This window comes from Podarcis raffonei, chromosome 4 (genome assembly GCF_027172205.1).
Source record: "Podarcis raffonei isolate rPodRaf1 chromosome 4, rPodRaf1.pri, whole genome shotgun sequence".
Classification (NCBI taxonomy): domain Eukaryota; kingdom Metazoa; phylum Chordata; class Lepidosauria; order Squamata; family Lacertidae; genus Podarcis; species Podarcis raffonei.
Genome location: NC_070605.1, coordinates 15,298,189 through 15,370,277, shown reverse-complemented (window position 1 = coordinate 15,370,277; position 72,089 = coordinate 15,298,189). Strand labels below are relative to the sequence as shown.

At 45.7% G+C, this 72,089-nt stretch overlaps 1 protein-coding gene across 1 annotated transcript; it reads left to right on the top strand.

The window, feature by feature from the left end:
• Positions 1 to 22,371: 22,371 nt before the first annotated feature.
• Positions 22,372 to 69,869, top strand: LOC128412321 (uncharacterized). Its single transcript, XM_053385227.1, has 3 exons — positions 22,372 to 22,544; positions 26,522 to 26,862; positions 67,620 to 69,869. Exons 1-3 carry the CDS (start codon positions 22,372 to 22,374, stop codon positions 67,847 to 67,849), a joined length of 744 nt encoding a protein of 247 aa, XP_053241202.1. The 3' UTR covers positions 67,850 to 69,869.
• The last annotated feature ends 2,220 nt before the right edge of the window (positions 69,870 to 72,089 follow it).

The following is a 72,089-nucleotide window of genomic DNA, read 5'->3' as shown; positions in this document are numbered from 1 at the left end:
ATTAGCATTTATGTTGTCCTAAATTGCTGCATTGCCTGCAGAGATTATTCCCAGCAGCAGACAACGGCAGAAAGAAAAGGATGGACAAATGGCTTCACACATGACACACTCATCAAGTTATAAATAATGCGGATGTGTGAATTGCCCCCAGCCAGGTCGAGAATGAGAAACGCATGGCTTTGCGGATGTTGTCAGACTCCCATCAGCCCCTGGCAACATGGCCAACTGTCAGGGATGATGATGATGACAATTTTATTATTTATACCCCGTCCATCTGACTGCATTGCCCCAGCCACTCTGGGCAGCTACCAACATGTTAAAAAACATAATAAAACATTAAACATTTTTAAAAAACCTCCCCATACAGGGCTGCCTTCAGATGTCTTCTAAAAGTTGTATAGTTACTTATCTCCTTGGCATCTGAAAGGAGGGCGTTCCACAGGCAGGAAGGCCTTCTGCCTAATTCTCTGTAACTTCACTTCTCTCAGTGAGGGAACTGCTAGAAGCAGAGCCGTCTTTCCCATTGGGCTTAGTGGCTCGTTGCGCCAGGGCGCTGGGCTCTCAGGGACACCCCAGCGAATGGGGGAGCTGTGTGGCTTTGCTGGCGGCCTCCCCTTTCCCTACACGCCTGCCAGCTGCGCCCCACCAACTATAATGTTCTAAACTTGGTGTGTGTTTTTGTGTGTGTCTATAACAGTTATTCTCATGTAGGTGCCCTCATACCCCACACAACCTTTCCTGTCCCGTCAGGAGCCCCGGTTGGCCCACTCCTCCCGCCCTGATTGGCGTGCGTCTCTTTCCTTCTTCCTGCCCTCCTTGGCCCGCTCCACTCTGCAGGCGGGTGGGCGAGTGTGTTGGCGCTACTGCTGCTTGTGCTGCTCCTTCTGGGTGGGCCGTGAGCTGGCCGCCTCGGACAAGGAGCCACTCCTCAACTCTGAGACGGCGGTCGAGGATGAAGACAGACCTCCTCTTCCTCTCCCTCAGCCAGAATCCCCTCAGCTGCTGCCCGCCAAGCCACTGTTGTTGTCGTCTGAGGAAGCGGCCCCCACCCCACTTGGTGGTCATTGCCATTCAAATGCGGGGTGTGTGTGTGCCATGTCCTGTGATGGATTATGTGGGGTGGGGCTTGCCTTGTTTCATTAGCCATTGGATGCCTAAGGAGCTGAAGTCCTGTTAAACTAGGTGGGGTCTGGCTTCAGAGTGAACCTGCCTGGGAGGATTGGGCTGGAACCCTAGTGCTACCGGTTCCTCCCATGCATGTTGACTAGGAAGCAGGTTCCACCAAGTTCAGTGATGCTTAATTCTCAAGGCTATTATTATTATAGTGGTACCTCTGGTTGCAAAAGGGATCCATTCCATCCGTTCACAACATGAGCAGAACACAACCTGTATCTGCACGTGCGCAGGTCATGATTCGCCGCTTCTGCGCACGTGCCCCAGTGTTGGGATATTGCCAGGGAGATAAAGTCCATCTGAGCCCCCAAGCTCGGTGCCGGACGATCCATCGACCTCCCCGTAGTCAGGCAATATCAGCAATTTAGCGACACTAAGCCTCAGTCTTAGTGCACACTCTGACAGCAGAATTCACACAGCAAAAAGCTGCACAAGCATGAGAGCAGAACATGCATATTTACAGTTTTATTTGGCGTTGGTCAGAACAAAGAAGGCATGACCGTCTGCTCCGACTGCTCAGGCAAAACAGCTGAAAACGAAAGGAACTTACAACATAAACATCCTGTGAGACAGGAAACGCGCAGGCTGTTATACAAACATCCTGCTCCCTTTTAAGGTGGAACGGAAATATCCTAACAGGTTCCACCAAGTTCAGTGATGCTTAATTCTCAAGGCTATTATTATTATAGTGGTACCTCTGGTTGCAAAAGGGATCCATTCCAGAGCCCCGTTCACAACATGAGCAGAACACAACCTGTATCTGCACGTGCGCAGGTCATGATTCGCCGCTTCTGCGCATGCGCGTGACATCAATTTGAGCATCTGTGCAAGCAGCGAAACCTGGAAGTAACCCATTCCATTACTTCCGGGTCGCCGCGGGACATATCCTGAAAGAACGTAACCTGAACGGAACATAACAAGAGGTACGACTGTATTATTCTTTAAGGAAGCTCACAAGGTCCTGCCTGGAGGCTTGCAACATAAAAAATTAGGCACACCAAAGGATGCTCAGGGACTCCTGGATCCTTGGCCAGCTGTCACCTTCCTTTTGCTTTGCTTTCATGACCATTTTATCAGAGACCCACCGTTACGAAGTCTTGCTTAACCCTCCCAATTCACTTTTCTCCTTTTCCCTCCCAAGCAAGTAATGTTCTAAACAGCTTGCCTCCCAAGGCTCCGCGGGAGAAGAGCGATCCCTGCAGAGGCTTGGGAAAAGGTTGACAACTCTGGGAAATATGGGGGGGGGGCGCCACCGGAGGGATCTTTGCACCACGGCGCCAGATATGCTTAAGACGGCCCTGGCTAGAAGGCCCTCACAGGAGGACCTCTGTGTCCAGGCTCCTTCAGGTACTGTAGATAAGGCCAAGGCCATTAGGGGTTCAAAGGTCAGCTCGGAGTTGTGCTTGGAAATGTCCTGGGAGCCAGTGAGGATCCTTTAGGATTAGAGTTATATGGTCCCGACAGCCTTTCCCAGTCACCAGTCTGGCAGCTGCATTCTGGATTAGTTGTAGTTTCTGAGTCACTTTCAAAGGTAGCCCCACGAAGAGTGCAATGCAGTAGTACAAGCAGGAGATAACCAGAGCACGTACCACTCTGATGATAGTTGAAGTCCAGCAACATCCGTTTGGAGAGCCTTAGGTTCCCAACCCCTGCTTTGAAGCATCCCAAAATGTTTAAAGTGTGTCGGTGGCCAAATCTTATAAATACAGGCCATACTCACCACAGAACCTTAACAGCTTGTTCCCGTTTGATGTGAAACTTTCTCTGTCGTTTCTGAATGGTGCAAATGTGTCCCCATTTAAGCCTCTTCAATATGTGTAACCTTCATGTGTGACCGTATTTCTGCTTCCAGGATTGTAAAATCCATGAATGACACCATCAACGCTACAAACAGATGGCGGATAAATCCCATGAGGATATTCCCGTGAGGATTTCCAGAAAGCAACCTTGTGAGAACATTCATGGACCCAAGCCACGCACAACACTTTGTCGTCTTAGTGGGTAAGCAAAAAAACCAAATGGCTCTTGTACAGTGTTGAGCAACAAAGGCTCCCTTGAAATGATCCTTGCTTTGACTGAAGATAGTATAATGCGTTAGGAACCAGCCTCTTAACATAGGAAGACAGGAAGCTGCATTAAACTCAACCCATCTAGCTTGTTGGCATCCATCTGTCTTGGAGGACAATGGAGGAGTTCACCTTCCTACAAGAGCAGCACTGAGACTAAGCGGGAGGAAGCTACCAGCAAGGGCTGGTGGTAAACATGAAGGCAGGCAGGTGGGTGGGGTCTGGGTGAGATTGGTGGGGCAGTGCCCCAGTCACAGAATCGAATCATAGAATTGTAGAGTTGGAAGAGACCCCAAGAGTCATCTAGCCCAACCCCTTGCAATGCAGGAATCTCAACGAAATCATCCACAATAGATGACCAGCCAACGTCTGCTTCAAAACCTCCAAGGAAGGAAAGTTCATAACCTCCCGAGGGAGACCGTTCCACTGCCAAACAGCTCTTAAGCTCAGAAAGTTCTTTCTGGAATCTCCTTTCTTGCAACTTGAAGCCATTGGCATGAGTCCTGAGTAGGAGATAACAAGCTTGCCCCATCTTTCATGCAACAGCACTTTAGATATTTGAAGGTGGCAATCATATCTCCTCTGTCTAATCTACTCCAGCCTAAACATACCCAGCTTCATCATAAGGCTTTCATCAACCTAGTCACCCTCTTCTGCACACCTTCCAGCTTGTCAACATCCTTCTCCAAATGTGGTACCCAGAATCAAACACTATTGCAGGTGTGGTCAGAGTGAGGTGGAACAGAGTGGGAATGTGACTTCCCCATGCTAAGTCTGTCCTGGTAGTAGCCCTGCCACTGTCTCTCGATATGGGGGAAAGAATACTGGTCATAAATAGCAAGAGTTACTACGTTAATGTTTGGCAAGCACTTTGAACACACACAAAAGAGAGCAGTAAGTACATATTGTTATGGTGACGTTGATGTCCAGGCAAGCATTTTGCTGCTTCAAGCTGTGCTGTGCAACCAAACACATCCCAGCATTCTCTGCGATGTTGAAAGGGTTGTCACAGCTTTAGAAATGACATTGTAAACACTGTTGCCTGAATAATAACAATAATAATTTTATTATTTGTGCCCGACTATCTGACTGGGTTGCCCCAGCCACTCTGGGTGGCTTCCGGGATATATAAGAAAAACATAGCAGTCACCTGGCTTACCTGTGGTGCCTGCTCTGTCCCTTTTGGTGCCTTTTTGGAACAACAGTTGCCTTGGGGACTGAGCTTTTGACTGATGGCTCTATACAGGGGTCAGCAAACTTTTTCAGCAGGGGGCCAGTCCACTGAATCTCAGACCTTGTGGTGGGCTGGACTATATTGGGGGGGGGAATTAATGAATTCCTATGCCCCACAAATAACTCGGAGATGCATTTTAAATAAAACAACACATTCTACTATGTAAAAACACGCTGATTCCCAGACTGTCCGCAGACCGGATTTAGAAGGTGATTGGGCCGGATCCGGCCCCCAGGCCTTAGTTTGCCTACCCATGCTCTATAACTACCAATTAGAGGAGAGGATGGAAGCTGGAACTTGGATGAACTACATGACATAGCAGACAGTGCTCCTCCAACAACCCCCTTTTGGTTTAGAGCGCAGGAGGCAGCTGTAGGTCAACCATCATTGTTGTTTTTCAATTGCTCAATCCAAATATAAATTATTAACAACGGTAATTTAATGTCACTGTAATTATGTAATTATGTGTTTTGTTTACATTTCGCCTCTGCAGTGACGGGGGGAAAGCACACTAAATTGAGTGATGATTCAGAGGAGCGCACGCACATGGCAAAGAGAGAGGAGGGGAAAGAAAGAAGATTACAGTGGTACCTCGGGTTACATACGCTTCAGGTTACAGACTCCGCTAACCCAGAAATAGTACCTCAAGTTAAGAACTTTGCTTCAGGATGAGAACAGAAATCGTGCTCCGGCAGCGCAGCAGCAGCAGGAGGCCCCATTAGCTAAAGTGGTGCTTCAGGTTAAGAACAGACCTCCGGAACGAATTAAGTTCTTAACCCGAGGTACCACTATACATCGTTATTGTGTGGGAGATTAGCAGCCAAACAACTGCACATTCTTGCCTGAGAAGTGGCTAATATCACAGAGCTATATTGCTGATAGGCAATATAGCTCAGACCATAGAAATACAGTTGGTAGAGAGGGCTTTGTGTGATGTCATTTCCCCTCCTCTCCTGGAGAGGAAGGAGAATATAGAACTTCCTGCTCCTCTCTCTCTCCCTTTGACCAACGATGGATATAAATATGCCTCCTCTTGCTCCAGCTTTAGCTACATGCCTGAAGCTGGTTATGCTGTAAATGTAAGTATTTTGCCTGCATAGTTTTTACTGTTACTGTTGCTGTGAACCAATGCATGATTATAAAGTAAGTCAATCTTATTTTTAAACTTACTTCCCAGGTTGTTGCCTGATTCTTTATTGCGCGGGGTAAGAAAGGGGAGCCAGCTTGCTTCCTAGATGCACAACCTAATCCCTATGCTTTGGGTTTTGCTGCCAAGGATGGGATTTTGAACTCTGTACAACCCACACACACGGGAGCCTGAAGGGATAAATTGCAACTAATATATCCTCTCCTACCCATTAAAACCCATCCCACATATTGAGAAGTAGAAATATACAGGAATCGCCTTGCTAGATCTTAACAAAGGCATATGTTGTCCTATTTTCTCTCTCCAGCTAATGAATCGGGTGGTTTACAAAAGGCCATCCTGTTATTTGTCCTCTGTGCCCAGGAATTACAGGTATCCATGGAGGCTTAATTGCTAGCCAATCTGTTTACTAGACAACAATACACCTGTTCTCCATTCAGTTCACTAATCCCTTTTTTAAAGGCCATCTTGACTATAGCCATCCCATGCAATGGAAATGTTTGCATGTAACACTAAATCATAGTTTAGCATTTCATACAATAATCTCATGCTCTCATGCTCCCATGCCTCAATGCAGCTGCCAGGAGAGGACCAGAAGCTTTTGCTTGTATTTTCAACCATGGTTTCTTGTTATGTCCAAACCAGGAACTGTGGTTTGGGTTAACTATGGCATATTGAAACAAGCCAGGACCATTGATCATGGTTTCAAGTTGGCTTCTTTCACAAAAGCACAATTTTGGCTATGAATTAAAAACTCATTTAGGTGAAACAAGACACAGTGCTTTTGATCATCTTATGGTTTTCTCAGAGGAGGAAAAGGGAGTGCATGAGCCCAAGGTTTGTGCATGAAACATGATGGTTCATCTTCATCTCTTCTCACCCTGTGGGCCATCTGATGTCATCATGTCAGGTGACTGATTGGTGGGCGGTCCCGCCCAGCTGTCAAAGTTGACCTGTGGTGTGGGATGAAGGAGTCTGCTTTGTAGGGAATTTTAGAATGCTTTACTTAAGATTCAAGGTCTCAGTCATGCATTGTGCCATGCAGCGGCATGGATAATAAATGCACAATTCTCTTGGGTACAAAGTACAGTGGTACCTCGGGATGCGAACGGGATCCGTTCTGGAGCCCCGTTCGCATCCTGAACAGAACGTAAGACGTGTCTGCATGGGTCACGTTTCCCTGCTTCTGCACATGTGCGTGACATCATTTTAACTGTCTGCGCATGCGCGAGTGGCGAAACCTGGAAGTAACGTGCTCCGTTGGTAACGTGCTCTGTTACTTCCAGGTCGCCGCGGAGCGCAACCCGAAAGTACTTATCCTGAAGCATATTTATCCCGAGGTATGACTGTACAGGATATAGTTCCGAACATGTGCTGTAAGCTTGGGGCCAAGCTCGCACATGCCCATCTTACATGGTGCAGAGAGAGAGAAAGGAAAAGGAAAAAAGCCTCTCTGTAAGAGGAGGAGAGGGGCATAACCTGTGTCTATCTAGCAATACAACTCTATGGCCTTTAACCCTATCATGTACTAACTAGCAGTCATGCATATTTATGTTTGACTGCTGAAGTGAAGTCACAAGACAGGAGTTGATCATCATGTGAGCTGCGCACAGGTGGGCTGAAGCGAGCTGCTGACCAGTCCTGTGGAGCCTCCTTTTATTGAGACAAATATGCAAGCCAGGCAAATACATTATGGGCTGTGACCTTTACACAGCTTTCATCCCGAGATCGAGGGGTAGTACAAAGTTATTTTGGCACCTGTTTCCACAGCGTCATTTTCCTCTTGCACAGTGTATGACGAAGGAGACAAAAGGTCTCAGAGACAAAGGTTACAGACAGGACACTGCAGACTGCTGAGACCGCAAAAGGTCAGACAGAGGGAACGATGTTCCAACAGCCGTGGCTTGTCTAAGGGGGGGTGTACCCCGCACCCCAGGGTCACGCGTGCAGGCAGATTGTGGCTGCCTGCTGGTGGGGAGTGTGCTCCCTCCGGACCCCACTGCCCACTCCGCGATATCCCTACAGACCGCAATCTCCCACATGCTTTACCAACTTGTTCCCCATAGGGAATGTACTGGCGAAGTGGGACTGAACTCCCTCCCTCCCTCCCTCCCTCACATCCGCTACCATCACCCAGTGTCACCAGCTGATTGAGAGGCATGTGTGGCTTGGGGGAAATGGCATTCTGGGTCAAAATTGGCCAACAGGCCAGAAGGTTCCCTACTCCTGGTCTACACTGGCTGGCTGTGGTTCTCCAGGGTTTCAGCCAGAGGTTTCTCCCAGCCTTACCTGGAGATGCTGGGGACTGAACCCGGGACATTCTGCATGCAGAACATATTCTCTGTCACTGAGCAGCACAATAGTCCAGTCTGGAAGTGTCAGAAAAAGCATCATAACACAACCGAAGCATTGTTTTTCTGCTTCAGAGATTGTAGGGAAGGAAACCAACATGGTTGATCTGCTTCTGGCTCTGTAGCGCCTGTTTAAACCTTGTGCAATGGAAGACACCTGCTTCCTTCTTGCATCATTCATTAGGCCAGGGGATAGAAAGACGCTGCACAGTTCATCAGACTGGAACGTAAGACCTCCATGTAGAAAGCAGAGACGTGTTCAAAACGGCAGCTTGCAAACCGTGCTTCCCTGCTGACAGTTCAAGAGGGGGGAAAGGAAGCGAGAGCATTGACACGTCTACCACCGGGAATTCTGACCGCAGAGAGAGTGCTAGAAAAGCGCTCTGATGGCATGAGGACATCTGGGGTGGAGAGGTGAACAAACAAGAGATTAAAATACGATCAGATAAAACCACATAAAAATGCAATGAATCAAATTACCAACCCATCATTCAGTTCAGCTGCAACAGGATTATTTATCCTGGCCTGTTTCCAATGCTGTACTCAGTAAGCCAGTGTGGTGTAGTGGTTAAGAGTGGTAGACTCGTAATCTGGTGAACCGGGTTCACTTCCCCGCTCCTCCACATGCAGCTGCTGGGTGACCTTGGGCTAGTCACACTTCTCTGAAGTCTCTCAGCCCCACTCACCTCACAGAGACAGAGTGTTTGTTGTGGGGGAGGAAGGGAAAGGAGATTGTTAGCCGCTTTGAGACTCCTTCGGGTAGTGATAAAGCGGGATATCAAATCCAAACTCTTCTTCTTCTAACTGTCCCATCAGCACAAGGATTTCCACTTGTACAATGGGACTTCCCTACCCTCATCTCCCTACGTATGCCCCGTGCCCTCCACAGATTTGCTCTGGAGGGTTGAGAGAAAACCCAGAGCAACTTTACAGGGTGCACTGGAGATGGAAGGTGAAGGAAAGTCCTGTTGCACAAGCAGAAACCATTGTGCTAATGGAATTATTATTATTATTAATGATAATAAAATGAAAAGTAGTTATATCTACACTTAATCTCAGCCAAAAGGCTGGGAAGCTATTGGAAACAAGTGATTTTGCATTCTGGGGGAAGTCAGCTCAGTTGGTTAGAGTGTGATGCTGATAATGGCAAGGTTGCAGGTTCAATCCCCATATGGGACAGCTGCATATTCCTGCATTGCAGGGAGAGATCCTCAGGATCTCTCCCAATTCTATGATAGAAAGCCATAGAAATAGACTAGAAAGTGAACAGAGTTCTCCGGCTCTATCAAAAGCTCTCTCACTAAAGACAGAGATATAGGAAAGTGGGGCATATGGTTGACCAGTAATATGTATCTTATTTTTAAAAATGGTTTATGCCTTTCTTCTGCCATGTTGCAGCACTTGTGAAAATTGCTGGAACGAGTGTCTTGTCAGAAGAACGTGATCTCACCCAGACAGCATACACAGTGCTCCTTGGGCTTCGGTCAAGTCTGAGATGAAGAAGAAGAAGAAGAAAAAGAAGAGTTTGGATTTGATATCCTGCTTTATCATTACCCGAAGGAGTCTCAAAGCGGCTAACATTCTCCTTTCCCTTCCCCCCCCCCACAACAAACACTCTGTGAGGTGAGTGGGGCTGAGAGACTTCAAAGAAGTGTGACTAGCCCAAGGTCACCCAGCAGCTGCATGTGGAGGAGCGGGGAATCAAACGCGGTTCACCAGATTATGAGTCTACCACTCTTAACCACTACACCACACTGGCTCACACTGCCAAACACAGCAGCAAAAACTTTGCTGCGACCCACCTGCTGGTTGAAGACCAATGCATTATGCGCTATGCAATTGTTTTAATAATGAACTACTCACACATCATTCTGTTGCTCTGTGATGCTTCCCCAAAGTTATTGCATTATTGCCATCTGGAGGCAACAGAAGTGTGACAACAAACAAACAAACCCTGGATCATTTGTGATATGAAAAGCTACAGGATTTCACCAGGAAGCTAAGAGACGTGAACCTACTGGGAGCGAAGCTGTATACCAGCCCTAAAATGACTGCAGGCACAAAGAGCATCGAAAATGGGATTGTCTACAACCACCCTGATGCCATTACGAGCACAAATCATGCACAATGAAAACAGCACCTGGATGTGCCCCTAAACTAATTGTTCCTTTTCTTTAGAAGTGAAACTGTGAGATGAATGGACACTTTTTACCTTTTAATTAAAATGTGCAGAGATAGATCAAGTTGCTGTGAAGCAAGGCTAGCCGCAGGCTATCCTTTGAAAAGAAGAAAATTACCCTGCAGAGAAGACATGTGACCTCTCCGGAGTGTTCTCTTCCTAGAATATTGAACAAGCAAGAATGGAACAAGCTGAACATTTAGAAGAAAGCCAGGAGATGTTTTTGTTGGTTAAGTGGCCGGATGCAAAAGGTGACTGCGGTGGCATAGCGAGCTGGTGGGGGGCACGGGGCAGTTGCCCCAGGCGTAAAATTGTTAGAGGTGCAAAATTTCAACATCCAGAGCTACCCCACTGTGGCTGCGTGCTTCCGTCGCTGGGCTGCATTGAAAACGGCTTCTCCATGCAAACCAGGAAGTGACCTCTCCAAGCAATGGAACGGCTCTCCTTTTCTCTGTGGCGTGCAGTCTCCTGGGTGATGCAGATGCTGTTAGGAAGTTGAATGACCATGCATACTCTGTCCCTTTCCCTCCCACCCACCACCCACTCTCCATGGCCCCGGGCACTGGCAACCCACGCTACACCACTGGGTGACTGGGCTCCTGCTCCTTTCATACTTCTGAGAATGAGGATTTCGGGAGGTCTTGCAAGCCACACCTGCTGAAAGTCCCTCTTCTGGGCATGTAATAAATGCACAGGAGCCCTGATCTCTTTTGCACCTGGGTGGTGATGCAAAACAAGGTCTTCTCGACAACAGTGTCGCAGTTATGAAATGCCCTCCTAAAGTAATTCCAGTTGCACCCTCACCCCACCCCAAGCTATCATTCAGGTGCCAACTTCAAGCATACTTGTTTGGGCCTTTGGGGAGTAAAATATACCGGTAATTAGTCAAATGATTGCCACCTTCTGTATTGCTCTTAATGGTTATCTTGGTTTTGATGAGCGTTTTAAGGCTGGGATACAAGAACCACCATCGTAATTTGTGGAATGCAGGAACCATGTGTGCCGCAAATGGCTTGTTCGGTAGGATGTACTGTTCACTCAATACTCCAAGATAACGTAAATTGGATGGGAGCTTAGCCGTGCAAGGCTTAAATTTCTGTCTCATTCTTGCCAAATAGGATGGATAATGGACTAGATGATGCTCACTCTGGGGAGCATCGCTGAGAAGAAACATTATTTTGTACTGCCTACGTTCTTAATGGAAAAGACACAACTACCTTGTTAAAAGTTCCTTTTTATTTCCTTTCCTTTATCTTCTCATACACACTGTACCAATGGAACCTATGCACTCTATATGTTAGAATTCATGTATAGGGGCCAATCTATACACAGTGCTTAATCCTGTGCATTTTGTCTTTTAAATTTCCCTTTCTCAAAATAAAAAAATATGTAGCCATAACGACTGCAATCTGCCTTAGAAACCCACACAGAAGAAAGTGTTTGTTTGCTTGTTTCCATGTATTCTCTCTTGGCAGGTATTAGCCGAAATCTTCACGATGTCAGAATGTACCGTATTGCATCCCACCCTGTGCTTGTCGCATTGTTTCCACTCTGTTGCAGTTCATCTTCTGCCAAAAAGTGCATTATTCATCTCATTGTTTGTTGTGACAAAATTATGTAACTCCAATAATTGATGCAATTAATGGTGGCAATTAGGTAATTATGTTGCCATTACATTATTCCATCCCAATCATTTCAGTGCAAAGAAAACACAAGCCAAATGGGAGGAGGGGAACATAATCAGTTCCACATCGTTTTCAGACTGAGAGCAGCAACAACAACAACAGTGAGTACCAATAACAAAAGGAGCCAGTGTCCTACCATGTCCAGCATCCTGTTTTGCTGTATTTCAGGGGGTTGGACTAGATGACCCTCGGGGTCCCTTCCAACTCTACAATCCTGTGGTTCTATGATTCACAGCAGTCACCCAGACGCCTGTGAGAAACCCACAAGCAAGAACTGAGCACAAGAGCATTTCTCCCTCCTGTGGTTTCTAGCGACTAGCATTCAGAAATATGGACACCTAAAAGCACGGAGGCCCAGCCGAGCCATTGCAGCTAGTAGCCATTGATAGCCTTCCATGAATTTGCTAGCCATCTTGAGCTCCTGTCAGAGGAAGAGTGGGATATGGTGGAGCTTGTGTACAACCGAGCTGAAATGGCTCTCCTCCACGTCGTATCTTCGGAATCCATCGAGCTCTGCTCTGACGGTGATTTACGACCTAAGCCTTTGATGAGGCTTCAGGCACTCTCCCATTATGCAGAGTATCCAAACAGCAGTAAAAGGAGCCGAAACATGTGCTACATCGCTAAGTTTATTTCTAACTACTCAGGACAGAAAAGAATAAGCATCTGCTCTCTGTGAGAGTCAGTGAACAACTGGAACAAATAAACAGGAAACCAGTAACATCAACATCCGTCTCCCGTCTCCCATGAGACTTTCAACAGTCTGGAATGTAAACAGAGTCTTGTGACTCCAAAAACTGCATAGTGGCATAATAGAAATCTAACAGGTATGATATCCACTGGATTAAGTTCCATTCCAGACATGGTACAAATTAAGCAAACATTTGAAATTCCTGCTCCCATTTCCCTGGGAATTCCTGTACATTCCTAGTGGAGGCAACCTTCTCCTTCCTCCCCAGCTCCCACTTCCTTGTAGGTCTCCTGAGACAGTTTGAAACATCCATGTTTGTAATAGCCAAAAAAGGCTTGGGGGGGGGGGGAATAAAAAAAAACCTAAACTCCAGGACCTGCTTCCATATCACTGCTGGAGCTATCCCCATCCACAATCTCTGGATCCTCTGCCTCCTCTGATAGCTTCTGCCCTCCTCATCCCATCTAATGTGCATAGCCAGGATTTTTGTTGGGGGGGAGGGAGACGGTCAGCCAAAGCACAAAGCTGCCACAAACCCAGTTGTTTGTTATTAAATCCTTTCAGCATACAGTGGTACCTCAGGTTAAGTACTTAATTCATTCCAGAGGTCCGTTCTTAACCTGAAACTGTTCTTAACCTGAAGCACCACTTTAGCTAATGGGGCCTCCTGCTGCTGCCGCGCCAAAGCACGATTTCTGTTCTCATCCTGAAATAAAGTTCTTAACCCGAGGTACTATTTCTGGGTTAGCAGAGTCTGTAACCTGAAGCGTCTGTAACCTGAAGCGTCTGTAAACCGAGGTACCACTGTATAACATCATACAGATAACTACTGAAATATCCCACCCAGAAGCTGGTGTTTAGGCAAGGCATGCAAAATAACAACAACATAACGTAAGTTATGCTGGGCCCTATACAACAGACTACTGTTTGTATAGAAGGCAACTCCAAAGTTTTATAACGTGAGGAGCCTCCTCCGTTTTCCATTTTAGCCATGTACACAGTAAATGCCATTCAATTGCAGAAGAGTCTTTGCGATTCGAGCCTTGTGCTAAATTTATTTTATCGCTTAATTTTTGCACAAGCGCTATTTACCATTTGTGCATGATATGTTCACAAAGCCCATGGCATTTTCTCCAACACTCTAATCCTCAAGGGACCAGGCTCAAAGCGCGTCAGCTGGGCTCCGAGCTTGAATTATGTCAGCTGATTGTGTAAGCCAATCGGGACAAACCAGGCCATAAGTGAAGGAAGGCCAGTGTGGGGTGTGGCCTGGGGAAAGAGGGTGTGGCCTTGGAGGGGGCGTGGCCAGGGGAGAGTTCCAGCGACCAGAAAAACGAAGTCTGGAGGTGACTCCAGCCTGAGGTTCTCTGCTGCTGTTGTGAGGGATTGTCATCAGCAAGTTGTAGACCTGAGATGCTGGAAACCCACGAGGAAGCCAGGAGTTGGTGCCTATCCACATTTGTGCATAGGTCAAGCGACTTTAATTATAATAAAAACTGGCATGCATTCAAGCATATGCATGTATGCATATGCCGTCACATATCTAGGATTTTAGGCAACTGTATTAAGTGTTAATTTGACAGGAGGGACTCTGCTGAACTTCTCTTTGTGTAACAATTGATCTATTTCTTGCCACAAGCATATTTGTTGGTTGTGTGGGCGGACATTCTGGTGAAAGGTACATTTTGCTTTTAGATGCACCCGTATCTCCTCCTACCCCTCCCAAATGCATATTCTCCTTTCTTTTTCTTTCTTTCTTTTTGACTCAGCTTACCACAACATAGAGGAAGATAAAATGTCACAAAAATATAATGGAAGCAGAAATGAGCTGAGATTATTCGCTGCTTCTAGCAAACGTTTTTAGCAGTGCTGGAAAATGCTTATTTCTTTTACTAAATGTGTGTGTGTGTTTACACACACACACACGGACATGTTCATTTACTTCTGTTTAAATGGCCCTCACTTATTGTCACCGTCATTAGTGGCCATTAGAGACCTTATCACTTAGGCAAAACTGATCGGTTATAGAGTATTGCGGCTTAACCCCTTCACTGTGTGATCGCTCCCACACTGAGCAGACTCACCCAAGAGAGAGAGAGAGAGAGAGAGAGAGAGAGAGAGAGAGAGAGAGAGAACGGCCATTGTGAGAAACCACTGCGTCAAATGGAATTATTATTTTTAAAAGGTGTTTTCTACAAAGTAGACGTTTGCTTACCATCTTTCCTCCAAGCAGGTCAAGGTGGTGTAGTGAACACCTCTCCATTTTCTCTTCACATCTGTGTGAGGCTAGTTAGGCTGAGGCTGTGTCAACACTAGACCTTTAAAGCACATTCAAAGCACACCCCTTCCCTCAAAGAATTCTGGGTAGTGTAGTTTGTTAAGGGCTGCTGGGACTAATAGCTCTGTGAGAGGTAAACTACAGCGCCCAGCATTATTTTAGGGGGGAAATGTGCTTCGAATGTGCTTTTCAGGTACATGGTGTACACAGCCTCAGACTGGCTCAAGGGCACCCGGTACGTTTCATATCCGAGTGCAGATTTGACCCCTGGTCTCTTAATTGAACCCTGAAACCCTGGGGTGAGGAAGTGGATCCCTCTGTGGACCACTTTGACACACCACTTGTCAATCACCCAATGTCATGCTTAAACTTCAAGGAAGAAATGATAGTCCGTCCGTCCCAGTACACTTCTCATTCCTCTTCTGCAGCCCTGGCTTGAATTCAAAAGGGAGAATCTCTGTGTCAATCAGACGATGGACAGGTGAGTGTGGTTTGGGCCAAATCACATTGCAGCCACATGGGGAAGCCATGGTGCGTCTAATTAAGCTTGCAGGCTGGAGGTTCACCACCACCGCGCTTTGCACTCCAATAAAATTATAGGCTTTAAGCTGAAAATTGAAAGTGGGGAGGCAGTCAGTGAAACCTGGATGGAACGAGGAGAGAAAAGCGAAACAGCAACCGTGGAAAATTTGCTAACGGGGCATGGGCAGGGAATTCTGGTGCAAGCTGTAACTGCATCCTTTTAAAAAATAGGTACTGCTGCTCATAGCAACCCTTGCAGAATGACCCTCAGCATCCCATGGTGAGCAGCACCACACACAAGGCTGCATATATGCTGATGAGAGCTCATGCAGAAAGAATTATGTTTTTCAGATGTCAGGAGCACTTTGCCAATTACTTTCGCTGCTGGGAATCGAAGCAGCAATTTCATTTTCAAGGAGAAAGGTTGCATCAACGTCGAAAAGTGGCCCATTTGGGAAGTAAAACCACCAGCCCACAGACCATGTAGTTAGGGTTGCAACTTAATTTGGGATGGGAATATCTGTCGGTTTCAGTTTCTCTCGTTTTCTACACTTAAGTTTGGTTGTCTCAATTTCCATACCAACTCGTGATTTATTTATTTTAAAAATTCCTCATGAAAATTCATCAGTATTTTAAGGGAAAATTTTGCCTAATATACACATTTTTGCAAAGCTGTTTCCCGTTATATAATGAATTTTGGATGCTGTATTTGACATCAGGCAGGCGCCTTCACTTTGCTCTTTCCAACACCTGACATGTTGATACATGTTTTAATCTAGTTTTTAGCTTATCGTTGGTTTTAATTATATTTTGAATGTTTTAAACAGTTGTTTTTAACTGCTTTTTACTGCTTTTATTGTTTTATTCATTATGTAAACTGCTTCAAGGTTGGTGCCATATTAACCTTGCGAAGTAAATAAAATAAATAGAATTATTTGGCTTGGGAACTGCGTGGTAAAATTTGGAGCAGTGAGAATTTCTAAATGATGTTTTTGCCATGACTTGTGTCTTTTTCTCTGAAAGTGCAAACAGGTTACGTATGCCTAAAGATGTGAACTGAATCGAATTTCTTCCCTTGCTTTAGTCATAATACGAGCCCAACCAGAACCTGGCATAGTCATGGAATTAGAAGTTGTGAAGAACATTTGGCACCCCAAATTAATCTTCTCAATTAGGGATCTTCTCAATTTTGCACTTCCTTGGCCCTATGTGGAAGAACTGCCTGCACCACCTATAATAATAATAATAATAATTAATAATAATATCTGGCACTCTCCCCTCCCCACTGCAAAATATTATGGGACATTTTTTTATCAGGGACTGGTACCAGAAAAAGCACTGACCTTAGTAATCAGAGACCATCAGAGTATATGCAATGTGTTCACCCTCAGGAAAAGTTATTCTATTTTTGTTTGTTTTAGAAGCAGAAGCAACTGAACGGTCACACGCTTAGTTTGATTTGAGCCATGCCTTGCTACTTTTAAGTTTCAGATGAGCAGGTGTTGCCTTGTGAAATATCTTCCCTTCCCCGGCAGGGTGTTCTGTTTTATTAACCACATATTCTGACAGTCTTGCATTTCCCATCTTACCTACCTGCCTTAGATGAAAATAAACTTTCCGCTTGCATGCTGGTGTGCTGGCGAAGTTCCATTTTCCTTCGTCGCAGGATATCTCCCTGAAGCAACGTGGCTGGGCTTTGGCCAACCTCTAACAAAGTGAACTTTTAACGAAAACTGACAGTAGCAGCTAAGACGTGAGTTCCTTTCCTTGGTGCATGAGAACTTTCTTGAGGTGAAGTCATTTAGCTGCTGTCGTAGGAGACAGCTGAGCATCTCCTGTCACCTCAGTTTATTAATTCTGCATGCTGGTCAGGCTGAGGAACAGAACTGCTGGAGAAAGGGAAGCCATTTTGATTGCTTCAGGAGTTTTTGGACCATTACTGGTTATCGGCGCGAGATTTGCATTGCAGTAGATTGATCAAATTAATGTTGGGGATTGTTTGATTTTAAAATATATATATCGACCCAGTGTATGGTAGCTGTGAAAAAGGCATTGATGCGAATTTATAGCACAGCCATGTTGCAAATAATGTGTACAGTTTTGGTCACCACACCTCAAAATGTCTATTGTTCGGCCGCATAAGGCAGAGAAAAAAGGGAGCCCAAATCATCAAGGAGCTAGATAAGCTCTCCTATGAAAAGCGATTATAAAGTTGCAGGAGGTTAGTTTCAAAAAGAATGAACGAGGGGACATAACGAATGTATGGACGGTGTAGTGTAAGTAAATAGAGACGTTTTCTCCTTCTCATAAGGTTTTCTCCCTCTCCGATACTGAGTCAGGAATTTTTGCTTTGAGAAAGGGTATTAATATGAATATTATTGTTATTAAATTAATTTTGTATCCTGTCCTATACAATGAGGTCTCAGGGCAGTTCACAACATCAAGTTACAATATAAAAAACACAGAATGCATAAAAAGAATAATTCAAAAAGTTAACAATACTAGTTATTTGTTGTTTAGTTGTTTAGTTGTGTCCGACTCTTCGTGACCCCATGGACCAGAGCACACCAGGCACTCCTGTCTTCCACTGCCTCCTGCAGTTTGGTCAAACTCATGCTGGTAGCTTCAAGAACACTGTCCAACCATCTCGTCCTCTGTCGTCCCCTTCTCCTTGTGCCCTCCATCTTTCCCAACATCAGGGTCTTTTCCAGGGAGTCTTCTCTTCTCATGAGCCTCAGCTTCAGGATCTGTCCTTCCAGTGAGCACTCAGGGCTGATTTCCTTCAGAATGGATCGGTTTGATCTTCTTGCAGTCCATGGGACTCTCAAGAGTCTCCTCCAGCACCATAATTCAAAAGCATAAATTCTTCAGCGATCAGCATTCTTTATGGTCCAGCTCTCACTCTAGTTATTACAAACTAATAAAAAAATACATTCCCCAATAAAAGCCCCTAAACAAAAGCCCCAATCCAAAATAAAATCTAGAACACATAGAATCGGGAAAACATAAAGGAAAGAGGAGAAAAGAACAAAAACAAGAACAAATAACAAAGAGAAGAGAGAAAAACAGAAAGATAAGCAGCATTATTGTGTTCAATCACATGCAAAGAAGTGAATCTTCCCAGCTCTCACCTGGAGAAGCTTTACATTTCTGCAGTATCGCAACTTAAGTTCCCGCAGCACCTTCAGTGACATCAGCGTAGTGTGGCTCAGTTGTAAACAATGTGTGTGAGGAACGGATGCTTAGCTTAGAAATGAACACTCTGCTGCAAGAAAGGAGCAACAGGCAGCGTTACTTTCGCCACATGTTCAACAGGAAACATTAACTTCAAGTCAATACTGCAAAACAAAACCAGCCAAAGCCTGAGATGCCCATCTCCTTTGAAATTCAAAGAGCAGCACTCAGCCACGTCCTTGTGTGACCTCAATCTGGAAGAACAACCCAAGACCAGCACTGAGCTGATCGATGGAGAGAACAAACCATGTGAAAGAAGGAGGTTTCAGGGACTGATGCTCTGAGAGCACAGGGGTGGAGTATACATCTGAGTAGAAAACAACATCGTTTGGACAAGAACTCTGCACCCACCTGGAGCAGCATGTGTCTGATGGCAAAGCCCCACACCTACTCTTTCTCTTTTCTCCTCATCACTCTGAACACCTAGACTGGGCATTTAGCACCCAGGCACTTACACACCGGCTCTACCAGAGCTCTTTGGATTTTGTGACCTGTTAGAATCAGTTCTGAGGATGGATGCAAAATCTGTGACTTAGAATGTAAGGGCCCAGGTAGACACACTACTAGCTCCACCCCTTCCCACCCACAATGCCTTAGGAGAATGTGGCGCTTGCTGTGATGTCACAGTGGTCCGCCTTTCCTAGCCCCGCCTTGCTTTGGCCAACCAGGGTGGGGAACATTCCTTTTTATTTTCTGACCTGTAGCATATAAATGTGGCGCTGTTAACTTTGCCTCTCCGCCCGACCCCCCCACCCACTGCCATGTAAGAGTCTCGCTAGTTTCCCCTTTTCGTAAATTGGGCTTTATGCAAAACTAAGTGTTGGGATTAAAATAGTTGATGGGAGAACCAATACTAAAGCAGGCTTAATGAAGTTGAAAGGCTATAATCAACCGAATTCACAGCTTTACTTGGACTGTACTTTTTCACTGAAATACATGTAGTTATTTTAAGACATGAAAATTGAACAGCATACTTTTTTGGTTGGGGGAAAGAGGAGCAGGCGAAATGAAGGCACTGAAAACAGCAACATACTCATTTCAGCATACCCAAACAGCCATGGAGCTGGATGCCTTCATTATGTTTCACTGGTGCTGCATCCATTTATTATGCTCCCGACTAATTTTAATGGACAATGAATTTTGAGAAATGGATTTCCTTCCCCGCACCCCTGGAAACTTTGTTGTTGTTGTTTAGTCGTTTAGTCGTGTCCGACTCTTCGTGACCCCATGGACCAGAGCACGCCAGGCACTTCTGTCTTCCACTGCCTCCCGCAGTTTGGTCAAACTCATGCTGGTAGATTCGAGAACACTGTCCAACCATCTCGTCCTCTGTCATCCCCTTCTCCTTGTGCCCTCCATCTTTCCCAACATCAGGGTCTTTTCCAGGGAGTCTTCTCTTCTCATGAGGTGGCCAAAGTATTGGAGCCTCAGCTTCAGGATCTGTCCTTCCAGTGAGCACTCAGGGCTGATTTCCTTCAGAATGGAGAGGTTTGATTTTCTTGCAGTCCATGGGACTCTCAAGAGTCTCCTCCAGCACCATAATTCAAAAGCATCCATTCTTCAGCGATCAGCCTTCTTTATGGTCCAGCTCTCACTTCCATACATCACTACTGGGAAAACCATAGCTTTTACTAAACGGACCTTTGAAACTATCTCAGCAGAAAACATCCAGCCCACATCACTGCTTAAGACCAGTGTATCTAATCCACAGCCTCCAAGCCATTTTTTCCCTTGCCCCACCCTAAGGCTAACTGGTTCTGGCAGCAGCAAATAAAGTAAGTACAGGCAGTGACTTTTTAAGGAGAGTCTGATACGTGCACGACTGCACACATGTGCATTGCGCCGAACTGAGAAATGACCAAATAAAATAAATTCACAGAGGGTGTTACAGGCTGTTTGCAGGCTTTTTCAATGGGTGTTCCAATTATTCATGATTTCATGAAAGCCTGTGGTCCCTCAGAACGTAACCCCCACACAAAGCAGTTGCTGCCTGTAGATACACATTTGGCTGAGGAAAGAAATTTAAATCTCTCCATCCACTCAAACACTCTGTGGAGGGTTTGTTTGCTTGGTTTTTTTGTGTTTTGTTTTTTTGCAAATCACCCCCCTTCCTGGACTTTCAATTGATCATTTGATGATCAATGAAGAGGTGATAATCCCTTTCATCAATTGGTCCACACAGATCACATGGGGCAGGGGGCTGTGTGCCTTTATGTAAGAGAGAGCGGAGGGGTGGCCACACCCAACATTGGTATGCAGCCCTCAAAGAATTGGACCAGGTTAGACACTCCTGGCTCAAGGGTAGAGAGCTAATTTGACAGTGTTTGAATATAACAAAGTTGGACCATTAAAATACCAAGTGGAATCAAGACCCTACTCCGAATCAAAGAATTGCGCCCTCCCTCTAAGCCAAGCCAGAAGGAAAGCACAACTAAACAGAACACCCCTCCTCCTAATCTGGAACTCAGTAAGTTAGTGCCAATAGAATTGTAGCCAAAAAAGGAGCCAATGAGAAACAAGAATGAGGAACCCAGTGAGGGCTGGGTATGCTCAGTTGCCCCAGAATTTTCAGTAACTGGGAAGGGGTGTGGAAATGGAAAGGACTGTACTGGAACTGAACAGAGCTTCCCAGTTGGGACACTGGAAAGGAGCTATCTGCACTGCTTAATGTTGGTCTCTGCGTTGACAGCAGTGGCCGGTCAGTGCCTTATTGGTGGGATTTGCTTGTTTCTTTCATGAAGATCAGGATGTGGGTGGTGCTATGGTCTAAACCACTGACCCAAGGGCTTGCCGATCAGAAGGTTGGCGGTTCGAATCCCCACGACGGGGTGAGCTCCCATTGTTCGGTCCCTGCTCCTGCCAACCTAGCAGTTTGAAAGCACGTCAAAGTGCAAGTAGAAGGTAAACGGCGTTTCCGTGCGCTGCTCTGGTTTTCCAAAAGCGGCTTAGTCATGCTGGCCACATGGAAGCTGTCTGCGGACAAATGCCAGCTCCCTTGGCTTATAGAGCAAGATGAGCGCTCAACCCCAGAGTCGTCCACGACTGGACCTAATGCTCAGGTGTACCTTTACCTTTACCATGAAGATCACTGAGCAGATTTCACAGTGTAAGAATAATAAAAAACAACAGTGACTAACAAATGCAATCAAACCCCACATATTACAAACTATGATCAAAATATAGTGCTGGTTAAAACAATTCAGAACCACAAGAGAACTTTACTATGGAAACCTGTAAAAGCAGCCAGATTGGGGATTGATGGCTTTCTTTCAAAGACTTGGGGGCAGAATTGGTGCGTGTGTCTTAACCCTGCCATTTTTTGCTGCTGGAGATTTTGCAAATATGTTCTCATTCCTCATAATAAAGACCACAAGTGCATTCTGTTATTCAAGAGCCAGATTGCTCATACATTGGCCTTCGCCAACACCTACGGTTTCATCCCATTGGCCTGCCTTCGACATCAGACAATTCTGAGCGCTTTAAGAACGGCAAATAACAAGAGTGCAAAGGCGTAATACAGAGCTCAGCAACATCATATTAGAAATCTATGGCCAATTTATTTCCCAGATTTGCCTGGTGAGAGACATTTGGGAGGGAGAGAATATCTGTCATACTATTTGTAAGTGAGTTGCATGCCTTCCCATTAACCGTGCAGCACAGCACACTCCAAGATATCAGAAGAACAAGTGCTTTATTTAGCAGTGGATAAAAGGGGCCAGCTCTGATGCTGGCTTGCACAGAACCGATCTGGCAGAGGGCTGAAATACACACCCACCCCATAAATCTCACCCACTGAGTCATAGGTCATCAAATGGTTGTGATCAATCTCCTTTGGGACCTCCCTTTCTCTGCCATCTTTTTCATCAAGGATGGTGAAGACTTTCTTCCCAGCCAGGATCCTCTGGAAGCCATTGACTGTGGGGACAGAGAAGTGTTGTCCCTTGAAAGTCTTACCAAGGTCCTTGGGATCAAGACACACCATGAGTGACTCATTATTCTTCTGTGTCATAATAACTGAACTACTCACGCATGCTGGAAGGTTAGTCGTTATAGAGGTGACCTCCATAGACTTGAGAGGCTTCAATTGCTCTATGAGCTCAGTTGGTAGAGCGTGAGTCTCTTAATCTCAGGGTCGTGGGTTCGGGCCACACATTGGGCAAAAGATTCCTTCATTGCAGGGGGTTGGACTGGATGACCCTCATGGTCCCTTATAACTGTACAATTCTATGAATCTATGGTGGTGTGGGGAAATCTTCTTGCATTTATGGACAACAGGGGCCCACAGCCACATCCACATAAGTATAAAGGTAGAGGGACCCCTGACCATTAGATCCAGTCGCGGATGACTCTGAGGTTGTGGCGCTCATCTCGCTTTATTGGCCGAGGGAGCCAGCGTACAGCTTCTGGCTCATGTGGCCAGCATGACTAAGCCGCTTCTCGCAAACCAGAGCAGTGCACGGAAACGCCGTTTACCTTCCCGCCGGAGCGGTACCTATTTATCTACTTGCACTTTGATGTGCTTTCAGTCTGCTAGATTGGCAGGAGCAGGGACCAGGCAACGGGAGCTCACCCCGTTGTGGGGATCCGAAACCGCCAACCTTCTGATCGTCCTAGGCTCTGTGGTTTAACCCACAGCGCCACCCGCGTCCCTCCACATAAATATAACATGCACCAAAAAGCATCCCAGGCCAGCAAAAGCACCAGAATACGCTGTAAGGAGATTTTCTTTAGCAGCGGGCAATTGTCATGCGACTTCACGCACATTCTGGACCAGATCCATAGCCTCACATGCTGCAGAGCCTAATAATGCCGGATCTCCTTTAGCAGTGATAAAAAAAACGGTGAGAGCTGCCTCAAATGCACCTGTCCACTTCGAAAGAAATATGCTTGCCAATAACAATCCCTGTGGAACACCAGGAAGTCCTGAATGCTTTTTGCCCTGCTCTCTGTCTTGCCAATGCAGTGCCCATGCACCAAGGAGTAAGGTTCTCCTCCTTAATGTGTTAGCTTGCTTTGTCCTCCATGGCTTTGCAAAGCAATGTTTTGTGGAGCAGCCAAAACAAAAGCTTCTGAACACTTGGACAGCTCCTGGGACTGTGGGTGGAGCCCCAACCCAGTTTGTGCAGCACTTCCCTTGCGCAGCAGACATAGCAGGGGACTTCGTGGCTTTTTGCACTTCAGGGGTGGGTGGGTGGGGGTGCTTCTGTTTATCCTGAGCTCTTGCATACATTTGTCTCTCTGCAGCTCTAAGCGCACGCTGCTTCTTCAGCTCGGCAAATGTTGACAGCACAAGTAAGGGTCAAGTGAGGGTCTCTTAGCAACCTAGCCCTCAGTGGGTTTCTGAGTTTACTCCACAGACAACAGGATTCACATCAGTCTGCAAAACCACAAGTTTGTGTAATCACCTTTAAATCTCTGCCACAGAGACCAATGCTTCCCCACCCAATTCCATCTAACCTCTTGTGTATCTGAATAGTCACACTATTTTCTTTCTTTCTTTTCTTTATTTTGGAGCAGAGCAAGCCTCGAATTTGCTGGGAACAACAGACACCTTTTGCTTTTCAGCTTCATCAGTGAACTGAAAGATACTGAAAACCTCCCTGGTGTCTTCTCCAGACGCATTCAGCAAAAGGGCAGATTGGAATCTGTCCAAAGACCTGCTCCTACCTTATCCAGTTCTTGGTCACATTGCTCTGAAGCACCAGCTGCCCCAGGGACTCTGTTTGTCCCATAGTCACTGTGCTGGGGTGTCAATGGAGAGCAAGACCAACTCTGACACCATATAATATTCCTAAGTGGCATCAGATATAGAGCTTACCCACAACTCTGTTTGCCTCTATTGGAAACCCGATATTTAGCCCTGAATTGGAATAAATGGCAATTGGGTTCCTTCCCAGAGTGCTATTTGTTCCAATTTATCACTAAAGAGTGGGTTTTCTGGGGGAAAGTGGCAGGGCAAAGGCAAAACTGCCTAGAAAGCACAGGGACTAGCAGAAGTGTGGACGAGTTCAAAGTCAGTAAATCATGCTTTGTTATATTAAGTCCAGATATTAACTGTGTTGCTCTCAGAAAAACACCCCTCTTTAGTTATTGGCTTTTAGAGAGGTGTCACAAAAGGGCTGCAAAGTGTCAGATGTTGAAATTGTTGTGGAGATGTGTTTGTGTGCTTGCTGTTGTGCCGTTTGCTGCTCCACCTCACAGGGACATAGGAAGCTGCCTTAGTCTGAGCCAGCCCATTCATCCATCCAGCTCAGGATTGTCCCAAACTTTCCCCCTGCCTCCCGGACCACTTTAATAATGCAGAGAGTCTTGGAGGACCACTTCTGCTTCTTTGAGCAATTGCAGTGTGCCGCCCTAGTTGCTATATGACTCTTAATCACATTGATATTGCTTCGCTTATTTTTCATGTTGCCTTTTATTATATTGCCGTTTGAATTACATACAGTGCCACAATAATAAAACACAAGAACCAAAAAGAAGCAATAACAATGAAGTTAAAAAAACGATGTGAATATTTCACAGACTGCACCTGCCATTCACAGCTGCTGCACCTGATGTTCTTCAAAGCCAATGGCAACTAACCATGACATTCTTCTTCTTCTTCTTCTTCTTCTTCTTCTTCTTCTTCTTCTTCTTCTTCTTCTCCTCTCCATTTGCACCAGGGATGCAGGTGGCACTGTGAGTTAAACCACAGAGCCTGCGACTCGCCGATCAGAAGGTCGGTGGTTCGAATCCCCGCGATGGGGTGAGCTCCCATTGCTCGGTCCCTGCTCCTGCCAACCTAGCAGTTCGAAAGCACGCCAAAATGCAAGTAGATAAATAGGTACCGCTCTGGCGGGAAGGTAAACGGCGTTTCCGTGCGCTGCTCTGGTTTGCCAGAAGCGGCTTAGTCATGCTGGCCACATGACCCGGAAGCTGTACGCCGGCTCCCTCGGCCTGCAAAGCGAGATGAGCGCCGCAACCCCAGGACTGGATCTAATGGTCAGGGGTCCCTTTACCTTTACCTTACCATTTGCACCAGTTCACTAGTGTGATGTAGCACTCAGAATGTCAGACTAGGGTTCAAATCCCTACTAAGCCACAATGAAGCTTGTCATCTTCAGCGACAGCACCATCTAAACCAGGGTTTCCCAAACTCAGGTCTCCAGCTGTTTTTTTTGGACTACAACTCCCATCATCCCTAGCTAGCAGGACCAGTGGTCAGGGATGATGGGAATTGTAGTCCAAAAAAAACCAACAACAGATTGAGACCCAAGTTTGGGAAACGGTGAGCCTCACAGGGTTGTTGCTGGAGTTCAAATGAGGAGGGGGAGAACCAGGCACCTTGAGCTCCTTGGAGGAAAAGGTGGGCTAGAATTTAAACGCAAGAGAATGGATTTAACAATAATTAGACCCTGTCCTACCACCCAGGCGAAGAGAGCTGATTCGTGTCACGAAAAGGCCAGCAAATTGTTGGTTGCTTAATTGGTCATTGCTGTCTTCTGCGCACTTCGACGCCCTTCAGGAAGGAAGGCGCTTGTGTGACTTAAAAAATTCAACACCCCCCCTCCACCTCAGGTCGTCACCAAAATAACTTGGTTATATCGCCTTGGGCGCGCCTGCGGTGCTGGCCCTACTCCGTGTAGACCCATTGGAAGGAACGAGCCGACCTTGGCCAGGTTTCTGAATCCCAACGCAACTTGACGTGGTTGAGGCGGGGAGAGGAGGAGAAATTTACGAGTCGCCCGCCTCCCCCCTCCCCCCCCCCCCCGCTGCAGCAAAGTGGTACGGGCCAACTCCCTGACCCGAATCCCACTCCTCGGGCGGAACCACTGGAGAGAAAGGGGCTGCAACTTCGGAGCCACAGCGGCGCGCGCGCTGACCCTTGAGGGCGCCAAGAGGCTTCTCCCCTTCCCCCCTCCCTTGGAAAGTGGGCGGGGGGCGGAAGGACCCCTCCCTCCGTCTCTCTCCGCCCCCCTCAGGTATGGAGTTCCTCAGGAAGCGCCTCAGCCCCGCCGCCGCTCGCCGCGGAGCCCGCGCTTTGCGCCCGAAGGAAGGCGCGCGCTGAGACCCGCGTCGTCTCCAGCGGCGGCGAGGGGACTTTCTCTGCCTTTCTCCCAGAGATGCAACCATCGCCCGGGGTCGGCTGAGGCTTCTCTCGCCAGCCCCGCTTCTGGTCGCCGCTACCGCCGCCGTTCCTCGCCGCAGCAGCCGCCCCTCGGAGCCCGGAGGACCATGCTGAAGGAGGCGGGCAAGGAAAAGACGCCTCCGGGGCTCTGGCTGCCGTGGCTGCTGCTCCTCTTTCCCTCCTCCGCCGTGCACGGTGAGTGGCCAGCCCGGTTCGGGAGCATCTGCGGAGCGGGGAAGCCGGGACACCCCCCCACTCCTCCTCGCCCCTGGCCCATTTGGCTCAATATTGCCAGCACTGACTGGCAGCGGCTCTCCAGGGTTTCAGGTGTGTGTGTGAACACACTTTATAGCCTTACTTGGAGCGGCCGGGGATTGAACCCGGGCCCCTCTGCATGCCAAAGGGATGCTCTAACCACTGCGTCTGAGGTCACTTGTTGTGGCTGGAGTGATGGGGCAGGGGGCCAATCTAGGTTTGTTTCTGCACAGCCTGCAGCAAAGAATATTTGTTGGGATGGATCTGGATGTGCGGTGCAAGTGTTGTTGTTGTTGTTTAGTCGTTTAGTCGTGTCCGACTCTTCGTGACCCCATGGACCAGAGCACGTCAGGCACTCCTGTCTTCCACTACCTCCCGCAGTTTGGTCAAGCTCATGTTTGTAGCTTCGAGAACACTGTCCAACCACCTCGTCCTCTGTCGTCCCCTTCTCCTTGTGCCCTCCATCTTTCCCCACATCAGGGTCTTTTCCAGGAAGTCTTCTCTTCTCAGGAGGTGGCCAAAGTATTGGAGCCTCAGCTTCAGGATCTGTCTTTCCAGTGAACACTCAGCGCTGATTTCCTTCAGAATGGATAGTTTGATCTTCTTGCAGTCCTTGGGACTCTCAAGAATCTCCTCCAGCACCATAATTCAAAAGCATAAATTATTCGGCGAGCAGCCTTCTTTATGGTCTAGCTCTCACTTCCATACTTGCGGTGCAAGTGTAGCCATGCCTATTCCGAAGTAAGTACCAGTTTTCGATGACATTATCCAGAATGCATGTGTATCCTGTACTTTGTTGTAACACACTAGTGGGGACTGCCCAGCACAGACTGGGATAGTATAATTTGTGTTTTTGGACCAACACACTAAAAATCAGGTGAAGTCACTCCAAAGTCACATTTTGGTCCCACCTCCAGCTCAGGAACTTTGGTACCACATTTGGCAGCGATATCGCGAGCGGTGGTCAAACCTATGTACAAAAAACGACGTCACACCACGGTCTAGGTTTAAGTGTGGTGTCTTGATCCAAAATGGCACCCAGCCAACAAAGACTGTCACCCCAACCCCCTTGTGCCAAGTTTGGCAATGAAATCTCAAGAAGCGGCCAAACCTATGCCAAAAAAGTTGTGTTTCAGTCCACCCTCCTGGCACTCAACTATCACTGTACCCCACCCCACCTCTGGAACCCTTATGCCATGTTTTGTGACGATATCTCAAGAGGGGGCTGAACCTATTCTGGAAAAAAACGAGCAAAATCACGGCAACGTGTTGTTTCGGTCTCCTATCTTGATTCAAAATGGCAGCTAGAATTCAAGCACTGATGAAGTCCACCTTTGGAAAACCACATGCCAAGAATCTCAAGAGGCATCTGAACACCTGTAGAGAAAAAACGGATAGACAATGTCAAAGTATACCGTGGTTTGGATGGGTTGGTTCTCTAACCAGCTTCTTCCCACCAATTGGGAGTCTTTAAGCTGTTCCTAATTCCCTAATTTGTAGCTAGCCAAGGTGTGAACATCTTTGTACTTTTGCCCCCCCCCGCAATAACACCTGCTGCTTTGGAAACAAACAGAATGACACTAACGAAGCCCTACGGATGTAAGCAGCTGGCAGTGGTGGACCTTGGGGTCTCAAATTCAGTGGAACCCTGTGACACCAAAATTGGGTGCCCCCTCCCTCTCACCTTCCATTCAAAACCATGGCTGTGCACCTCCAAGGCTCTGTGCCCAGGGCGACCAAACCAGTTGCACTCCTCTAAATACGAAGCTGGGGGTGGAAGTGAAAGAGCTCTAGAATGCAAGGGAAGAACAAACTTCACTGCTCACAAAGGCAGTAATTTGAACCTTAGCCATGTTCAGAGTACCTCTGCTTAGGGCATTAGTTAGTCATGGAAATGAACCCATATGTTGCAGTTATTTTTAAATCTTATTTTATTTCCGTATATAGTAAAAAAAGAGAAAAGAAATCCTTCTCCTAGGGTAGCGTTGCACAACGAAAAAATAAAATAGGGATGAGAAATTATCACTGTAATCATCACCGTAGTGTTTACTTAGGAGTAAGTTTCCTTTTGTCTGAGTGAGCCTTACAGTGTGATCATAGCCATGCCTACTCAGAAGTAGGTCCTGTTTAATTCAGCGCGGCATGCTCCCAAGCAAGTAAGATTAGGGTTGCAGCCTTACTCCCTAGCATTAAGTGTACATTAGGCTGACAGCCCAAGAGATTTTTACTTTCCTTTTTCTGTCCCACTGATGGGACTCTGTTGATAAGCTTCGGAAGTAAATTGTGGCTGGAGCCATTCCCAGGAGCAAACTGTTCACAGGATGATAGCTTTCCACAGTTATTAATTCAGCTTAATAGCTTTAAACACACACACACCTGGGGGAAATGTACTCTTCTTACCTGCCATGGTGAATTTAGTGTTTTGGTGACTGTGCGTGTTTTCTTCCATCAGTGGACTTGCTTGCAAGTAATTGAGGAGAGGTTTGCAGCTTTAGAAACAAAGGCAGAGCAAGCCCCTGTAGTTCTACAAAAGAGCACTCCCAACTTGCAAAATTCCTGTCTCTACACATCCATCCTCCTTGTCGATTTCATAGTTTGTGTGCCAAAGAGAATTTCAGCCACTGCAAATTTTCTCATCTCTGCACCGCTGCAGTGTGACAAGATGTACTGCCAAAATTCACCTTCTGCAGAACTGTCAAGGGTTCAGTAGCCCAGCCTCCCTTTTTAATCTGGTTATCTGGAGGAGAGGAGGTGCAGGCATAGGCAAAAGAAGGGCTGTAAGGTTGCCAGCTGTTCGGCAAAAATGACCTGACCTGCTATTGCGCCTTTAACAGCTGCAGAAATGAACAGGGGAAAGCTGTGTGTGTGTGTGTGCGCATAAATATATTCCACCTGCTGACAGATGCAGATCAGACATCCATTAAAGACACAGCTACAGGAGCTGCTTAAGAAGCTGCCAGCCCTACAAGACTTTTAACTTTGATTTTTGGAATTCTGTAGTGGTGTAGCAGATGCTGAGCTTTGGGTTGGCAAGTTGTGGGAGGAAGCTGCATTAGTAAAACCAACTTCTTTCCAAAGGAGGTTTTGCTGAGCCTTTGACACCCAGGGTGTCTGAATGCAGAATAACACAGGACTCCTGTACCTTTTCTTAAAAAAAAAAAGTTTATTATTTTACACTGATATACATTAAGCTCATATAATATACCATTTACATCAAAATCTATTTATTTATCCTGGCGACTTCCCATCCTTATATCTGTGATGGTCTAATTCTCTCTCCTTCCTGCTGCTGTCCAACCTTATCTGTTTATCTAAATCCTATATTACAATCTTTTATTGCCATTGCTCATAGGTTTGAAATTTCATTTGGCTGTATTGCGTTCTTATATAGACTGAAAAGGTTATTGGTTCTTCCACATACTGTATGCAGTGGATGCTCGGGTTGCGAATGTGATCCGTGCGGGAAGCATGTTTGCAACCCGCAATGTCTGCAACCCGCAGTGCCACGTCTGCGCATGCGTGGGTCACGATTCGGCGCTTCTGCACCTGCGTAAAGTGCGATTTAATGTTTCTGCACATGCACAAGCGCCAAAACCTGGAAGTAACCTGTTCCAATACTTCCAGGTTCAGCACAGTGCGCAACCCAAAATCACACAATCCGAAGCACCTGCAACCTGAGGTATGACTGTATTTTATCTTTCTAATTTCTTATTTTAGCTGTGGGTCCCACCATTTCTAAGTACTCTCGTAGCTTGAGGACCCATTCCTATTTCATTGGGATTTCTGGTGCTTTCCATTTTTTTGTGTAGAGTACTCTGGCTTACCAATTTGGGGGGGATCTCTCCTCCACATAGGGACGCGGGTGGTGCTCTGTGGCCCACAGAGCCTAGGGCTTGCCAATCAGAAGGTCAGAGGTTCGAATCCCCGCAACGGGGTGAGCTCCCATTGCTCAGTCCCTGCTCCTGCCAACTTAGCAGTTCGAAAGCATGTCAAAGTGCAAGTAGATAAATAGGTACCACTCCGGTGGGAAGGTAAACGGCGTTTCCGTGCCCTGCTATGGTTTGCCAGAAAGCAGCTTAGTCATGCTGGCCACATGACCCAGAAGCTGTACGCCAGCTCCCTCGGCCAATAAAGCGAGATGAGCGCCACAACCCCAGAGTCGTCCGCGACTTACCTTTACCTCTTCCACGTATTCCCAGAAGAAATACTCCTGGCTTTTGGGGTATATCTATTTTGAACATCTTTTCTAGTTTGTTATACATAATCTCACAATAATTCTCTGTTACTTTTTTTGCACATCCACCAGGTATGGAAAAAGGTACCTTCCACCTACATACACTCCCAGTGTATAGACTGTTCTATACATCTTAGTCAACTTGCATGGTGTCAAATAACATAATTTTCCTTAATGGTATAACAAGCGGTGAATTTTCATAGCTTAGTGGAAGAGGGTCACAGCAGGCAGGTGAAGCTTTCAGGCGAGGATAAGAGAAGCTGCAGTTTCTCCCTTGGCTAAAGTAAGGAAGGCACAAAATGCTGACCAGCCTTTACAGTCCTGCTTCACCCTGTTGCACTTTGCATTAGCTAACCAATATTGCAGAGCCCATAGGAAGGAGCCCCAAACTGGCTAGTTTCCTTCTGTGGTGCTGACTGCCAAGGCCACGGAAGTCCCAGCAGCATCTCCCATCTGTGTTTGCTGTGTATTTGGAAGAGCGTCAAAAGCAAATCTGAAAGCCTTCATGAGGCCGACCTGCAGGTGCTTAATTCATGCCAAGGCTGCCTTCAAACTTCCATGAAATGTAGGTGAAAATTGCGCAGCACTGGATGGAGGGCAGGGAGACCCAGGTTAAAATCCACATTCAGCTGTGAAGCTGACTGCTTAACCTTGGGCCATCTCTCAGCACAGCCCACCTTGTGAAGATAAAATGAAGGTTGTCGAGAGAACCATGTAAGCTTTTCTGATTGTCTTGGGGCAAAGGCAGGGGATACATTTAGTGAGTGTATAAATTAGAATAATAAAAAATAGGGAGGGGAATATATAAGAACTAAAGTAGGCTGTGGCCCCCTGGGCATGTGCAGAGTGGCTCTGTCTCTGTATTGAGCAGCAATGTTTTGCCATCACCACTCACTGGGTAATAAAGGAAAAAGAAGGGTTTTCATCTTGGAAGGTGAAAAATTCCAAGACGTTTTGCATCCTGTTCACCTGTCTTCTGAAACTCTCTGTTCCCTCAACTGTCATCGTCTTCTTCTTTGGTGATCACTTGTAGCCAAGTAAGATTGTCTCTCATAAACAGGGTTTTAACAATGAGTCCGTAAGTGACTGTGGAGGCCAATTCTGGATCTACGCATCCTTTCACAGTGGGGACATAGGTTTCCGGGTGGGAGTTGATCACGGTGTGGATTTGCAAGCGTGCCTTCCTCTTAGCACGTTTCTCCCTTGTGTCCTGAGTTCGAGTGTCTTAAAAGCCCATGTCACCTTTTCGTAAAGGCTGTTCTCCAATTGGAGCGCTCGCAGGCAAGTGTTTCCCAATTGTTGTTGGTTATACTACATTTTTTAAAATTTGCCTTGAGACAGTCTTTAAACCTCTTTTGTTGACCACCAGCATTACGCTTTCCATTTTTAAGTTCGGAATAGAGTACAGTGGTACCTCGGGTTAAGAACTTAATTCGTTCTGGAGGCCCATTCTTAACCTGAAACTGTTCTTAACTTGAAGCACCACTTTAGCTAATGGGGCCTCCCTCCGCCACCGCTGGGCGATTTCTGTTTTCATCCTGAAGCAAAGTTCTTAACCCGAGGTACTATTTCTGGGCTAGTGGAGTCTGTAACCTGAAGCGTATGTAACCTGAAGCATATGTAATCCGAGGTACCACTGTAGTTGCTTTGGAAGACGATAACCAGGCATCCACACAACATGACCAGTCCAACGAAGTCAATGTTGAAGAATCATTGCTTCGACACTGGTGATCTTCGCTTCTTCCAGTACACTGGTATTAGTTCGCCTGTCTTCCCAAGTGATGTGTAAAAAATTTTGGACACACCGTTGATGGAATCTTTCGAGGAGTTGGAGATAGCATTTATAAAAAAAACCATCAGTGAATAAGTAGAGGTGGGGAGACATGGGGATTGCAGAAGCGCCTCCCATGTGCGTTCACTCTGTCCTGTTTGGCCACATGAACGGGACTTCAGAAACAGCTGGATGTGCTGCTCACTAAAGCAGAATGGACATGTGCAATTTTCTTTCTTAACTTTTGCAAGTTGGCAAGAGATTTTTTCATTTTAAACCCGAAGGAGATGAATCTATATGGAGCAGCTTTACTCTTTATAATGAAGAGATAAACAGACGTGCAGTTGCAGCCAGGAATATGTTTTAAACTGCCACTGCAGGCAAGCTTAGGCATATACTGATAATATTATGCATGTGTGATGCAGCATTACTTAGCCGGCAACTGAATGTGGAGGAAGAGCCTTAACTGTTTAACACTGTCTCTAACAACACCAAGAAAGCAGTGATGTTGTCCCATGTCTGGCAAGTGCTTGCCTTGCTGGGGTTTTCAAATCATGTAGGTGCTGCTACTGGAAACAAGCGATTCTTCTTCCCTTCACAAATGAGATTGTCACACCTGTTGGAAGAGGATGGCAGCTCAACCCGAGCTGCTCCTTAGTAATGATAAACGTAGGAAGTGGATAAAAAGAAAAACCAGGTTCTTTTTTTTAAGGCACATCTACACTACAGGCTTTCAGGTTTTTTTGCAACTGCTTGGGAACCACCTTAAACTATGCTATCTGCCATGTTGAAATTTTAAATTTTGTTATATTTTGACTTGGAACTTCTGCAAGCCATGCTGATTCCTCCCTCCCTCTTTTATTTGGGGTGGTGGTGCTGAGGAATATAAAATACCAACATTTTTTTCTTGAGAGCTGGTGTAGCTACGACAGAGCTACAATTCCTGAAGGGTTAAGACTACTGGCGATGATGGCTGTGTGCTCTCCCACACTGTTGGAGGCAGTGTGCTTCTTGGTATCAGACACTGGGAATCACATGTGGGGGAGAGTGTTGGGGCATGTGCAGAGTGCATTCAGCGCGCCAGCAGAAGCATTAAATTGAACCCAGGCCAATCGCCAGTCGGAGAAGACAGACACCAGGCAGCTCAGTATATTTACTGGCAGGTAGTTCGCAGAAGGTGTTCTCAGCAAAAGTTCTCCCAGCAGAAATAGACATATCTGGATTCCACCATCCCAAAACACCCACGCTACAAATACAGGGCTACTTATACCCTACTTTGTGCTGAATCACTGGCATCAGCCTCTGCCTCTTACCCCCACGAGCTCCAGACCTTGTAGGTGCAAGCAGTTAACCCTAAGCCCTGGCTTTTCTCCCTGCAAGCATGAATTTACTCCACGAGAGAGTGCCGTTGCGCTCAAGCCCTGACCACAAGTTTCCTACAGGCATCCTATAGTTGGCCACTTTGAGAAAAGGATGCTGGACATGATAGGCCTTTGGCCAAATTCAGCAGAGCTGCCCTTATGTTATTAGCGGTTGTGGAGAAGAGGAACTGTGGCTTCCGAAGGGTGCCGTGAGTAAAGTCAGCCCTTATTCTCTTCATCTCGCAGTAATGGGGAGAGAAGAGCAAAGCTGAGAGAGTGTCAGTTGCCGGAGGCTGTTTAACGAGTTCATTGTTTATTGCCAAACTGGTCTTGATAGCAACATTTATTTATTCATTTATTTGGATGGCTGCCCCATGACTGTTCATGGAACTCTCTCCCGAGTGATGTGGGACATGGGTGGCGCTGTGAGTTAAACCACAGAGCCTAGGACTTGCCGATCAGAAGGTTGGCGGTTCGAATCCCTGCGAAGGGGTGAGCTCCCGTTGCTCGATCCCTGCTCCTGCCAACCTAGCAGTTTGAAAGCACGTCAAAGTGCAAGTAGATAAATAGGTACTGCTCCGGCGGGAAGGTAAACAGCATTTTCGTGCGCTGCTCTGGTTCACCAGAAGTGGCTTAGTCATGCTGGCCACATGACCCGGAAGCTGTACGCCGGCTCCCTTGGCCAGTAAAGCGAGATGAGCACCGCAACCCCAGAGTCGGCCACGACTGGACCTAACGGTCAGGGGTCCCTTTACCTTTACCTCCCGAGTGACACGTGTCAATTGTCCACGCAAGCTACATTTAGGTGACAGGTGAAAACATACTAATTTGCCCGGGACCTTTGGAACCTGGTGGTGTTGATGCTGCTTGGAGTTCAGGGTTCGTGTTGCTGCATTTGTAAAGGATGTATGCTCTTATTTGGTTATGTTTCATTCTCCTGTGTATATTATATCCTGCGATTTAAGCTGCCCTGTGCTCTAACCTGAAGGAAAGTTGGGGTAGAAAATGCCGAAGTCAGCGCAGTGCAAGACCAGAGCAGGAAAACTTGGGTTCAAATCTGCGCACAGCCAAGAAGCACACTAAGTCACCCTGAGCTAATCGCACACACTCTCAGCTTGAGCTACTACCTCACGGTGTTGTTGTGAAGACAAAGAAAAGGACTGGGGAATCAGGTACACTTCCCAGCACTCCTCAGAGAAAAAGGGCAACATTAATGTAACAATACAGCCCTGTTTGGTTGTTTAAAATGCCTCTAGAGTAGCCAGTTACTTCAGTGATTGCTTTGTTTTGCTTTTAAGTGTTGTGTGAGGGGGACAATAGAGTGCTAACTGGAAGGACAGATCCTGAAGCTAAGGCTCCAATACTTTGGCCACCTCATGAGAAGAGAAGACTCCCTGGAAAAGACCCTGATGTTGGGAAAGATGGAGGGCACAAGGAGAAGGGGACGATAGAGGACGAGATGGTTGGACAGTGTTCTCGAAGCTACCAGCATGAGTTTGCCCAAACTGCGGGAGGCAGTGGAAGACAGGAGTGCCTGGAGTGCTCTGGTCCATTGGGTCACGAAGAGTCGGATACGACAAACAACAACAACAAATTGAAAACTATTGTTAAAACATGATTGACTCTGTCTTTCAGAATAAAAGGGGTGGGCAGGAATCAGAACCCTCCCTTTGGCTCATTGCCTACCCCCCAACCTCCCTAACTCCGCCCTCCCCAATTCCACCCCACTTTCCTCTCTTTCCCCACACTCTCTCCCTCCTTCCCCACTCCTTCACTGGAGGTTTTTAAACTTGTTGAAAAGCTATCTGCCAGGGATTCTTTAGGTGTGATTACCGCATTGCGGCAGGTTGGACTAGATGACACTTGGTGTCCCTTCCAATCCACCATTTGATGGTTCCATGAGAATCTTCAGTGCAAACAGGAATCTACACCTGTGGCTCCCTCCTCTCTCTCTGAGCACACAGGCATAGTTCAACCAGGTCTTTCAATAATCACTTACCTGTACAGCTGTGGAAGCTAAAATAATGACTCTTAGTCATACGGAGGGAAATTTGTTAAAGGATGAGCTGGGGTTTTTTTCAGCTGTGGAGGCTTATAATTAACCTGTGGATAGACGGGCAGGTTAATAAAGGCTTTTGTAAGTTGGTGCCTAAAATAAGATGGAATGTATAATTGTATTGGCTTTCCTGACATTTTGATTTCATCTGAAGACCAGCTGCAAGGCCCCCTGAGTGGTTGAGGAAGTGCTCCTAGGGAAGCATCATCATCATTATTATTATTATTATTATTATTATTATTTAAATCTCTCTGCTCCTGAGTGGCATCCCCTGACCTAAATTATCCCCCATCCCCAAAAAAGCTGTTGTTAGCCCTCCAACGCAAGTACAGTGGTACCTCGGGTTACATACGCTTCAGGTTACATCCATTAACCCAGAAACAGTACTTCAGGTTAAGAGCTTTGCTTCAGGATGAGAACAGAAATTGTGCTCCTGTGGAGTGGCAACAGCAGGAGGCCCCATTAGCTAAAGTGGTGCTTCAGGTTAAGAACAGTTTCAGGTTAAGTACAGACCTCTGGAACGAATTAAGTACTTAACCTGAGGTACCACTGTACCTGTATGTTATCCTCAGCAGCGTCAGGGGAGGCAATTGAGAAAACGGTGTTGCGTGAAGGGAAGGCTGACTAAGTGGTATAAAACTATTAGGAAAGAGGTTGGTTTCAGCCTTCACCGAAGGAAAAATAAAACCTCTATAGCAGAGTTATTCCGCCTGACTTGCAGGCACAGGTCTTTTGCTAAGTGTGAAGTCACCAGCATGAGGTATGTAGCATTCAATCAAACTACAGTAACTACCTAGAGAAAAATTGATTAATGAAAACTAAAGAGGAAGGAGCTTATCTGGCTTTTCAATTAAGCTGTCCGTGGTTCTGTTAGCTGCTTCATCGTGGGAGATTGCCTTTCCTCACGTGTTAAACAGAAGGGGAAATATTCTATTTAGAAAGTGCATAGAGACAGGGTTCTCCACATTCAGGCACTGATCTTGAGCGCATGCAAATGTTTGAGCCAGACATTCTCCTAAACACCAGAAGATTTTGTTGTGTGGCTGGCAGGAGCTTCCTGTCCTCCTCTGCCCTAATCCTGTCCGATCGCAAATCTCCATTGTATTTGCCCAAATAAGTTTTTGTCATATATTTACGAGGGTGATTTACACATAAGAGAATTAAAAACCCCACAAAACCAGCAAACACATTTAAAACAAGACTGAAAGCCTAACAACCAGACACTTGTAGCAAAGATACGTTTGGGAAAGCCTGCTGGAACAAAATGTCTTCCAGCTGTTTCTGGAAAGTGCAGATAGTTGGGTCCTGTCATATCAACAGGAACACATAGCAGAAGTGAGGTAGTATATTTGGACATCAGCATTTGAGCATATGTGCTTTTTTATAATAATTTTTATTAAGTTTTCCATTTTAACAATCCAATCAAATCACATTAAATATTCCAAATTATGCAGATACATATAATAAAGTCCAAATATTTTGCCATATTATAAATTTTTGTTGGGGCTTCCCATGCTTCAAATTCAGTGGGGTCCAATCATCTTATGTTGAGTTTCCAAAAGTTCCTTCTTTGAGTTCTCCTGTTGTTATCCTTCTTTCTTTCACAGCCTCTGAGTTATTTCCACAGGCGAGTTGGAGTGAACAATAATATACTTCTGTGTGAAATTTGTGTGACTCTCCTTTTTCTTTTTCTTTCTTTTTTTCCCCTTTTTGCAGCTGGTAAGTCTATTATTAGCAGTATGTCCTTACACACTGGTGTTTATGCTGAATCAATCCAAAAGTCCTACTCTTGTGGCAGACGCCATCTTCTCTCAGTTCCGATGAAATAAAATCTAAGCGTTTGCTCATTAATTTTCTACAGACAGGTTGCATCAAACATTAGTCTTTCCAGGGGAGGTTTGCCAAATCGGACTTGAATTACAGATATAATAACAAATTAAGAGCCCGCCTCCCCCCTATGACTATTTGTCTCTACAACTCAGTCTATTCCATAATGGCGGATCCCAATTAAATAGTGTGTCACAGGAGAGTCTTATATCTTCCAAATATTTCAAAGAACAAAGGCTTTAGTATTATTATTTCCACACAGTTTATATTTTCTGATCTCACTTGCTATAAGTAATGGAGACGGTTCTTCTGGGGGGGTGTTGTTAAGTATTATCGTAGTAGAAAAAAGCATTTGAGCATATGTACTTGCTGTGATACACAGAGAGGCAGAAAGATTGGCCAAGAACTGGCATTCACTGGGGTTTGGTTGGACTTTAGTGTGGTAGCCTCTGCTCTGTGGAACTCCCTGCTGCTAGAGGTTTGTCAGGGACTGTCCCTTCCTTTCGGATGTCTCTTGAAAACCGCACTTGTTTAGGCAGGTTTTCACAGAACGAATTGCTCTCCTCAACAGACCAGTATCTGATGCTTTGTGGATGTTTTTCAATCACGTTTTGTGGGTATTTATGAACTGGTTTTATTATATTTTACATGCCTTGAGCTACCTCCAAATACTGCATAAAAGTGCAGGTTATAAATATTTGAACAAAGAAAATATATATATGAGGCGCTCTGCAAAGAATGAGGGGACAGCCCCCTGTTTAAAAATAAACACTAGGGAAACTACAGTTAAGCAGTATGCAAACACCATCCAATGGATGGATGGATAGATAAGATTATGTTTACAGGGTCATGTGTACAGTCAACAGAGACCCATTGTAACATTCTTTAATTGCCCTGTGGTGTGCATGATTCTGGGTGTATCACTAAAATATGGCTCTTTTCCTGCTAGTTCAGTGCATATTTTAATCCCTTCCCAGGTGTCCTTGATTTTTCGAAGTTAGCCAGAGGCTGTGCTATTCTGGGACACTTGCCTCTGGGTGACCCAAGAACAGCCTGAGCCAGATCTAGGTGCAAAATTCGGATATCTCTCCTAAAAATTCTCTTTAAAAATCAGAGTTCTGCCTTGGTTCGTGTCTGATCTCCCACCTGTATGTGTTTTGTCTTAACTTTATTTTGCCATCTTACACACAAGAGTTTGTAAAATAGTGGTGGTTCCCGTGTGACCAAATGGGGGTCGTGATTTGCCGGTTGGGGATATTTTCTCTTTCTGAATATTGTGCAGCTTTTTCTGAGGGGGGGGTGAGGTTTGGGGGTTGTTTTGCCTCCTTCCTATGCCAGATGGCAGAGCCTGAATATTCTAGACTGGATGCGAGGCCAGTTGCTATTGGGTGCTGTTCTGATTTTTAGATGTTGCTCAAGTCTGCTAAAGGACAGACTCTCTCTCTCTCTCTCTCTCTCTCTCTCTCCCTTAAGAGCCAATTTCCGATGCCATATCTTACGCACCATCTGCAAACAATCCCTCCCTCTCTTTCTCAGCTGAGAATCTCCTGATTTACAGAGCAGCTTTCTTTCGAATATGTTGTATTGTTTTGTGTAAACCACCTAGACAGGGGTTTGTTTTGGGTTTTTTGCTAGAATATTGTTAAATATTTTATTTCATAAAATTTTCATACAGCTTGATTGTAGAGAAAACCCTCAAAGCGGTTTACAGAAGAGACAAAACAATAAAAATGACCGCTAATAAATTTACAACCGTGGCTGAACACACACAGTAAGCGAAAGCCACAATAGAGTACAGTGCTACCTCGGGTTACATACGCTTCAGGTTACAGACTCTGCTAACCCAGAAATATTACCTCGGGTTAAGAACTTTGCTTCAGGATGAGAACAGAAATTGTGCTCCGGCGGCAGCAGGAGGCCCCATTAGCTAAAGTGGTGCTTCAGGTTAAGAACAGTTTCAGGTTAAGAACGGACCTCCGGAACGAATTAAGTACTTAACCCGAGGTACCACTGTAGACCAAAACGCATACCAACTTTCTAAACAGCTTGGGCAAGCTTGTCTAAATAAGAATGTCTTCAGCAGGCAGGAAAGGAACGCAGTGAAGGTGCTTGCCTCATATCAATAGGCAGGGAGTTCCATGTGGATCAATAGGCAAGTTCTTTCACATGTGGTGTCAGCAATGGTGCTGCAGCATTCTGCACTAACTGCAGCTTCCTGATCAAGCGTGAGGGAAGCCCCACACAGAACACATTGCAGTAATCCAGTCTTGAAAGTAACCAGTGCACGAACTGCTGTGGCCACACAATCCAGGCCCAGGAATGGCCGTAGCTGGCAAACCATTTGCAGTTGGTAAAAGGCACTTCTAGCCAAGGATATGCTGTGCTGCCGGAGGATCTTTGGTTGGGGTCAGATGAGTCCCTGTGCCCAACACCTCTCAACTCTGTCAGCCTCTGCCATTGGTGGGGAAGCCCCAACTGTGAGTGGCATTAGAAATTCAGTTGTATAAGCTGGGCACCAAATGGCTCCTTAAACAAAGGTTGCAGTTGCCAAAACGGAATGTCTAGCTGCCATTTTGGGGCAAGACGGCTCAAAAGTCTTGGTTTTCTCAAATGATGGACTGACTGTGATTGATTCTCGGTGAAACATTTGGCTGGTTCAGATGATAACCTAGAGCTAGGTTAAGAACTTTGAGAACTTCGAAAGAACAGTGGCAAGAAAAACTGATGAGCTATTTGGAACTGGCTAAATTGATGTATAAACTGCGTGACAAGGACAATCGTGACTTCAAGGAAGACAACAAAATGACTTGGGCAGGTTTTGAATAAACACCCACAAATTTATTAGTTGAACAGATGACAGATAAGGCAAGGATATGTACAAATTTATAATATGCAGAGAACAATATGTGCAAAGAAATCGGAGAGGGGAGCTGAGGGAAGTCCTGGGGGGGGAAAGGGGGGCAAAATAATGCAATTGATTATTTGGAATGATAATTTGGTATGTTGAAAGTGTTTAATAAAAATTATTTTTTTAAAAAGAACTTTGAGAACTTGAAGAAGAAAGGCCACTTGATCCAGGGACGGTCCACCTATAGACTGGCCTATACTGACCTCTTTTTCCTAATGGTGACTGCTCCTGCTCAGGCTGCACAGAAAAAAGCATTTTGGTTCCAGAAATTCATTCCGATTGTGCAGATAAAATATAACCGATGGATTTCTACAGGATGGGGCATTAGTGTGTGAAAATAGTCCCGATCCAATGATCCCCAGGTGGTGGAGACGTCAGGCAGCATCCTAGCACCCAGACACCTTCACTTTGTCACAAGTGGTAGGGAGCCAGGTGCAAATAATTTTGAACACTGCCTGCAAGAAACACCCCAGTGAATCCCCCAGGTGGGTGGGGACTATCGACAGCAGTAACCCCAAAAGCAGGGTGTCAGGGAACTGCCATCGACGCAGGGGCGAGAGGGGAAAAGCCGGATGGATTACAGAGAGCCCCCAAAGATCGTGTGAAGCAGCACTTTCTCAGCGGAGGAAGGAAGCCCCGCCTCTAGTGGAGAGGAGATGCAGGGCTCGGAGGAGGCAATAATAATAATTTATTATTTATACCCTGCCCATCTGGCTGGGCTTCCCCAGCCACTCTGGGCGGCTTCCAAAAATATATATATTAAAATACTGTAATACATCAAACATTAAAAGCTTCCCTAAACAGGGCTGCCTTCAGATGTCTTCTAAAAGTCTGGTAGTTGTTCTCTTTGACATCTGGTGGGAGGGCGTTCCACAGGGAGGGCGCCACTACCGAGAAGGCCCTCTGCCTGGTTCCCTGTAACTTGGCTTCTCACAGTGAGGGAACTGCCAGAAGGCCCTCGGTGCTGGACCTCAGTGTCCGGGCAGAACGATGGGGGTGGGGGTGGAGACCTTGCCTGAGCAAAGTGGGGAGGAGGGAGGTCCTCCTTTACCCAAGCTGTCCCTGCGCAGTAGGCTTCCACGCAGAGAGGGGAGGCACAGACTGGGGGTCAAGAAACTACTCTGCTGGGGGAGATTTAAGCACCACTCTCAGATTCTGCCAGTGAATGAGCAAGACATGGAATAGAGGCGCTCTGCTTTGCAAGGTGTTTTTTTAGCACCAATAAGAAAGCTTTAGCACAGACTAGTGAGGCATCTTGCCTGATGGCTCTCAAGCAACCACCGGATACCCCTTACACAGGGTTTTTAAGGGCAGGGGTTGGAGCATTGGATACTGCCAACCCTTCTGCCTTCACACAACAGCAATGGGCACAAATTTGGGTCTCTTTGAAGCACCAGCATGCTAGCTGGTGCAGCCAAGTGGTCCTTTCCTCTCTCTTGCACCTTAGCCAGTGGCAGCTGTGGAGGTGGTGATGGCTACACTTCTCCATCAAGCCCTGGGATTTGGATTTGGAATTGAGTACCTTTAATGTGATACTGGTTGCTCTTAGCTCTTTAGATTATTTACGTACCACCCTTTGTGCAAGCCGTAGGGTGATTTGCAACAAAGCAGAGAGATAAAAATAGATAAATTGCACGCACATTCATATACGCACGCCTTTCCAAATAATATTTCTTCATCTCTATGTGCCCGTTGACTTCTGTTCTATACACTCCAGTTGGGTTTCTCACAGCATATGATCGGTTAGCTTGCATCTATGATGATGCCAGCCTTTCTGTTGCTTAAAGACCCAACCTCCAGGACTGTTTAGATGCTGCGGCTATTATGGGAACCATAATAAACTTCCAGCTGCACTTGGCTGTTTTTTTCTTAAGCCTTTGCTCATTACTCCTTCAACATTTCCGGTTGATGCAGATCCTGCGTCAAATTGCAGGGTGTTTATTTTAAACGTAAAAACTGCAGGCGAGTGTTTTCTTTTTGTGTATCAAAACCATAACTTTGCTTTTCTTTTCTCCCCATATGGAGTACAGTTTAATGCCTATCATTAACCACGCACTCCTGAAAGAGGTGTATCTGCCGGGTGGAACAGAAAACGTACGCAGGAGCACGACTTGGGAAGGCGCAGGATAATAAACTGTTCTATATCTTGCAGGGTAAATGTTAGAGACTGCTTTGGGGAGGGATGAAGAGGGGCTTTGGTTAGTTTACTGTTCCTGAGAATTGGTTCCGTCTTGTGCGCTGCAAAGGATTCTGGGAAGCAGGGCTCCACACGTTTGCAATTACTGTGGTACCTTGGGTTAAGAACTTAATTCGTTCCGGAGGTCCATTCTTAACCTGAAACTGTTTTTAACCTGAAGCACCACTTTAGCTAATGGGGCCTCCTGCTGCTACAGCGCAATTTCTGTTCTCATCCTGAAGCAAAGTTAACCCAAGGTACTATTTCTGGGTTAGCGGAGTCTGTAACCTGAAACGTCTGTAACCTGAAGTGTCTGTAACCCGAGGTACCACTGTACGCCACTGCTGCCTGGTGAGCAGAATCAGTCAATTTGTTTGTTTTAACATTTATTCCCCCTGTTCTTCCTCGGGAGCTCATTTAACAGCCGAATTAATCCATAGATGCTAACGTTAGAAAATGTCACTTTCAGTCTAATACAGGTCCCTGAATATATTAAAATGGGAGCAGAAATCATTATCCAGTATAGCAGCAAATAAAATATTTTTTCTTAAAGAACACCCCCGCCTTTAATATTATTCTAATAAAAGAGCCATTTGTGAGCTGACTGACCCATGTTCACCCCGTGTGCAACATGGCTTAGTGGGGATTTGAACCCTGGTCTTCTGGGTCCTAGTCCAGCACTCTAACCACTGCACCACACAGCCTTCCCCCTAGGCACCCCCCAGTACCTTGCTGATTCAAGGCCCCTGCTGCATCCAAGCCCTGTTTCAGGAACCTACCTCCCCACAACTTCCCAAGCATGGGAGGCAAATGGGACAAGCAACTTTCAAATACTTTACTGCCGTTTCCTATTCTCTTTCTTTTATGGCTGGTTTTGCACTTCGGGGAGGGAGGGTGCTTGATGATTTCTTTTCATGTGCCTTTCTCTGTAAGAAATAACAGTCGAATGTGTTAAAATATATTAGCAACCATCTTCCTCAATTGCAAGGTGCTTGCGCTTCTCCGTGGCAGAAGGAAATAATTGGTGGGAACATCCAAGATCTGTTCAAAAGCCTCGGAAGTTCATGCTCTTGTCAATGCAAGCCCTGTTCTGCTCCACAGGCGCTGAAATCTATCCTTGATGTAGCAAAATTTTCTCCTCTCTGCTGTGTTGTGTGTTTTTTTCTGAAACCAAACAACTTGCTGGCTCTTCATGGCCCTGAAGGAGCATTGTACTCAGAAATGCATAGAGCTAAATAAAAATCTTGCGAACATAAATGCCAGGGCCTGCACTCCTCTTTGTTTGGATTTTTAGCAACTTCGCTCACGCTGAATGGATGTGTTTTGTTAGAGGAAATTGCCTTTCTGTATTGGAAGAAAATGTATGCAAAGATAACTCTTTGCCCCTATTTTTCATCTTGTGTATTCTGAGATGCCTCTGCTTCTATTGATAAACAATTGTTCTGCCTTCTACATGAGGTGCAAAGGGCTTTGCTTTGTTCACCGTGAAGAAATTTGTTGGGGCGTTCCATTTTTTGGCCTGGAGATGTGCTTGGTCTCTGGCAGTTTGGATGTCTACGTGTACAGTGGTACCTCGGGTTAAGAACTGAATTCATTCTGGGGGTCTGAAACTGTTCTTAACCTGAGGTACCACTTTAGCTAATGGGGCCTCCTGCTGCGCGATTTCTGTTCTCATCCTGAAGCAAAGTTCTTAACCCAAGGTACTATTTCTGGGTTAGCAGAGTCTGTAACCTGAAGCGTCTGTAACCTGAAGCGTCTGTAACCTGAGGTACTACTGTATTCTTCAGAGGCACAGTGTTAATTATCCTTCCATAATCACGTTTGTGAGTTCAGCAGAGTGCTTCCCTTTCCAGCTTAAAAGTGAAACAGACTCCCTTCGACTCTCCTTCCTTGGAGGTTTTTAAGCAGAGGTTGGGTGGCCATCAGTCATGGATGCTTTAGCTGAGATTCCTGCATTGCAAGTTGTTGGGCTAGATGACCGTCAGGGTCTACAATTCTGGGTTGCTGAGGATTTGTTGTCATTTATGCATGTGTTGCATTGTGCTTGCTGCTGGATGAGACAGACACCCAGTCTGTCATGGCTTTGATGTCATGGAGGGAGAAGCCCTTGTGTTCAAATTCTTGCTCAAAAATGAGTAATAAGAACTGGCAAACAGTGATCTGATGAGGCAATATATAGACTACATTGTGTTTATATTCTGCCTTACAGAAATGCCAAGTTAACTCCTATTCATATTTATGCTCCCTGTGTTCCCAGAAGCTCAAACAATACAGCAAACTTCTGTTTGTACTGTAGGAGCCAGGAATAGACTAAATCTTCTGCTCCTGTGAGGAACAAAATCTAATATGTTTCCTCACCACCAGAAAGCTTTTTTTTTTATATGCATTGGAGAGGTAGGCAAAATCAATAGCTAAGTAATATAATTTATTCCATCCTTATTAATCAAACTTTTCAAGGCTCCTCTGCTTTTTCTTGTATCAGAAATGACCATCCATATTTATCTTTGACAATTATGACAAAGAAACCCATAGACATGCTCCCCCCCCCCGGTGGGGTGTAATCAACAGTTGTGCCTCACCAGGGAGAACATTCCACAAAAGGGAGCCTCTACCGAGAAGGCCCTGCCATGCATCAGTGCCAATGCCAGATGAACTTGTGAGCCCAAAGTTTGCCTCATTTGCAGCACTGAGGCACAAGCCTGGCCTGTGTGTTTGGAGGTCCTGGGCTGTCCCTATCTGTCCCAAGCTACAAGCTCCTCGTAATTCATTCAGCTAATTCATAAGCTTACAAGAGAGTTTAAAATCATGCAAAACCATATATAGAAAATCAGTACTGTTGCAGATATCTATCAGCACAGTGGGATAAGCTGTCCAGAAACCTAGATCATGTTTCTTTCTCTCCCATTCCTCTTGCACTGCTGAACTTGCTGTTTATATTTTTGGAGTATTCTTCTCAAATGTCTCACAAACAAAACTTGGAGAAACCACATTGTCTCTTTTATAGATTCAACCTTTTCTTCTAACTGTAAATTTCTGTAATTGATTTTTCATTTTTACGTTGTTGTAAGCCATTCCTGAGCGATTAAAGGCGGGTACGATGACCATAATAAATGATAACACAACACTACCCAAAAACAAACAAACTGTGTGCTGCTAGATCCTTATAATTATAAATGGAGATACAGGGTGTGAGATAAAAGACCAACAAAATCTGGAGCGTCTTGGAGGTGGGGTTCCCCCTGCCCTCTTTTCGTCCAAAGGGTGACTGAAATTCCACCGTTCATTTTCTTGCCGTCTGCAGTGAGATTAAAATTTTAAAACTTAAGCCTGCCACATGCCTTCTTAAATATGAAATGTGCTGTCAGAAAATAAAGCTGGCTGTCAGAGAAGCCTTTGCCATGCCTAACACATTATTAAAAAAAAATAAAATTCCTCCAATATTAAAAAGAAGGACCCAAAGGGTGGGGGGAGAGGGAGAATTATATATTAATGGGCAATTACAGGCTTTCTGGCTGGCCATAGCCCTGAGCTATCTAATTGTGCTGAGGAGTAAGGGAGTTTGCATAGAGTGTCCCCCCCCCCACTTTTCCTTTATTAATGTGATTTTTGTGGGCAGCGTCATAGCCATAATTCCATTGAACTCTGCCAGGAGCTTGACATTTGTGGTGACCCAAGGAACAAACGTGACATTCTCAACCAAGGCGGTGGGATTTCTGATGAGACTCAAAGCCCTTTGAGAACTAAGTTTTCATGAGTTTAGAGGGAATCTGTTAATCGGTGCCTATGCAGACTCAAGCGTTGTTGCTGGCCCTTTTCTAGAAGTTTTCCCCTCTAGAAAGTCCACTGGCAGTTCTCTCTTTTTTCTTTCTTGTCCTTCTTAAAGCATATCTTTTCAGAAGTTTGTGTTCCAAAGATGAGCTTCAAAGATTGCTTATCTGAACATTGCAGATAACCTCAGTAAACCTATCCGTCACAAAGAACGCTCCTAAGGCGGGCGAAAGTATATGCCTTAAAACAAGAAATTCTTATCGATGCTATAAATAAAATAGGGGCCCGGCGACTGGAATGGAGAAGTTATATTTAAACAGCCACAATTTCTTAAGACGTTGTTGAAACTGCAGGCTTTCCATGAGTGTAGTAGATACGAATTTCTTTTTAGTGAGCTGTACATTCCTCTTATGGGAAGGGGACAGAGGAGGGAGGGGTTGTGTACTGTGGCCCCTTGGTTAGCCACATTGATTCGTATGCTGTTGATGGATTCTTGTCGTTGTCTTGTTGGGCTGTGTATGTGATAAAGGCGTTGTCTTCTATTTGTCCCCTTGTCCGTTTTAGTTTCTTGGTTAATTTTTCTGGTAAGGCTGTTTTCCATACTATTTGGTACCATTGGTCATTCTTGACCTTGCTGATGTGGTTCAAAGGGAAGCAAAGCAATGTGTTTGGCATCAGCTTAGGTCCAGGAGTTGCCAGAAAGAGGCATACAAGGTACCATCCAACCGTCTTGGGAATCCATTCCACATTTGTCTTTAGCCTTACTCTTAGACTTACTCTTTAGCCTTCTTCTTCTCTTGAAGAAGGTGGACCAGAGTTTTCCTTCTCCTAGATGAGCGACCTTCCCAGATTGATGAGCCCCATCTGCCTCTCACTTCCCTCTACAGCATGTGAAGAAATCACCTTCTTGACCTTTGGATCCATTCTTCATCCTGTCCACTCAGTCTGCCCAAGCCTGTCTTCGCATGCAGGGGAAGTCCCTAACTCACTGAGGGTTTGAGACCCATCAACTACCCTTACCTGGTTTAGGCAGCCAGTCTAAGCCTTTCCTGGGGTGTGGGCACTGTCATGCGCTGACAGCGTCTAGCATAAGGTTACCAGATTTTTTTCAGTGAATCCGGGGACACTATAAATAAATAAACGTACGTTTGGGATGTTGATGCTGCAGCGATGGCGGTGGCAGACAGGCGGCTGCTGCCTTGACCTCAACCGCCACGTTTCCCCTTCCTCCGAGGCTTCTGCCTCCTTTCTCCATGAGCCTGGGCAGCCCCTGAATTGTTGGTTCTTCGGTGGTGGTGGGGAAGCGGTGTGCAGTGGGTCAGGCATGGAAGACGGAGGAGGGCCGAGAGCAGCAGCGAGGTTCGGGCGGCACAATGCCTCCCTTCTCATCGGAGCAGCCCCAATCCCATTCCTAAAAAGGTAAAGGTACCCCTGCCCGTACGGGCCAGTCTTGACAGACTCTAGGGTTGTGCGCTCATCTCACTCTAGAGGCCGGGAGCCGGCGCCGTCCGCAGACACTTCCGGGTCACGTGGCCAGTGTGACATTGCTGCTCTGGCGAGCCAGCGCAGCACACAGAACGCCGTTTACCTTCCCACTGGTAGGTAAAGGTAAAGGTACCCCTGCCCGTACGGGCCAGTCTTGACAGACTCTAGGGTTGTGCGCTCATCTCACTCTAGAGGCCGGGAGCCGGCGCCGTCCGCAGACACTTCCGGGTCACGTGGCCAGCGTGACATTGCTGCTCTGGCGAGCCTGCACCAGCGCAGCTCACGGAACGCCGTTTACCTTCCCGCTATAAAGCGGTACCTATTTATCTACTTGCACTTTGACATCCTTTCGAACTGCTAGATGGGCAGGAGCTGGGACTGAACGACGGGAGCTCACCCCGCCGCGGGGATTCGAACCGCCGACCATACGATCGGCAAGTCCTAGGCACTGTGGTTTTACCCACAGCGCCACCCGCGTCCCTAATCCCATTCCTACCTGCGTGCAAACAGGAGGGGGCGGGGATCCCTCAGCTGGGAATGGAGGCTTCCCGTTGCCTAACAGAGAGATCCCTTCCCCTCCCCCCGCTTGCATGCAAGTAGGAGCTGGGAGGCTGCTCCGACAGGCAGCATGAAGCCTCCCTTCACAACTTAGTTGCTGGGGTCAGGGAAGGTAGAGGCAGCACGGAAGCTGCATCTTAGAGCCCCTGCAGCACCATCATCTGGGGACTTCCGAGCAGCTCCTGAAGCCAGCCAGAGCCAACTGCTCTGGGCTGCTGAGACAGTCGCTGCTGCGTTTCCCGGGGACATTAGATGAAATCCAGGGACATTCCGGAGATGGAATTTGTCCGGGTACTTATTCACAAATCTGGGGACTGTCCCCGGGAAACGGGGACATCTGGTAACCCAAGTCTAGCAACCACTTGTAAGAGCTGAGTGCAGGGTGGGAGCCGAAGGTGGGCATGTGCTTTGCCCCTCAGTGTCCTCCCTCTTTGGGTGTGGGTTGAACAAAAGCTTGTGATGTCGCTGAAGAGACGCACTGCAAACCTTCCAGCAGCCAACCCAGATGAAAGTCAACATGTTGCCTTTCACAGACGTTGTGCCCCCACCTCTGCAATCATCACCACTCATTATTTTTGATGCTTATTTTGTTCTACCGTACCTGTGCGCCCATTCACCCCATGCATCTTGCTAATTTGTTCTGCTGAATAAATCCTTTGGCCAGGAATCCATGCTGATTCTTGAGGCTTAATGTAGCCGCATTTCCTTCTTGTAGTTCAACATTCTGAGTCAAATTCATTGGCAAGCAAAGGGACTGCTGTTTGTAAAATTCTGTGTTGTTTCAGAAAAGCTAAGGAGCACTGAGCTTACAAAGTTGGAAGGAGGAAACAAAAAAGATTCATTAGTACTGGGACCAAAAGTGCAAAAATTAAAAAAAGATGCTGGCTGATTATTTTTTGTGTGGGACCCTCCTCTTCTCCTTTGTTTAACCCAGGGGTCAGCAACCTTTTTCAGCCATGGGCTGGTCCACTGTCCCTCAAACCATGTGGTGGGTCAGACTATTTTTTTTTGGGGGGGGAATGAACGAATTCCTATGATCCACAAATAACCCAGTCGTTTAGTCGTGTCCGAGTCTAAATGACTAAACAACAACAAATTATTATTTCTTACCTGCCCCTTTACCGTAATGTCCCAGGGTGGGTTACAACAAGTATAAGCATACAACTGAAAGCAATTAAAACATCTCCAAACAAAAGCAGCACAGTATAGGTTAAACCATGGGTAGGCAAACTAAGGCCCAGGGGCTGGATGTGGCCCAATCGCCTTCTCAATCCAGCCCGTGGACAGTCCAGGAATCAGCGTGTTTTTACATGAGTACTTTTATTTAAAATGCATCTCTGGGTTATTTGTGGGGCCTGCCTGGTGTTTTTACATGAGTAGAACGTGTGCTTTTATTTAAAATGCATCTCTGGGTTATTTGTGGGGCATAGAAATAATAATAAATAGTCTTAATCAGTGGTTCCAAACCTTTACAAGTGCGATGGGCCCCTTTTAAACTTCATTTTTTTTAAAAATAGTAAAAAAAATTACATGCTAATGGCTGTAATTTTAAGCTCTGCTAAACAAGAAAAAAGAAGTGTTTAAATGAATTTGCAAATGTGCCAAAATCAAAGAAGGCAGCAAAATTTAATTTACTTATGTATAAATAATTGATGAGCCAAGTAATTAATTCCAAAAGGTGTTAAATATAAATTCATTTATTTCCCCAACCCAATTAGATAATTCAAAAGTTATGAAAGAAATTTTATAGTTATGAATTCATTCATTTATTTCCCCAATATACCCAATGATCAACAACCCAACTGATCCATCAAATTGGACGAAATACAAATTTAATTATTTCCAAGTGAACTCAACTGAGGCAATCCCCGAAAGAACGAAAAGGAAAACTTTAATTGCCACCAATGTAATACATTCTTATGTATGAAATGAGGGCTTTCAGTTGTATACGTCAATTAAATCCCCAATGCCTGGAAATTAAGCTATTCATGTAAACAATTGATTTGATTCGGTTCTATTTCTATTTATTATTTGTTTATCATTTTTCTAAGCCAGCAGGCATGAGTAGCAAATGCTGCTTGGAACAACAGACAACCCCAAAGGTCTGCCCCCCCAAAAGACCTAAGATAAATGAAAGCCAAAAAAACACCCCACCCCCGAAGAATTAGGCAACCCCCACCCACAGAAATAATCCTGATAAAGCAGCAGATGGAATCCCCAATACTGCCCAGATTTAAGGAGCCCAAACGCAGTCAGTAATTAGTAGGCGGAAAGCCTGCCAGAGGTTCACAGTGCAAAATCCACTAAAGTCAGATTCAAACCACTGCCCTGGGTATTCCACCTCCCACCAATAAGCCCTATTTGTAGCGCAACATGAAAGATCAGAAAACCCTGGGCATAACCTGCTTCTGCAGAAAAAAAACAAATCAGGAAACCTGAAACCCTCTGCATTATCACGCTTTGCAATGGGGCTCTTCAAAGCACAATTCACATTGATGAAGGAAAATGGGGGAGGCATAGGCCACCGGCACTGATCCACATTTCCTTGCTTTCCTGCTGTCGCAAGCTGCTCAGCAACGCCACTGTGGAGATGACGAGGGTCGTGGAGGAAATCACTCAAACCTCCAACTGGAGGGGCATTAATCACAGGCCCCTTGGGATAACTGCCCTGGGGTCCATGGCCCACAGGTTGGGAGCTTAGTTTAGACCCACAGCCTTCAGGTGTTGAGTCTTTAAAGGTAAAGGTAAAGGTCCCCTGACAGTTAAGTCCAGTCGCAGACGACTCTAGGGTTGCAGCACTCATCTCATTTTACAGGCCGAGGGAGCCGGCGTTTGTCTGCAGACAGTTTTTCCGGGTCATGTGGCCAGCATGACTAAGCCACTTCTGGCGCAACAGAACACCAAAACCAGAGCAGCGCATGGAAACGCCGTTTGCCTTCCTGCCGGAGCGGTACCTATTTATCTACTTGCACTTTTTGGCATGCTTTTGAACTGCTAGGTAGGCAGGAGCTGGGACCGAGCAACGGGAGCTCAACCCGTCATGAGGTTTCGAACCGCCAACCTTCTGATCGGCAAGCGCAAGAGGCTCAGTGGTTTAGACCACGCCTAGTCTTGTTGCAGCCAAGCTGAAAACAGTGCATGTAGCCTGTCCTCACTTCACTGTCAACCTGTCTGGAAGTCAAAGAAGGAAGCTTGCAATACTTATTTACTTACCACATTCAGAGATTGATATTTTTATTTCACATATTTATATACAGTCTCTAAGCGGTTTGAAGGATAATGAACACAAATTGTATGTATGTTAGATTGAGAAGAGCTATGATAGCCACCTTCCAATATCTCAAGGACTGTCACGTGGAAGATGGAACAAGCTTGTTTTCTCCTGCTCTGCGGGTAGAACTCAAACCAATGGCTTCAAGTTACAAGAAAGTAGATTCTGACTAAACACTGGGGAAAACTTTCTGACAGTAACAGCTGTTCAACAGTGGAATGGACTCCCTTGGGAGGTTGTGGGCTCTCCTTCCTTGGAAGTTTTTAAGCAGAGGTTGGAATGCCATCTGTCATGGATGCTTTAGTTAAGATTCGTGCATTGCAGAGGGTTGGACTAGATGACCATGGGAGTCCCTTACAACTCTACAATTCTATGAGTCTTGGTATATATAACAAACAATGGAACTGAGAAACTGCAGCATGACACAATGCAATGCAATAAAACTACCACAACAAAAGCACAGCAGCATATTTGTGAAACATCTTTAGAGCCAGAGAACCCTCCCTCTTCAGTTTCTCTCCTGCGAATGCACATCCTGATTCACTAAATACAACAATCACCCCACTAAGACATACACATCACACTCCCAGTTCTGCCTTACCCAGTTCTGCACAGATCACACAACACTTGTTATTTCAATGTCACTCACCCAATTCTTCCAACAGTACTCGCAAACACTCATCCACCCGATCACTCCAGCACCAATCAATATCTCCTACTCTGATTGTTCACATTGCTCTGCAAAAGCACTCGAGACAACTTGCATTTTTCATGAATTGCTTGCGAGCTAGGAGACGGAATGGAGAAGGAAAAGGAACAAGGAGTGAAGAGGTAAAATGCATTCATTGTGACCAGCTGCAGATGGTTCTGGGAGGGGAGGTTCCAAATGGTGGCTTCCATATCCCATAAGCTGGTGAAGTGGACCTTTCTGTCTGTTGCAGCCTGGTAGAACGGTAGCCGAACCCCTTTTTCCTGACTCTACAACCAGGTCCTCTCAACCTGCCTTGCCTGACTCAATCCTCTGGCACGGCCTGCTCTGCATATTCCTTCCGTCAAAAATCTCTTGTTTGCCTCTTAAACCTTTGTGTTCCTAGGCTAAGAACATAAGAAGAGCCTGTTGGATCAGGCCAATGACCCATCTGTAGTCCAGCACTCCTGGACCCCAAGCACAATAACACACTCCCCTCCTGTGGTCTCAGAAGCCTTGCTAGCTCCAACTGTGGAGTCAAAGAATAGCCATCGTGGCTGGTAGCCATCAATAGACTAGCCATCAACTAGGTCAGTGGTGGCTAAACTCAGTCCTCCAGCTGTTTTGGGACTACAACTCCCATCATCCCTAGCTAACAGGACCAGTGGTCAGAGATGATGGGAAATGTAGTGCCAAAACAGCTGGAGGGCTGAGTTTGGCCACCACTGAACTAGATAATACCATTGAGAGTCCCATGGACTGCAAGAAGACCAAACCTCTCCATTCTTAAGGAAATCAGCCCTGAGTGCTCACTGGAAGGACAAATCGTGAAGCTGAGGCTCCAATACTTTGGCCACCTCATGAGAAGAGAAGACTCCCTGGAAAAAACTCTGATGTTGGGAAAGATGGAGGGTACAAGGAGAAGGGGACGACAGAGGATGAGATGTTTGGACAGTGTTCTCAAAGCTACCAGCATGAGTTTGACCAAACTGCGGGAGGCAGTGGAAGACAGAAGTGCCTGGCGTGCTCTGGTCCATGGGGTCACGAAGAGTCGGACACGACTAAACAACAACAACAACAACACGAACTAGATAATGAGTGGCTTCCAAAAGCATATTGGGTGGTGGGCTCACCTGACCCCCTGAAAGCTGAGTCATTGCTGCATACCAGGAAGGGCAGAGTTGAGGCAACAGGGAAATCTCCAAGGCACAAACCTGCCAGTACTAGCAGTAGTAGTGCTGGTTTGACTACACCTGTGTGTTAGCACCATGTTGACTGCACCATCTGAGTCGCAATAGTTCTGTTAGCAGATTAGGAAAGGATTTTTTTTAAAAAAATGCACCTTCTCACTGCCGTGAGAACTTCTACAACTTACACCTGGAAAAAGAATGTTCCACTAATAATGGATTGTTTATTGCCAAACTGGTCATTTGCTGATCATGGGTGTCGTGCCCTTAATGAAATCTAGTCAGCCAGAGAACTAATATATGGAGTCAGGGGTCATTTTTATAACATTTTTGAATTTGAAAATTCTGCAGAAACTTATACTGTGTCAGCTGTTACTTGATAATCTAAGAAAAAGCTTTGATTTGCTAGCTCTTCACTCTTTTCCTCATTTGTCACTCTAAATTTGCACCAGAGATAGTATTTTGATAATCTGTGAGACTGTAACAAACAGCATTAGGTTTTGTTATATATATTTTTTATGTTGGGAACAACAACAATTTCATTAATTTGTTTTTTAAATGACGGCTATGCCGGGTATTGGTGGGCACATAAATTCTGGATTTCTGCCTCCAGACATCTGAGTCTCCAGCAGTGACTGCTTTAGCTGGCTGCTGGTGAGCAGCTGTGCAGAATTAGACCATTTTGCTGGATTCAGCGAGTCCGTTCTCCTACTGTGCTTAATGCATTCTTCTTTTGGCTTTGAGTCAGAATGATATACGATTACTTTTCCGGTCCACTTTCAACTTCAGTTTTGCTTTATACACCTCGTTTTTAAAGCAGGAGTAAGTTTGAAATAGCTGCTATTTTTCTTTCTTTTTTCTCTCCTTCCTTCCCGATGCATTCATACATATACTTTTCAGACCTTCAGACACTTTATTTGCAGGCTGGTGGCTTGTTTCCCTGGCTCCCTTCTGTGTAGGTGGTTTTAAAATACAGTGCTCTCCTATGTAATTGGCGGAAGAAAAGGCTGCCTGACCCTGTCGCCCTGGTCATTTTCTATTGCGTGGCCTCCCCTCCCTCCTTCGCACTTATTACAATCATGTAATCATTCTCTGAGATGCATTCGCCTCTCCCTCTCCATCACTTCGCATCTTCTTCTCCTTAGGCAAGAATCATTGGAGGACTCTTTTTCCATATTAATGGCTCTTTAAGTATGGACCGTTAAGGTAACTAAGGAAGTGGCTTTGTGCCAGACAGTGACTCACTCGTACTTAGGAAAACAAAGTGAGCTAGAAGTAGAAGCTGGAGCCAGAGCGGCAAGCTGGGAAGTCAAAGAGACAGAGCCATGCCTGTTTTCTGTTGGAATCCAAGACTATGGAAAAAGCAAGATCCTCTTTGGGGTGTTAATGCTGTGAAGCCCTACATAGGCTCAGGTTGTATATATGTGTAACTAAGCAAACATGCGCTGGATTATGGAGAAAGCTAGAGAGTCCCAGAAAGACATCTACTTCTGCTTCATTGACTATGCAAAAGCCTTTGACGGTGTCGACCACAGCAAACTATGGCAAGTTCTTAAAGAAATGGGAGTGCCTAATCACCTCATCTGTCTCCTGAGAAATCTCTATGTGGGACAAGAAGCTACAATTAGAACTGGATATGGAACAACTGATTGGTTCAAAATTGGGAAAGGAGTACGACAAGGCTGTATATTGTCTCCCTGCTTATTTAACTTATATGCAGAATTCATCATGCGAAAGGCTGGGCTGGATGAATCCCAAGCCAGAATTAAGATTGCCGAAAAAAAATACAAACAACCTCAGATATGCAGATGACACAACATTGATGGCAGAAAGTGAGGAGGAATTAAAGAACCTTTTAATGAGGGTGAAAGAGGAGAGCGCAAAATATGGTCTGAAGCTCAACATCAAAAAAATGAAGATCATGGCCACTGGGCCCATCACCTCCTGGCAAAAAGAAGGGGAAGAAATGGAGGCAATGAGAGATTTTACTTTCTTGGGCTCCATGATCACTGCAGATGGTGACAGGAGTCATGAAATTAAAAGACACCTGCTTCTTGGGGGAAAAGCAATGACAAACCTAGACAGCATCTTAAAAAGCAGAGACATCACCTTGCCAACAAAGGTCCGTATAGTTAAAGCTATGGTTTTTCCAGTAGTGATGTATGGAAGTGAGAGCTGGACCATAAAGAAGGCTGATCGCCGAAGAATTGATGCTTTTGAATTATGGTGCTGGAGGAGACTCTTGAGAGTCCCATGGACTGCAAGAAGATCAAACCTATCCATTCTGAAGGAAATCAGCCCTGAGTGCTCACTGGAAGGACAGATCCTGAAGCTGAGGCTCCAATACTTTGGCCACCTCATGAGAAGAGAAGACTCCCTGGAAAAGACCCTGATGTTGGGAAAGATGGAGGGCACAAGGAGAAGGGGACGACAGAGTACGAGATGGTTGGACAGTGTTCTCGAAGCTACCAGCATGAGTTTGACCAAACTGCGGGAGGCAGTGGAAGACAGGAGTGCCTGGCGTGCTCTGGTCCATGGGGTCACAAAGAGTCGGACACGACTAAATGACCCAGCAACAACAAGCTGTATACCCGGAGTAAGCGCTTGGAACCCTTGGAATCTTGTACCACTCTGAGATGTGCAATAATATAAAATCTTGAATGCAGCAATAATAATCATGTTATTATTTGTACCCTGCCCATCTGAATAAGGATGATATGTTTCTGGATAATAAGTTTTGTTTTAATTTTGAATAAAAAAAAGTTTTAAAAAAACAACAGGAGTTTCTTTCAGTCCTACCTAGAGATGCTGGGGGATTGAACCGGGACTTTCTGCGTGCAAAACAGATTCTCTGCCACTGAGTTATTCATGTTCCTTCAGTTCAGTGAGTCTAAAACCCTCTTTACACATATTTGCATTGGTGAGGCTGCTCCCAGCTCCCACCATTGGTCCATTCTGGATATACAGTGGTACCTCGGGTTACATACGCTTCAGGTTACATACGCTTCAGGTTACAGACTCCGCTAACCCAGAAATAGTGCTTCAGGTTACGAACTTTGCTTCAGGATGAGAAGAGAAATCATGCTCCGGCGGCGCGGCAGCAGCGGGAGGCCCCATTAGCTAAAGTGGTGCTTCAGGTTAAGAACAGACCTCTGGAACGAATTAAGTACTTAACCCGAGGTACCACTGTATGTCGAAACCCAAATGGTTTGTCTTTATGGGCAGGTTTGCATTGCAGTGTTAGTTCCGGTTGTTGTTTGCGTTCCTTCCTGACACACACTGAAATACAGCCATCTGGTTTTCATTAAAAGAGGCCACAAAACATTTTAGCCACCCAGAATGACTGGGGCAACCCAGCCAGATGAACGGGGTATAAATAATAAAATTATTATTGTCATTAAGTCTTTCTGCGGTTCCCTCAAAAACCCTGCGCCCCTCACCCTCCTGCTTCCCCTTGGTTGTGAAGCGGTGAGCTTGCTTCCTTTTTCTCTATTAAAATGGATTTAAGAGCTTAAGGAGGAAGTTGGAAGAGTGGCGCTCTTTCCCACTTCCTCTTTCAGCTCTATGATGTTTTGTTAGGAGAGCCAGTGTGGTGTAGTGGTTAAGAGCAGTGGACTCGTAATCTTGTGAACCGGGTTCGCGTCTCCGCTCTTCCACATGCAGCTGCTGGGTGACCTTGGGCTCGTCACACTTCTTTGAAGTCTCTCAGCCTCACTCATCTCACAGAATGTTTGTTGTGGGGGAGGAAGGGAAAGGAGAATGTTAGCCCCTTTGAGACTCCTTCGGGTAGTGATAAAGCGGGATATCAAATCCAAACTCCTCTTCCTCTTCAAGGCTCAGATTCATTCTGTTGGATCTCACTTTTGCCCATATCCCTCAGAAAAGTGAAGTGCATGCACACACACTGTCCCTCGTGCGGTGTGGAGAAGAGAAATAATAATAATAATAATAATAATAATAATAATAATAATAATAATAATAATATTTTATTTATACCCCACCCTCCCCAGCCAAGGCCAGGCTCATGTGCCCACAGGCCTAAAAAGACTGGTGTCGGCTGCTGTGTGTATATATAAATAATATATTCTGCCAAAACCGCTTATAACGGCTGGGATAATGACACCATTCTGCAATTTAGCATGGTAGATTTGGGCACGCATTAGCGTAAGTTGTATGAAATTGCAGTGCTATCATTCTAGCATTAGCTGGGATAGAACCCAATTGCAGTATTTCGGGGGGGGGGGTTACACCTGATGATGATATGCTGCTTATCCTGAATCTCCATCCAGCAACCAGATGACACACTTGAAAAGCTTCGGAGAGCTGAAATGTATGGGGAGAGTAGCTTAAGCAAGCTCCAAATGGAGAAACAGGAACAATATTTTTTTATATATAAAAAACCACCCCCAAATTAAATGCATGTAGCATACCCTGATTAAATTAAAAACTAACTAAATAAATAAAATTCACGTAACACACTTGAATAAGCAAGCCATTAGATAGCTTTTAGGGTAGAAGCACATAACGGGAATGAAAGCTTCTAATCGCTTTGGTTTGTTAGGTTTTTCATGGTTGACGGGTTTTTAAAAAAAGGCTTTTTAAAAATGGCATTCGAAACCTTGCTGGCTGGCTGAATGCCATTTAAAAACAACAACACAAAAAACACACACCCCTTGCTGGCTTTAAAGGGGATACGAAAGAGAAATTAGTAAATAGGTTTGCATCAGATATGCAGTGGTAAAAAATACAAAATAAGTCACTGCGGAAAGTGGGGTCGGGGCGTTGAGGAGGATAGAGCCATTGTATAAAGGTTTTTTTCTTTCCTTTTCATTAAAATAATTGTGAAAAGAAAAAATGAAATTTAAAAACAAAACAAAACCTTGCTGGCTGGCTGGCAAAAATACTTGACTGGTTACATTTCCCCTCCCTTCCCTCTTTACATTTTAATTTTATTCTGCTTTTAATATTGAACATAGAAAACTGCCTGTAGTAGAGGATTGTTATTATTATTTTATCTAGGTGTCTGAACCGCTGGTGTGCACAGGTTCCTTCCTTTCTTCCTTTTCCCTCTTGACTCTTAAACAAAGATGTGTTCCAAAGACAACGTTTATTTTAAGAGCAAGCCACGAAACAACGTCCTTTGATTCCACTCAGGAGGTGTCAGTCTGGCACAGATGGGTCCTCTTCAGAAACCTGCATTTGAAGTAGTTTCCCTTTCCCCTCCAGTCAAAATAAGGGCCTTTAAAAATCAGCCTTGCATTATTCATCAGTAAGATGGCAATAATTTATTTTACTAGTTGCTGGTTGTCACTTTGTCTTACGGGGAAGAAAGAAGTTTCTCCCGGGCAGAGACACATCTGGAAGGCAAGATCTGTGCAGTGGGGACATGATGCTCATCTCATATCCAAGCTCAGCTGCTCAGCTTCTGGATGTGTAATTGTGGTCAGAAACAGAGAATCATAGGATTGTAGAGTTGGAAGGGGACCAAGGGTCATCTAGTCCAACCCTGTGCAATTCAGGAATCTCAGCTACAAGGGGCATTCATTAAATATTTCCTCTGACTTCCTGTGGACTGAGACAAACGAAACTCGGCACAGTTACTTCTTTATCTACATGTTGTTGTTGTTGTTTAGTTGTTTAGTCGTGACCCCATGGACCAGAGCACGCCAGGCTCTCCCGTCTTCCACTGCCTCCCGCAGTTTGGTCAAACTCATGCTGGTAGCTTTGAGAACACTTTCCAACCATCTTGTCCTCTGTCGTCCTCTTCTCCTCGTTCCCTCCATCTTTCCCAACATCAGGGTCTTTTCCAGGGAGTCTTCTCTTCTCATGAGGTGGCCAGAGTATTGGAGCCTCAGCTTCAGGATCTGTCCTTCCAGTGAGCACTCAGGGCTGATTTCCTTAAGAATGGATCGGTTTGATCTTCTTGCAGTCCATGGGACTCTCAAGAGTCTCCTCCAGCACCATAATTCAAAAGCATCAATTCTCTACATAGCTACCAGCAAGAATCAAACACTTCTCCCAATGTCTTACGCAGCTGTGGAGACCTCGTCTGTAGAAGTCAGCAGGTTGCATCAGAAGCAACAACTTGACCTTAGAAATCAGCATTTCATTGTCTGGAAAAAGCTTTTCCGTCAGAAATAACTCTGCATTTAACTGGTTCCATTATCAGATGTTGCTCCATGTTAGCACCCGTAACAGAGAAATTGTTAAGAGTTCAGAGCTACAAATTACCACGTTACCTATGGAGAGATGTATCATTATACATGTGAAATTTCATCCTGCTACGATAACCGGAAGTAGGTCAGAGGAAATCTTTAATGAGCGACCCTTGTAAAGCATCCTTGACAGATGGCCATCCACCCTCTGCTTAAAAACCTCCAAGGAGCTCCACAACCTTTCCTCTGTCTAACAGTTCTTCCTGATGTTTAGTCAGAATCCCCTTTCTCATAACTTGAAGCCATTGGTTCGAGTCCTGCCCTAGTGAATAAGTTCTGGTCCGCTGGTGAGAGGACGCTGATGAAGCAGATTGATTTACTTTATTAAATAAAATTATTAATCGCTTAAACAACAACAACAACCTCCAAGCATTGTACGGGCTCGATGATATATAAAGCACGACTAAAACATAACAGCCAGTTAAAAACATTGACATAAAGCCCATAAAACGTTTTAAATCAAATTTGAAAAGAAGTGTAACTAAACTGTGGGTCTCGAAAAGTTTTCAGTAGGCAGTATAGCTAGGGTGCCTGTCTGATGTCAACAGAATTGTAGAGTTGGAAGGAACTCAAAGGATCGTACAATCCAACCACCTCCAGTGCAGGAATTGCAGCTAAAGAATTGCTGGCAGATGGACTAATAATTTTGTAAGTTTAATAGGTACCAGGAGATATATTTATACACACACACACACACACACACACACACACACACCATACTTTTCCATGTATAAGACTATGGGTTTTTTTTACTCTAAAATAATATTCAAAATCTGGGCTTGTCTTATACATGGATAGTATCTCCCCGCATTTTCTTAAACTGGAGTCCCCAAAAACAGGGGGCATCTTATACATGGGGGTGTCTTATAGACGGAAAAATACAGTGTGTGTGTGTGTTGCTTCAACCCGAGTTGGGACCCCTAGGGATTGCACCTAGAAATTCACTAAGCATTGGTTTGGAGGCGTTTGGTTTTCTGCTACTTCCGCCCCATGGGTAATGACATAGTCCTCAGGGATGGATCCAGGTGACTGACACCAGTACAGCAATTTAAGCAAACAGTGGCACTTTCAGCATTGGAAAATTTAGAAGGAAAAGGAGCATAGCTCAACTGTGGTAGCAGCCAAGCTGTGAGTGAACTGCAGAGGTGAGGGAAAAAATGGTTTGAAAGGCTGGTCTTTCAGGGGTGCTCGTGCACTGACTGCTTATCAGCCTTGGGAGTTGGGGTCAGTGGAGTGTGGAACAGAATTAGGGTAGATACAACAGGAACTTTCATGCGAAAGGCTGGGCTGGATGAATTCCAAGCTGGAATTAAGATTGCCGGAAGAAATATCAACAACCTCAGATATGCAGATGACACAACCTTGATGGCAGAAAGTGAGGAGGAATTAAAGAACCTTTTAATGAGGGTGAAAGAGGAGAGCACAAAATATGGTCTGAGGCTCAACATCAAAAAAACGAAGATCATGGCCACTGGTCCCATCACCTCCTGGCAAATAGAAGGGGAAGAAATGGAGGCAGTGAGAGATTTTACTTTCTTGGGCTCCATGATCACTGCAGATGGTGACAGCAGCCACGAAATTAAAAGACGCCTGCTTCTTGGGAGAAGGGCAATGACAGGCCTAGACAGCATCTTGAGAAGTAAAGACGTCACCTTGCCAACAAAGGTCCGTATAGTTAAAGCCATGGTTTTCCCAGTAGTGATGTGTGGAAGTGAGAGCTGGACCATAAAGAAGGCTGATCGCCGAAGAATTGATGCTTTTGAATTATGGTGCTGGAGAAGACTCTTGAGAGTCCCATGGACTGCAAGAAGATCAAACGCATCCATTCTTAATGAAATCAGCCCGGAGTGCTCACTGGAAGGACAGATCGTGAAGCTGAGGCTCCAGTACTTTGGCCACCTCATGAGAAGAGAAGACTCCCTGGAGAAGACACTGATGCTGGGAAAGATGGAGGGCACAAGGAGAAGGGGGCGACAGAGGACGAGATGGTTGGATAGTGTTTTCGAGGTTACCAGCATGAGTTTGACCAAACTGCGGGAGGTAGTGGAGGACAGATGTGCCTGGCGTGCTCTGGTCCATGGGGTCACGAAGAGTCGGACACGACTAAACGACTAAACAACAACAACAACAACAACAACAGGAACTTGGACTAAAAAAATGCAACAGTAGTTCTCAGTTGGCAGAGCATGAGACTTTTGCTCTCAGGGTTGGACTCTAAGACCATCGGGGGGTCCCTTCCAACTCTACACAAACCAGCAAATATTTTGGGGGGCAGCGCATACTGCATTGTCTTCAGTCAGTGGATGCCCCACTACTCCCTGCTGAAATCCTGTAACTTTTTATATACAGTCATACCTCAGGTTGAAGTAGCTTCGGGATAAGTATTTTCTGGTTGCGTTCTGCGGTGACCAAGAAGTAACACAGTGCGTTACTTCCGTGTTTCACCGCTCACACATGCGCAGACGGTCAAAATGACGTCATGCGCAGAAGTGGCAAATTGCGACCCACGGACACAGGTTGCGTTTGCTTCTGGATGCGAACGGGGCTCTGGAATGGATCCCGTTTGCATCCAGAGGTACCACTGTACCACAAACATTCTACCTTATTTTTGGTTGCGCTTTTGTTGCACCGTAATGCAAGAACAGGCCCCTCAAGGTAATGCAGTGAACCAGGGGAGTGGGTGGGAAGCAATGCAGAACAGCCCATAAAGCGGAAAGAGGTGTGTGGGAAGGTCCATTACAAATCTGCCACTAACACGCTACTATTGCATCAATGGCGTGTTGCAGAATGTGCCCACGTTCGTTTTCCTTCTCTGAGTTGGCTTTGAGAGGCCGTGCGGTTAAAGCATTGGATCAGGACCTAGGAGACCAGAGTTCAAATCCCTGCTTACTGGATGACCTTGGGCCAGTCACAGCCTCTCAACCTAACCTGCCTCACAGGGTTGTTGTGGGGATAAAATGGGGGAAGATGAGAACCCTGTATGGCCACATTAAGCCCCTTGCATCCTCATGCTGCCTGGCATTTTTTTGCTCCAGGTCAGGACCCCCAACACCTTGCATAGCAGCCCCCTTTGCTGTGGGCAGGGAACCACAGCTCCGTTGGTAGAGCGTAAGACTCTTCATCTCAGGGTCGTGGGTTTGAGCCCCACGTTGGGCAAAAGATTCCTGCATTGCAGCTGGTTGGACCAGCCCAAGGGCCACATTCCATTCTGGGAAGTCTTCCAGGGGCCACCTGCCAGTAGCAGGCCGGGACAGAGGCAAAAGCAAGCGGAACCAGAGGCAAAAATGGGCAAAGCAACTTCGCCTTTGTTTCATAGGCTAGTTTCTTTGCACCTAACGCACCTCCTCTCTCTATCTTCCACCCAACATGATCAGAGTTCAAAGACACCTTCCAGCAAAGCAGAAGTGTTCAAGGAGGGTATGAAGCAGAACTGGTAAGGGGTGTAGCCTGCTGAGGGTCCCAGGGGCCAGATAAAGAAGCCCGGGAGGGGTACATATGGCCTTTGAACCCAACAGGTCCCCATCTCTGATCCACATGCTCCATTTCCAGAAACTGCAGCTAATCCAGAATGCGGCAGCTAGACTGGTGACTGGGAATGGCTGCCAAGACCATATAACACTGGTTTTGAAAGAACTACATTGGCTCCCAGTACATTTCAAAGTGTTGGTGCTGACCTTGAAAGCCCTAAACGGCCTCGGTCTCCACCCCCATCGTTCAGCCCGGACACTGAGGTCCAGCTCCGAAGGCCTTCTCACGGTTCCCTCACTGCGAGAAGCCAAGTTACAGGGAACCAGAAAGAGGGTCTTCTTGGTAGTGGTGCCCTCCCATCAGATGTCAAGGAAATAAACAACTACCTGACTTTTAGAAGACATCTGAAGGCAACCCTGTTTAGGGAGGTTTTTAATGGTTGATGTTTTATTGTGCTTTTAATTCTGTTGGGAGCTGGCCAGAGTGGCTGGGATATAATTTTTATTTACTTACTTACTTACTTACTTACTTACTTACTTACTTACTTACACTTTGTTTCCACTCTTGCTGATTTCCATTGTGCGATGACTCTCCTTCATCTGCTGGTTCTCCTAATCCCACTTCATTTTCAATAACACAAAGTAGGAACAGAACTTTCAAGGTGAAGTTGTGCTTGAGCAATGACGTGTGAATACAGGTCAGGAGAGAGATGGAGGGGAGAGCAGACCAACTAGTGTTTAATTCTTCATCTGCAAGGGAAAGCAGGCTGAGCGTGCCCCTCTGAAGGTGACATTTTGAGGCCATAAATTAGTGTGCGCCGGTGTGGGGCTACAGAACATGTACATTTCCTTTATGTGCATTTAGGAGAAGCGCTGTAGCTCAGTCGTAGGGAGTCTGCTTTGCATGCATGCACAAGGTCCCAGGTTCAATCCCAGAGATCTCCACGCAGGGCTTGGAGAGACTTAACTGCAATATTTTATTACTCTGCCACCCTGGGCTCATCTCGGAGGAAGGATGAGTTGGAAATTGAATGAATAAAAATATTACTTTTCAGGCAACAGGCTCAAATAGAACAAACACCTTAGAGGTTCACCACAGTATTCAGAGGGGAGTTTAGAGGATGGCAGGTTTTATCTACATTGAAACATTGTCCACACAGAGCTCATTATTTCCCTGTTTACTGATTAATTTCACCTGCTCTGCTTCTGTACCTTTGTTCTCTGCCTTTTGTTTCTGTTTTTCTGTTACTCTCTGCTTACCGATAATTATAAACCTCTTAAGGTCACTCTGAAAGCTGTCGACTCTCTAGCTCATCCATCGCTGGCAAATATCAGCGAGCCCATGATTTTACTCGCCTAGTGTATTAAATTCGTCTCACCCAATATATTAGAAATGAGCAGTAGGTGTCAATGCCACACCTTCCTGAACTTTATTACAACGCTGGGAGCAGCTGGCTTTGCTATCTCAATAGCGGAATTCTGTTCTGACTTCTGCTTTAATTTCCTCCCAACGCAGGCTGCTTATTAAGCAACCCTGTTAAGGAAAGGACTTGAAACCTGTGCCCCCACCTCGATGTGGTTGGACTACAACTCCTATCATCCACATGCTGGCTGTCAAACAACTTCTGGTTCCTCATCCTCCTGTTAAGCCTTAGCACAGGGATGGGGAACCTGTGGCCGGAAGTTACAGCGCCACCAACCCCAGCCAGCATGGCCAGTGACCAGGGATGATGGGAGTTGTAGTCTAGAAACATGTGGAGGTTCCCCAATCTTGCATTAAGGTCTTGGCACCGTCCTTTTTTTTTTAATTCAAAATTATAACAAGACATATTATCCAAAAACATATCATCCTTGCCCCCCCCCATTTTTCCTCCCTCTCACACAAAACCAACCCACCCCACCCCCCGACTTTCCTCAGTTCCAGTCTTTGGTTTCTTTAAGAATGCTATTTTCTGCATGTTACAAAGTTATATAGATCCTCAAACGATTTAGCTGATTTTTATCAATAAAAAGTTTGTGAATGTTTATTCAAAACCTGCCAAGGAGTCCAGTTCACTTTGTTGCATCTTCAGATACTTTGTAAAGGGTTCCCATTCATCCTTAAAGTCACAGTTATCCTTGTCCCGTAGCTTATATGTCAGTTTTGCCAGTTCTGCATAGTCCATCAATATTTTTTTTAATAAGATATTTATTAAGATTTTTTATAATATCACAATAAAAGAAAAAAAAACAGAATAACAAAAACACAGAATAACAAAACTTTTTTTAAAAAAAGAAAAACACACATACATTTTCAATTACTTATTTTCTTTTAACTTGTTTCCCGGACCTGCTCATACCTCCCTTTTTTGTATTCCACCCCAAATTGTTAGTTCAGCAAATCCTTACCATTATATTATTACCTATTTATAATCCTTTTTTTTCATATCTCTTAAAGCATTACAGCTGGAAACCACTTAATTTCAATCCAACATCAATTTTTCTTGCCATGATTCTTTAGTTGGGGTTTCTTCAGTCTTCCATCCTTGTGCTACCAGAACTCTCGCAGTCGTTGTTGCATACATGAAGATGTTTTTCAACTTTTTTGGCAGGTCTTTCCCTACAATCCCTAACAAAAATGCCTCGGGTTTTTTAATAAACGTTAAATGGAATATTTTCTTCAATTCGTTGTATATCATTTCCCAAATTTTTTTAATTATCTTAGAATCCCACCACATATGATAAAATGTCCCCTCCTTTTCCTTACACTTCCAACATATATTTGAACTAGTTTTGTACATTTTCCCTAACTGCACTGGTGTTGTGTACCATCTGTACATCATCTTCATGTAATTCTCCTTCAATAGGGAACAATCTGTAAATTTTAAGTCAGTTTTCCATAATTTAACCCAATCTTCCATCATAATGTTGTGACCTACATCTTGTGCTCATTTAATCATAACTGATTTTACCTCTTCATCTTTCATCTCCCATTCTAATAGTATGCTGTATGCGGCCTTCAGTAGTTTCACTTTCCCTTCAATCACTTCCATTTGAAACCTAGATCTAGTATAACTAAATCCTTTCTTGCTGTCTTCTTTATGTGTTTCATATAGTTGTTGTCGGATTCAAGCCAGCAGAGCCAGCTTAGCTCTGAGGAATTTGGCCACCCTCTAGGTGCCCAGCTTGAATCCTTGTGACCTCCTGTCTGCGACTCCCGGCAAGATCAAGGGAGGTCCCTTCGGCGATCCTTTTCAAACGTGAAAAGAACACACCACTCCTCCCCCTCCCATAACCAGGGGGGGGGGAATGAGACAGACAGAAATATATCTACATGTCTTTTTTCCTGTCTTTCCAGCAGTACAGAGAAAACACGTCTGTACCCTCTGATTCACAACTGCAGAGAGAGAAATAACTCCACCCATGTACTTCCAGTACAGGGTCATGTGACACTCTGAGCTAACATCCGGCGCTCAGAGCACTGAACAGACTGTCCCTGGTTCCCACGGTACAATCCAATAACATCAGTTTCCTGTTTACCATTCCAGCCACCTGGAGCTCGCTTCTGCATTGCTCCTTTTTCGTAACACTTAGCACCTTCCTGATCCTCACCTGCCTGTCCTGTTGTCCGCAAAGGGTTGGGAATACAACTTCTTTGAATTCAATTTTCCCAGCATGTTTTCTACTCCTAGTGTATTCTAAAGAGAATGACCGAACCCTGTCTTGCGTTTCTCTTCTGTTCTTAGGGGAGAACACAGAACTGCCGACCTTCTCTGCCACTGCGGGGCTCCACTCTGTGCTGGAGGACACGGTGTCGCCCGCATTCAGTGCCACCGTTATCATCATTGTCACAGTCATCATCTCCGGAAGTGCTTACCTGTGTTTCTTGAAATACATCTGCGCCGGGTGCTGCAAATCCACACAGGTGGTGCCTGTTAGGAGACTGGACCCCAGCAGATCGGAAGAGCAAGTGTAAGGCTTGGTTCTCAGTCGGTTGTTGATGGCTCAGCCAAGAAGAACTCATGTCCACCTGGTGAATGAGAACGAAAAGACCAGCCTGTTCCTGATGGTGCAAATAAATGTTGGAAGATGTCTAAAAGGGGAAGATAAGCCGCCCAGGGAATTTGGTCAACCAGAAAACGCTTGTGAAACTTTGTTGCTTAAAATCTGGTTATCTACATATGGTTTATCTCCACTGGATAACTGATTGACGTGGACGGACCAAAGTCCAGAAAGTCACAGCCTGCAGGGCTACTCTGAGTCAAATGCCTGGTTTCACTCCCTGGAAGCCGAATTCCATTCTTATGGGTAGGAGATGGAATATTTGGGCATTGCTTCTTCCTGTCCCACATACAAGATTTGAAATACCCCTCCACTGCCTGTCACTAGGGGGGTCTCCCTTTGCAACACCTGCTGTGAGCAGAATGGGTCCGACGTGGTTATGGGGTGGATCAGGTCTCTGGGGCTGAGCCCTTGATTTCCTGCACCTCTCCCTCCCTTCTTAGAATGACTTTGTTCCTGTTTTTACTTTGCCTACAAATTGAAGTGCTGGTGAAGATCCCAGGAACCCGCCACCTTAATTTGTCCAGAGGCAGCTATATAAATTAGTGCATTTGCAAATTGTGTCAGGGGCCTGTGCCCCAAAGTCTTCTAAGTACCTAGCAACCTCACTGGGCCATTCCTAGGTCTTTAATGCTAAAGTCATCATGGTCCAATTCGCCTGATGGAAAAGTTGGTCCATCAAGGACTTGCTCTTTTGAACTTTGGATGCTTCTAAGACAGGCAGCCCACTCCTGTGTTGAAAAGAGTCAGTTTGCCTCTAAAGAGGTTGCTCTGTATCTTCTCCTACTGTATTTTCTCCTACTCTTATCTGCATCCGTCAGTGCCACTTATTTAAGCGTAAAAGGTAAAGAGACCCCTGACCATTAGGTCCAGTCGTCGCCAACTCTGGGGTTGCGGCGCTCATCTCGCTTTATTGGCAGAGAGAACCGGTGGACAGCTTCCGGGTTATGTGGCCAGCATGACTAAGCCGCTTGTGGCAAACCAGAGCAGTGCACGGAAACGTCGTTTACCTTCCCACCAGAGTGGTACCTATTTATCTACTTGCACTTTGACGTCCTTTTGAACTGCTAGGTTGGCAGGAGCAGGGACCGAGCAACGGGAGCTCACCCCATTGCGGGGATTCGAACTGCTGACCTTCTGATCAGCAAGCCCTAGGCTCTGTGGTTTAACCCACAGCACCACCTGCATCCCATCTATTTAAGCATACCTGTGTGCAATTGGCCTTTGCTATTTCTCTGTTATCAGAGCCGTCCCTCCCTTCAAACAGGAAATCAGTACTGCTACACATGCTGTAAAAACCTTGCTGGCTTACAATGCAATCCTATACAGTGGTACCTCGGGTTACAAACGCTTCAGGTTACAAACTCCGCTATCCCGGAAGTAGTACCTCGGGTTACAAACTTTTCCCCAGGATGAGAACGAAAATTGTGGTGCGGCGGCAGCGGGACGCCCCATTAACGAAAGCCCGCCTCAGGTTAAGAATGGTTTTGGGTTAAGAATGGACCTCCAGAATGAAGTTTGTAACCCAAGGTACCACTGTATTATGTCTAACTCGGAAGTAAATCCCACTAAATTCAATTGTGCTTATTCCTGTGGCGCAGTGGGTCAGTGTGTCAGGCAGAAGGTTGGTGGTTCAAGAAGCCCACCCAGGGATGACCGTGGGCAGGATTCCTGCATTGAAGGGGTTGGACTAGATGATCCTTGGAGTACCTTAAAACTCTACAACTCTATGATTTTCCAGGATTTCTGAGGCTGCAACCCATTATTGGGTTCAATTGGACTTTGTGGAGGCGTGCGTAAGGTCACTGTCTCTCTGTATAACCTACTTCGGAGGGTTGTTGTGCAGATAAAATGGGGAGGGAAGAATCCTGCACTTGAACCCCTTGGTGGAAAAGGTGGTACTGTATATAAATGTAATAAATAAATAAATGTAAGATGTCCGTCTGCTAATATTTTTTCAACAGGAGGTAAGCCTATTGCTCCCCCCAGAGGTGCAAGTTGTGTGATTGTGGGTTTTCAGCACCTGTTGAAAATTTTCTCTCTTCACCCATTTCATAGAATCATAGAATCATAGAATCATAGAATCAGAGTTGGAAGAGACCACAAGGGCCATCGAGTCCAACCCCCTGCCAAGCAGGAAACACCATCAGAGCACTCCTGACATATGGTTGTCAAGCCTCTGCTTAAAGACCTCCAAAGAAGGAGACTCCACCACACTCCTTGGCAGCAAATTCCACGGTCAAACAGCTCTTACTGTCAGGAAGTTCTTCCTAATGTTTAGGTGGAATCTTCTTTCTTGTAGTTTGGATCCATTGCTCCGTGTCCGCTTCTCTGGAGCAGCAGAAAACAACCTTTCTCCCTCCTCTATGTGACATCCTTTTATATATTTGAACATGGCTATCGTATCACCCCTTAGCCTCCTCTTCTCCAGGCTAAACATGCCCAGCTCCCTTAGCCGTTCCTCATAAGGCATCGTTTCCAGGCCTTTGACCATTTTGGTTGCCCTCCTGTGGACACGTTCCAGTTTGTCAGTGTCCTTCTTGAACTGTGGTGCCCAGAACTGGACACAGTACTCCAGGTGAGGTCTGACCAGAGCAGAATACAGTGGCACTATTACTTCCCTTGATCTAGATGCTATACTCCTATTGATGCAGCCCAGAATTGCATTGGCTTTTTTAGCTGCCGCGTCACACTGTTGGCTCATGTCAAGTTTGTGGTCAACCAAGACTCCTAGATCCTTTTCACATGTACTGCTCTCAAGCCAGGTGTCCCCCATCTTGTATTTGTGCCTCTCATTTTTTTTGCCCAAGTGCAATACTTTACATTTCTCCCTGTTAAAATTCATCTTGTTTGTTTTGGCCCAGTTCTCTAATCTGTCAAGGTCGTTTTGAAGTGTGATCCTGTCCTCTGGGGTGTTAGCCACCCCTCCCAGTTTGGTGTCATCTGCAAATTTGATCAGGATGCCCTTGAGTCCATCATCCAAGTCGTTGATAAAGATGTTGAATAAGACCGGGCCCAAGACAGAACCCTGTGGCACCCCACTAGTCACTCTTCTCCAGGATGAAGAGGAACCATTGATGAGCACCCTTTGGGTTCGGTCAGTCAGCCAGTTACAAATCCACTGAGTGGTAGCATAGTCAAGACCGCATTTTACCAGCTTCTTTACAAGAATATCATGGGGCACCTTGTCAAATGCCTTGCTGAAATCAAGGTAGGCTACATCCACTGCGTTCCCTTCATCTACCAGGCTTGTAATTCTGTCAAAAAACGAGATCAGGTTCGTCTGACATGAGAAGGCTGCTCCTCCCTCTTTAGAGTCAAGAGAAGCCAGAAAAAGGTCAGGATGTCTTGTGATTTTTGAAGCAGCACTGAATGGTTCAGCGGAGATGTAATGTTTTCCAGTCTCTTGACCATGGTTAAGAGATCTGGAGTGCTCCTCAGACTCGTGCCCACCCCACCCCACCTCGCACAGTCCTACTCCCTTGTCCCACTTCAACTCCTCCCTTTCCCTTCTCAGCAATAATTATATCTGCACTAAACCAGTACTGGAAGCCCTAGTTAGAAGCAGGTTTCAAAGGCTGGTTGAAATCTAGCTATGGATTTGGCAATTGTAGATTTGGCTCGCACTCATTAACAATACTATGAAATTTGCAGCGGCATAAACAAATGTACTGGTTTCTCAGATAATACCAATTGGGAGGTACCAGTGTAAGATCTCTGAAAACTAATTAGCAAAGTGAGGCACCATCAGTTACAAAACATTTTCAATTCAAAACCTTGGCAAGACTGTAATAGATTTAGAATGGGGGGGGGGGGAGATTCCAACAATTCTTCCAGTCGTTACGTCAGTGCAACCTTTTCAGCTTACCAAATGGAATGACCCCCCTCCACCTTCCATGTACTGTTCTGGGGGTTCTCTTGGCCCACCAAGAGCCTTTGAAGAAAGTTGATTTGACAAAAGCAGAAGTAAATGGATAGGTGCTGTCCGCTGCTCTGGTTATATGGTTTTGTTTTAAGCTTGTTTAAAATCAGTGGCTTAATTTTCGTTTAATTAAATGCTTGAGTTACAAGTTGCCCTGGGATCAAAACTGATGAAAGGTTGTGAATGAATGAATAAATAAAATTCCCAGAATCTGTTTCCTACCCCAGCTCAT

Bases quoted from the DNA above. Each gene is read 5' to 3' on its own strand.
- LOC128412321 (XM_053385227.1), top strand. From the start codon at position 22,372: ATGGTTGTGATCAATCTCCTTTGGGACCTCCCTTTCTCTGCCATCTTT. The intron at 22,545-26,521 runs GTGACTCATTAT...CGCCCCCCTCAG, and splicing joins GGGATCAAGACACACCATGA to GTATGGAGTTCCTCAGGAAG. The intron at 26,863-67,619 runs GTGAGTGGCCAG...TTCTGTTCTTAG, and splicing joins TCCCTCCTCCGCCGTGCACG to GGGAGAACACAGAACTGCCG.